This window comes from Xyrauchen texanus, chromosome 17, assembly GCF_025860055.1.
Source record: "Xyrauchen texanus isolate HMW12.3.18 chromosome 17, RBS_HiC_50CHRs, whole genome shotgun sequence".
Taxonomy (NCBI): Eukaryota; Metazoa; Chordata; class Actinopteri; order Cypriniformes; family Catostomidae; genus Xyrauchen; species Xyrauchen texanus.
In genome coordinates this window covers 14,723,691-14,795,779 of record NC_068292.1, presented here as the reverse complement: position 1 = coordinate 14,795,779, position 72,089 = coordinate 14,723,691, and the positions used below count along the sequence as shown (strand labels likewise).

The 72,089-nt window shown below is 41.2% G+C and overlaps 1 protein-coding gene across 1 annotated transcript; it reads right to left on the bottom strand.

The window, feature by feature from the left end:
• Positions 1–29,897: 29,897 nt before the first annotated feature.
• Positions 29,898–55,181, bottom strand: LOC127657534 (ectonucleoside triphosphate diphosphohydrolase 3-like). The gene is made up of 10 exons (XM_052146379.1): positions 55,082–55,181; positions 53,883–54,005; positions 52,796–52,913; positions 41,685–41,844; positions 40,415–40,574; positions 39,684–39,911; positions 38,466–38,738; positions 33,899–34,009; positions 33,641–33,775; positions 29,898–30,835 (listed from the first exon to the last, which is right to left on the bottom strand). The coding sequence occupies exons 1-10, from the start codon at positions 55,136–55,138 to the stop codon at positions 30,644–30,646; spliced, it is 1,557 nt and encodes a 518-aa protein (XP_052002339.1). The 5' UTR covers positions 55,139–55,181; the 3' UTR covers positions 29,898–30,643.
• Positions 55,182–72,089: the final 16,908 nt, after the last annotated feature.

Below are 72,089 nucleotides of genomic sequence, written 5' to 3'. Positions count from 1 at the left end.
GATTCGAAAGGCCCAATCTCATACCCCACACGCACTAGGACCTTCACTTCACACAAATATTAACACCTCCTGAAACCCCCCTCCTCCCCCTCCTGCTACACAACCTACACTCAAGATCTGTGAAGATAATTTGTGTTGTGTCTTTCAGAAGCAAATGTCAAGGAAGGCTTCAGGCCCAGATGGTGTCTCACCAGCGTGCCTTCGTTGCTGTGCTAACCAACTGGCCCCCATATTCATACAGATCTTCAATAGATCACTGGAGCAGTGTGTAGTCCCATGCTGCTTCAAACACTCAATTATTATCCCTGTCCCTAAGAAACCAAAAATTAACCAAAAACTTAATGACTACAGACCTGTTGCCCTGACATCTGTGGTCATAAAGTCATGAGTGTTGGCCCACCTGAAGGACATCACTGGACCCTTTCTAGATCCCCTTCAATTTGATTATCGAGCAAACAGGTCTGTGGATGATGCAGTCAACATGGGACTGCTTCATGTCCTGCAACATCTGGACAGACCGGGGACATATGCAAGGATCCTTTTTGTGGACTTCAGCTCGGCTTTCAGCTTCAGCTATTCTCCGGACTAAGTTAAACCAACTCCCTGTTCCCATGTCTTTCTGTCAGTGGATTACCAGCTTTCGGACGGACAGGCAGCATCTTTTAAGACAGGGAAAATTCACTTCCACCACCTGTACCATCAGCACTGGTGTCCCCGAGGGATGTGTGCTCTCCCCACTACTCTTCTCCCTCTACACCAATGACTGCACCACCAAGGATCCCTCTGTCAAGCTCCTGAAGTTTTCAGATGACACCACTGTCATCGGCCTGGCCGATGGATCGGCTGGCTGTCTGGTGCAGTCAAAACAACCTGGAGCTGAACACGCTCAAAATGGTGGAGATGATTGTGGACTTTAGGAGGAACACCCCAACATTGTCACCCCTCACCATTCTAAACAGAACAAGAAGTGGGAGAGACACATTGACTCCATTGTGAAAAATGCCCAGCAGAGGTTGTACGTCCTTCGCCAGCTGAGGAAGTTCAACCTGCCACAGTCATTGAGTCTGTCCTCTGCACTTCAATAACTGTCTGGTTTGGTGCAGTTACAAAATCAGACATCAGAAGACTACAGAGGACAGTTCGGACTGCTAAGAGGATTATTGGTTGCCCCATGCCCCCCCCCCCCCTTCCCCTTCAAGAACTATACAATTCCAGAGTGAGGAAAAAGGCTGGTAAAATCACTCTGGACTCCACTCACCCAGCCCACTAACTTTTTGAATTGTTGCCTTCTGGCCGACACTTCAGAGCTCTGAACTCCAGAACCATCAGGAACAGGAACAGGAGTTTTTTCCCTCAGGCGATCCATCTCATAAACGGTTAAAGCTGCCCCATTGAGCAATAATTATGTGCAATACACAGTTAAGTCTATTTATATTATCCAACATATCCACTTCTGCCATTAAACACATTGCACTGTATTTTTGTTTTTTTTTTATAACAGATTTGTAATAGATTTGCACTATGTGTGTGTGTATGTGGGTATGTATGAAGGTGTGTGCCTGAGTGTATGTACGTATATGTATAATTATTTATTTTTATTATTATTTTTTTTTAATTATCTATGTCTTGCTGCTGTTTTTGGATTGTTTTTGTATTGTTGTGCACTGGAAGCTCCTGTCACCAAGACAAATTCCTTGTATATGTAAGCATACTTGGCAATAAAGCTGATTCTGATTCTGATTCTGATTTTAAGAGTAAAATCACTTTTGTGTACCATGGAAGAAAGAGGGAGGCATATTGCAGGTTCTTCAAATACATGTTTTATTATATACTTTTTATTGCACAATGAGTAATAGCATTTGTTAACATATATGTTTCCTTTATTAAAATCAAGTGTTGGATAGGAGGCTTGCAAAATATTGATGCATGTATTTGTACGTTTTCGTATAAGAGGCAAGTCACGTGATATCAAACTATTTCGTCATGTTTCAAATTATAACTAATTGTTATGACAAAATGCATTTAAATGTTGCATGTGACTTTCGCCAGACTTTTCTCAAATCTTTTCCTTCAAAACACAACCTTGTTTTACCCATCTTGTGTTCCCTGTAGTTTTAGATATGATATTGGCTCAATACTTCTTTTTTTTAAAGATATGAAATATCTGTGTGTTCTTCATTTATGCAAATCAAATCTAATGTTTCAGGGGTTTCAGAAGGAAGCAGTCAAATTACTTTGAAGTATAATTTTAAGCAGAACACGGGCAGGAGTTTCTGGCCCACAATAGGCAAATGTAAATGAGGCTTGTGGGATTTCAAACTGGATGAAGAGGGGACGAGGAGACCATAATCTCCAAATGTGTGATGAGTATGAGGCTTATAGGAAGTGACAAGATCAGCTCATCATCAGATGGGCATGATATACTTCATCTATACTCGTCGAAACCACTCCAAGACAGTCACAATTCATTTCATTTTAGGATCTGATATCTGGATGTCTTAGGGTTATGTTCAAGTTTTCAATCATGTCCAGACAAATTCAAACTCCAAGTCAATCTCCAAACAAAACCGACACCCAAGTAATGAAACCAACAATGCCTGGCTCTAACTGAAGGGATGTGCAAGCGTTCTGTTCACTTAAATTTTATACAAAATAAGATAAGTCAGAAATATGTAACCCTCACCCTAACATTTATTGAGAACAAATGTCAAATTCAGACATATAAACAAAACAACCATTTAGAAATGGCACAGCACTATATTGCCAGCGGCATATGGTTAAACTCAATTGCTGGTGGTTAGTGAAAATTATACATTTTTGCAATAATATACAGAACACAAAGTGGCACAACTGTAGTGCGAATTTGTCTCTGAGTCTACTCAGAAACTCAAGAACTGAAGCTCTTTCACTAATACAGTATATGATAACAATAGTGCATATAAGAGCACAATTTCAGACTCAGCAGTTTTGTGCATAACTATGCCTTTGGGCTCAGCATGGGGTTATCTGGAGAGGCTTTTGTTTCATTCCACGATGCAGTTTAATAGTCCTCGCCCTCTGTCCTCTCTTCTTAGCCTTCATGGCAGACTTCATTAAATATTTATTTGTATCCCTTGTTCTCTTGGTTTTGAAAGTTTGCAAGATAAACTCCACAATTATGTTTCTGAAGTAACTTCATTTCACTTCAGAAAGCAAAGCAAGATGGTTTACATCTGAATCAAAGCACCAGCTGTGGAGAAAGTCTCTAACAGTGTCAGACCCCTGCATGAGTCTTGCTTTGCAAATGACCATCTGGAATCTCTTCTCTCAGATGTTGAGAACATCTCATGAGTTAATCACAGCTCAAGGATTGGCAACCCTGATTAGTGAAATTGACTCCAAAATCCATAAAACTCTCTGCCTCCACTCATTTTAGCTGTCTTGTTTAATTTGCATGACGTTCTAAACAGCAAAACAAACGCACTTCCCATATATTAATCGGGCCAATTCTAATCAATCAACCAAAAGGTATTTACTTGCATAAACTTTTTGTGTGAAAATTCATGCCTATTTATATTCTTCATGCAGTGGTTACAAATAGTATTTGAATACATTAGTTAATCTTTTTAAAAACATCTATGAATTCTATTGCATTAGAAAACAATATATCAAAGCAAAATGGTACCTGTAGACATAAAAGCAATGATTTTTAGCTAGCTGGCCTCAAGTTAATTTTTACTGATAAAGTCAGTCCCCCAAGTGCACACAAATGTCATAGCAGAGTAACTGGTTTATTAAAGCTACACAATGTAACTTTTGGCCCTCTAACGGTTACAAAAAAACTGCACGAGTCTCGCAGAAGACATTGTTTTGGTTGTGCTTTGCTCCTCTGCACGGAAGAATGTGGTTCGATGCACAGGTGTACACATGGATACAAGACATCTTGTCAGAGCGAATGGAATAAACAAAGATGGGTTTCTAAGGGTATGATAGAGAGGCAATATATAGATCAAGAATATTATTATTGTATACAAATCTATACTGACGGTTCAAATGATCCAGAGTCTGGACGTACAGCAGCAGCAATAGTTATTCCTGTTTGACTGTAAAATAGGGAAAAGAACATCTAATCATTTATCTGTTTACTCATCAGAAATGATAGCAATACAGTTGGTTCTTCAGTGGGTGGAAGAGGTTCACCCACTAAATGTTGTGGTCTGTTCTGACTCTCTTTCTGATCTTACCAGCTTAACTAATTCTAGACAGGATATTCTTTTTGAAAACCTTCCAACGTTGTTTAGAATAAAACCACGAGGGATAAAAACATTCTTTCTGTGGGTGCTGGCAAACGTGGGTGTAAAAGGTAATGAACTAGCAGATGAAATGGCTAAACAGGCATTAGGGAATCCAAGAATAAATATTAATGCACCACTGAGTAAAGCAGAAATGAAAGGATTAATTAAAGAGACAGTTAAAAGGAGGTGGCAAGAAATGTGGACCCAGGAAACAAAGGGAAGTCATCTATATGGAATTAAAAAAGAGGGAGGAAATGAGAGAGAAATTTGTGGCAAAAGAAGGGATGACAGTAATTTTACGTCTCCATATCAGACACACTGCATTGAACCGGTCACTATTTAATATAGGAAAGCATAACACTGGACTGTGCAATAATTGTGGATAAACGGAAACCGTTGAACATGTTCTATTAGAATGCATAGGTTATTGCAAAGAAAGATCTCAGCTCAGGGATTATGTTAAAGCCATATCCAAAGGGATAAAGTGTATAACATTACAGAACTTTACAGAACAAAACAATGACGTGGTTCCTGCCTCCTCCTCCACGTGATGCGTGACCCTACCAACGAGCTTACATCATTCCTCTCATGAGCGCATATCACAGAAATGTACACTTAACATATTACAAATAAGTGCACTTTAAGTCGCTTTGGATAAAAGCATCTGCCAAATATGTAAATGTACTAATTACTTTACTTTTCAGTTTCTTTCTAAAACACATTTCACTAAGAAGATGGCTTTTTTCTCAAATTCGTTGAATTAGACATGCCCTCTCTTTCCAAAACAACACCCTCCAAAGATAGCGTTGAGACCATCATCGAACAGTAGAGCAGTAGTATGTCTTCTCAGAGTTATCAAACACAACAGTAGCAAAACCGCCCACTGCTGACAACTGGTATGAATATGAATAAGACATTAAACCTGATTGATCCACTTCAAGTACTACACTACGAGTACACACAAACTGATTAACAGGCAGGAAATACATCAAAGTCTTCTGATTGACGTGCCACAGACACATATTTCAGGACACTTATTTCAGTGATATCTTTCAGGAAGAAGAAACTTTTTCTGCATACCATTCAATAAAAAAAAAAAAAGCTCACTGCACCTTTAACTTAATTGAAAGTCAACAACTATAATCTGATTAATAGATTTTGAAAGGTAATGTGTTACATACATTTTTGACTTAAAAATAAACTACATTACAGTAACTTGGGTAGGCTACACCTCTCCACCCATATATACATGCAATAGTACTGTATAAATGTCTAGATGATTAAAACAAATCATGAATATTTGTACTTATCAATACCTTCAACCAATCTGAAGTTGAGGTTGCCTTGTGATTGATGATGTCTGCCAGCATTGTCAATAAATAAAATAAAAATATCTGGATGGATCTGTCCTCCGAACATATAGATAGAGGTTGCTCAGTTCACATACTGGGTTTTATGTATAAGGAGAATTCCTGTGGAACATGTCCACAAGTTTTGTTTTATCATCCAGAATCCATTGACTATACATTTGATCAAAATGTAGTTATGATTGAATTTGTGTCTCTTAGACTGCAAGTGTGATGATGGTTTTGCTCAACCATGCTCAGATTCAGAATATGGAGTGAGACTATTTTATAATCCACCATTGGCTGGACAATCAAAAACTTTGAAGCCCTTTATCTCAGTTTCAGTGTAGGTGTAGTTATTGTGTTTGGCTTTTTTGGTCAGTATTGGAGAAATTGTATTTCTTAGGTCCTCTAAATTACACAATTTGTAAATACATTTTGGTCTTCCACAATTTATTTTAAACAGCTCTGCCTATGCATTTTAAAAAGTACAAGTATTACAAGAAATTAAATGTAAATTAAAAAACATAAAAAGTAGACTCAACTCTGAAGTCACAACTATAGTTAAACTGAAACACCTTACCAGACTCTCATGGAATCCAGAGCAAGAATATGGCTTTTTCAGTTCACATGTACCACTTTAATTTCAGGGTTAGGGTTAAAAGAAGAAACAGCTTGTATGAATTATGAACTGGTTGCACTGGGCTCTGCATGTTCTGCAGAGAGACAGAGATATTTCTAAAACTGTGGAATGTTCTTGTGGGCAAGCGATATTAAAACTGATTACTTTAGCAGACTGGCTCCAAAATCCTTAACCACAACCACACTGGAGCCCCAATTCTCCAACTCTTCGATCAGATAATGACTGCAGAACCAATCTAAGAGCTCCCTTAGAGACAGATTGCCTTGACTCATTTTAGCTGCCTCACATCATTTACTTGGGTTTCTAACTTACAGTGGGAACTCAAACTACATGATCTCAAGAGCTGTTGGAAAGATATTACTTTTGATATTGGAAAGCTACCCACAGAATGAAAGAACATTTGTACTACACTCTTCTGGTAGAAAGCTAATACTTGCCAGTTATGTGACTTGTGAGGTCATTTAATATAACGTGATGATAAAAGATAACTTTTTCAAGTTTTACTGAAGCCATAGTGTCAGTATGTATTTATGTTTACTCTCTCCAATGTCAAACAAAATCCTGATCGTTTCAAGGACAATTCCAAAAACTCAACATGTTAATGAAGAGAGGTTGTTATTCAGAATATTTGTCCTGCTTCTGAGCTAAATGCCATAACAAATAGCACTGCTTATCTGAAGAGCAGATTTGCAGGTACAGCTTTGCAAAAAGTAATTGCGTTAAAATCAACTATTTTTCATTTCCTAAAGGAAATATGAATTCCCCTTCTGTCACTCACTTGACGTTGTGTCGATGTAGTGACACTAGGGGTCGCACTTGGGATCCCCAAACACCTCCAATCTTTGAGAAAAGGCCAATGAGAATTGGCGAGTGGAATTTGCATGCCACTCCCCCAGTCATACAGGTATAAAAGGAGCTGGAATGCGGCCACTCAATCAGATTTTCAAGCTGTTGTGTGTCAGCAAGCTGAATCCCACTGCCGGTCCATTCACCTCTAAACGCAGAAGCGTATGCTGTTGGATATACGCCAGCTGCTTTCTTTCTGTTTCAACAGCGCTAAGAGAGTGTATATTCCTGACAAGAGAGTATATTTTCTCTATTAGATCAAAACACATTGACGTGAACGTCTTTTTAAAGATGCCTTCCGTCTTTGTGTAGTCTCTCCGCATCCACCTCCGACAGCCACGGGCGAGAACATGACCAAGGCAATGTTGTGGTCATGGCTTTCCTTCCATGGGAAAGCCGCTTCAGCCGCCCCCCTGCACCTTCTACCTACAGTCTGAGGCTGGCTCTACTGGTGCTGGAGGCGATTTGGGGATTTCAATGGCACGGTCTCGCCGGGTAAACCTCCGGGGATCTCCCAATAACCAGCATGCTCGTTTGCCCCAGTCAAGCTCCAAGGTGAGTCCAGCTCGCCTCATGGCCATCTTGTCTCTTTCAGAGCCCGTGAGCAGAATGAGTCCTCGATCGCTGCATCGGAGAACGCGTTGGCGATGTTGCATGCCATGGATTCAATTGGGCTGCCACCTTTGGGTCTGCCCGCCCAGTCTGAGGCCAATGCAGAGCTGTCTGCCATGCTTACCCAGGCAGACACAAGTGTCGGGTTGGACTGGGTCCCTCAACAGTCCCCAGAGGCCTCGCGGCTAGATGATTGGTTCCTGGGTTTGGGTCGCCACTCAAAGCCTTTTTCTGCCCAAACCCGACTTCCCAGCTCATCCGCTCTCACTACCCTCGATGGCGGCTGGACAGGCCGCCTCCACTCTGCATACCATTGCCCTCCTGCAAATACACCAGGACAAAATACTGAAAGAGCTGCATGTGTAAGAGAGCAGCCCTGTCGGCTTTCTCTGCCCCAGTTGCTGTGTTTGTAGAGCTCCTTGTGGATCTACCACCGCACCTTGGATGAGCCCACATGTCCTATTTCCTAATGTTACATCCCCTTCCGGCAGGATTTGGTCTCTGTGGGGTCTTTTCCCCCTGAAAGAATAGGAAAGGAAAAGAAAACCATCGTTAGATGTCCCCAGCAGAATGTAGAGAAAACTTAGAGAGAAAAGGCCGCGGCTGGCATGGCCTGCTCCCATGCTAGTTACGTTGCACCCCAGGGGTGTGGGGAACTACATGACATCTTGTGGGGTGTTGTGGGAGGTTGCTTGCAGACTGATGCACCTGCTATTACACATGCAGCAGCTTGCTTGAACCTGCATCAGCAGATCACATAACACGGATCAGCTGTTGTGGCATTTTTCTATAGGGACCCCTAATGTCACTACATCGACACAATGTCACATTTCATGTCTTACAAAGGCATGATTTTTTTTGGTGGGAAACAACTCGAAATGTAAGCCATCTTTCTTTGAAAATTTTAATGTCTGTGCGTTCTTGAGCAATATGAGAGAAACTTGTTCACAGCGATTTGCATTTTCACGTGAGAACTTTAGTAGTTTAGTGTTAAAAAAATGCAATGATAATGCTAACAAATGTTATCAAATGTGAATTGAGCATAATGGCAAAGAGAATTTTTTAGCAACTAACAACTTTGGTCTGTTCCTCACACATAACTATTGTGTTGCTTCAGAAGACTTGGAATATTGCACATAAGTTGTATGGACTACTTTTAATGTGCCTTTGTGTCCCTTTTTGAATCATTGTCCATTTTCGTATTTTGGAAAAGAACAATTTGGACATTAAGCCTAAAATCTCCTTTTGTGTTCCATGAAAGAAAGAAAATAATAAAGGTTTGGAGTGGCATGGAGAGAGTAAATTATAACATCATTTTCAATTGTCTGTGAACTATTCCTTTAAGAAAAATGCCAGAATTGTTAGTATTGGAAAAGCCTTTGCCAATTAAAATCAAGAAAAGTCCTAATCCTAACCTTAGAATTAGCCAGGAATTATGCTTCAGACTCTTGACTATATGCTGAAATTATAGGAATAATAATATTTTTAACATCAGTTCAGTGTCTGTGACAGTTACAGTCAGATGACAGTTTCAGCAGTAAACAGCCGTCAACACACTCTGTTCCTGACGCACATCAGACTCAAATCCTGCATTCTCTCCTCATCCTGCCAGTACTGTGATAACCTTAGGGCTTGCTTACATAATGTCCTTTCCCAGCACTGCCAATGAACCATAGTGAATGCCACAGAGCATTTCTGTTGAAGATATTTCCATGCCGCAGCCCGTGAATATTGTATTCTGAACCATGAGAGAATCATAATCACCAGTGGGTGAGTTATATTGGGTTTATATATCCATTGACATGGCAAAGGTATTTAGACTCATAATCAATTTGCTTAGGAAAAGCAATTTACTTTAAAAAAAAAAAAAAGCAAAGTATGATGTTTGCATGTTCAGTTTCTGTGTTGCAGAATGTCAGTCTAAATACGATAAAAGAAAAAATACGAAATTGGGAAACTTTTTACAATTAACAACCCCCCATTCTCCACCCCCTTCCCCCACATTTTCATTACTGAAAAAAATAAAAATAATATAACATAAAATAATAATCTTGTAAAAAGAAAAAATAAATAATAGTAGTAATAGTAATTATAGTATGTGTGTATATATATATATATACACACACACACACAATTACTAATAGTAATTGATTTATATCATAAACCCTAACAGACATAAAACAAATTTTCTTTTCTTACATGATAGTACATTTTAATTGTCATGCCCCACTGAAATCTTTGTGACCTGTTTGAATTACAATAAATCCCGCAACCACATAATTAACCATATCTGCTCATATTGTAAAAAATGTATGAGCTTACATAGTGTATAAAGCTTTATAACAGCAGCCATGACACAACCGTATCTAGATTTCAGTGAGCCATACAGAAGGTCTCATGGTTCCCCTGGTGACTGTGAGCATGTCATTCTCACTGTTCTGTGCTTATTGGTGTGAGGTTTCACATCAGTGCCATCAGAGTTGCTAAATGAATAGAGAGGAACAAGTGTTCAAAGGTCCCAACAAATTCAGCAAATCAATACAATGCTATTATGTGTTAGTCATGTTACAGCTATTGACTTTTCTTCTAAGATCTAATGTATTATTCATTGTCATCCGTACACCCTCTTTTTCATAATACACCACACACCCACATACACATCCAAGCATACATGCATATTGTTCTCACAAATCCATAAAGCACATTCATGAACACATACAATTACACTTGCACACATGCATGAGCGCACAGAACTAGTCTATATTTATATGATTTTTTTACACTTGATTTGGCATAGCTTTTAATCAAGGGGTATTATCAAAGGGGTCTTTGGTATTGCTTAAACACAATTTGATCAAATATAACACTTATAAAAGACACTCAATGTGAATTCACTAAAGTTGTGTCTGGTATTATTTACTAGCCAGTGTAATCCAGTTTAACGTACCACTGGTATAGTGCTGTGCAATTTCTTTACTACTGATTGAGCCTTATTTGAAAAAAGTCTGCACTATTTGAACTACTACTGCCTAAGGAAAGAAAGCAGTAAACAATTTAGTTTAAAGGAGATTTTTGTGTACATTTTCAATTGATCATGGTAGTAGTAATTCATCAAACAATGCAGTTTTATAACTGGGCATGCTGTATATCCAGACATGTGATGTAGTCAAGCACACTTTAAAGAGATGCACAATTTCTTGGCTGTGTTTGTGGTGTTATTTGATATGCAACAACATGATCACATGGGAAGACGGCATGTTATTTCCAGTACACTAGTATCAGTCACATTATGTTGACTCATTGACAAGTGCCATGTCCCATCAGACATTAGGGAGCGTGTTGCATCAGGAGCATGAGAGACTCGGGTTTGGATCCCGTGTTAAAATCAGAATCGCAAAATTATTTATGAATGCAATTGAGAGGCTGCGTTACATATTAACTCCTGGTTAGGTTTCAGTTTGGGATTTGATTTGACTGTATTACGGCCTGTACAGCTGAAAACAGCTCACATAAAAACTCACTTTTGGTACACCTCTGTGTACATATAGTCATGAAAATTTAGCTCAAATGTCCCCATATGCCCAACAACACTTACCGCTTTGGGCACTGGAGGCAGTGTTTCCAATTTTGGTAAGAATACAACTATTTTAGCTATAGAAAACTAAACATACTGTATCTGATTTCACTGTGAAATCATTCTGTACATGATTACTTCAGTGAATCATGTGCTAAAACAATGCAGACAGTGCATGCAAATAAATGACACTGCCAGCGGGTGCAGTTCATACATAGTGAATTCCACCCATGCTCCAATATATAGTTGTACAAAAAATGCTGTAAAATAGAGAAAAGACTGACAGCAGGCATAACAAGAGGAAGAAAACTGTCTTTCTGAGAAATGTAACCTGTGTTAGTAAAGGAGATGTTCTTTATGAGTAAAAGACAGCGATTCAGGTTTTGACATGTAAAGTTTACATTTTGTAATCTGAGTTTAAAGGCTTCAGTTATGTTATACGACTCTTACTATTTCTATAGTATGCAGTATTTTGAAATGTATGGAAAATGTCTGTATAAATCGAATACCTTGAAGACAACCTGGTCTCATAGAATTTCCGTTAATCTATATATATTTTTGCAAACTGATTTGTACATGCTGCTGTGGCGTGGTCGAGTGACGTTCTGAGGAGAGTTAGGCCAGCAGAGGAAGAGTGGTAAGGATTGACACCTGTGGGAATTTCTCTCTATCTTTTTTGTGTTCCAGTTAGAACTGGAGAGAGATATAAGGGCAGTCCAGACCACCAGAAGGGAGAGGGAGACCCAGACCTGTGTGTGTGTGTGTGTGTGTGTGTGTGTGATTATGTTGTCTTGCAAAGATAGCTAAATAGCGAGAAACTAAAATAAATATCCGCTGTACGTGGTTTTTGTTATGCTGTCTCCAGCTTCCTCATTCTTGTGCTACCAGGTAAGTGTTACAGTGGTGCCGAAACCCTGCATATGTGAGAAAGATACACCATCATGGAGTCCTTGCCCTTCGCCGAACTCATCAAGACCCTCAACAGCATCCACCAATCCCAACATCAGGCTCTGCTTGAGCTATGTGTGGAACAGGAACAGCAGGTCCAGGCACTCTTCCAGGTTCAAGCGGAGGACCGGCAGTTGCTACGGAGCTTGGTACACCAGGAGGGGTCTTCAGCCCCTCAGGATGACCCGGAGGCTTTCATCGAGCTGTTCGCGTGGACGGTGGGAGCATGGAAGTGGTCGAGGACCCAGTGGGAGGCCTGCTTACTGTCGCAGGCTGCCCCCAAACGAGCAGGAATGTACCTGGTACCTGTGAATGTTTATCATAGAACACCATATCAAAATGTCCCCAGTGGTAGGGGTAATCAGTTGTCCCTAACGATTCCTTGAACACAAAAAACATGTTATACAGGAAGAATGGAAGGCAATGATAGATATGGGGGTAATAGAACAATCCCACAGTGACTGGGACAGACCGGTGGTTCTGGTTCCTAAGAGCGATGGCTCGTTTCTGTGTGGATTATACGAAAGTCAATGAGGTGTCTAAATTTGATGCATAGATTGATGAACTGGTTTGGTGGATAGGCACAGCTTGCTTTTCCTCGACACTGGATTTGAGAAAGGGATATTGGCAGATCTCCTCATCTCCCATGTCCTGTGAAAAAATTGTGTTTTCCACACCATTCGGATTACACCAATTCGTGACACTTACATTCGGTTTGATTGGGGCAATTTTTCAACAGCTGACGGTCAGGTGCGGCCCCAAATTGAGAAGACCACAGCAATTGCGTCTGCCCAACACATAAGAAAAAAAAGGTGGTGAGACAGTTCCTGGGGTTGGCTGGCTATTATCACAGGTTTGTGCCTAATTATACAACCGTCACCAGCCTGCTGACTTTTCTTTCTAATTAGGGGGCACCAGATCCGGTCCAGTGGACGGAGCCATGTCAGCATGAAAGGGTGAAAGCTGCACTTTGCGATGGGCCATTATTGCACTCTCCTGACTTTTCTTTCCTTTTATCTTGCAGATGGAAGTGTTTGACAGTGGGTTGGGAGCAGTATTGTCCCAGATAGTGGAGGGGAAGGAGCGCCCTGTGCTGTACATTAGTCAAAAACTCTTGCTGAGGGAGACTTGGTACAGCATGATTGAGAAGAAGTGTTTGGCCATCAAGTGGATGGTCTTCACATCTGGTACTCTCAAGTCAAGTCAAGTGGTTTTTATTGTCATTCAACCATATACAGATAGTACAGTACACAGTGAAACGAGACAACGTTCCTCCAGGACCATGGTGCTACATAAAACAACATAGGACAAACACAGAACCACATAAGACTACGAAGACTAAATAACATACCTATATAAAGTGCACGTGCAAACGTGTGCAAAGAATACGGGACAGTACAATAAATTACTAAAATTGAGTAATTTTTATCTAGGTGGGTGAGTGCCAGAAGGAGGGTGGTGGCGATGACGTTGTCTGTTGAACGGTTGGGACGATACGCAAACTGCAGTGGGTCTAGTAAGGGGTGCAGCTGAGTCTTAATGTGCCTCATGACGAGCCTCTCGAAGCACTTCATGATGATGGGTGTGAGTGCAATGGGACGGTATTCGTTGCGGCAGGACACTGAAGACTTCTTTGGCAAGGGGACAATGGTGGTGGCCTTGAAGCATGTTGGAAAGATGGCGCTGCTCAGAGAGATGTTGAAGAACATCTGCCAGCTGGTCTGCACATCCTCTGAGCACCCTGCCAGGAATGTTGTCTGGTCCAGCAGCCTTCCGTGGGTTGACTATACATAGAGTTTTCCTCACATCAGCCGTGGTAAGACCAGCAACTGGTCGTTGGGAGGAGGCGTGGTCTTCCTCGCCACCACGTCATTCTGCGCCTCAAACGTTAACTCTATACTCTCCTTGAAAGCTTCACTTTATTTAGTTGGCCAGCTACTGGAAAGCTTGTAAAACTTTATGCAGCACAATGAGATAATAGCTAACAGCTAGCGATCGTGTTATTGTTTTTTGTCACGTTTAAGATGATGTCATGGCAGTAGAGGCAGCGCAACTATAACGATCAGCCTATAATCCCACCCACTTTGAGGTGGCACTAAACAGCAGTGGAAAAGCAAGCTAAAAAAAGCTAGTAAAGCGAGTAGAGTTGAGTTGAACTTTTAATATGGTATCCTATTAGGAAACTCTCAGTCTAGGACCAAAAGAGGTCTCAAAGTTCACTCAAGAGAGTGAAAAGCACAGATCTAAAGCTGTCAATTTCCAAGACTGGGTTTACCAACATTTTACCCTCTTAAAACACAAAACAAACTAACATTGTTCTTGTCTTTCTCATATGTAAATCTACCTTAGATATTATCAGACAACCTCATGTAATGTTATCCTTGATTTAACCATATGATATATACTTTTTACTCTTAATCACATATTATGAATGTTAATACCATTGTAATTATTATTATTACCCTCATGTTTGGTATCTATGAAGTCCATAGTTAATTTTCAGAATATTGATGTTGTGTAAAATCCTATAACTTGCATTGTATTGTTGCTATCAAAATTTAGGACTGAAATACCTTTAGTCAGAGCAGGAAACTTAGGAATATCCTGTAACAAGAGAACAATATGCTAATTAACTTGAGGCGGGAAAAGCTGTTTATGCCCCATGGTTAAGTTAATTTCTGACAGGTCAGAAGTCTTCTGGGTTGTGCCCAGTCAGAAAGGTTAAAACCTCATGACACAATGAACCATTGAGTTGAGTCGAGTCGATGCTGAAAACAGAGTCCACTCCTACTAAGAATCTACGCTGAACACAAAGTCTAAGCTGAGCATCAAATCTACGCTGAGCACAAAGTAATGTAAGCGCAGCGTAGTTCTAGTGGGAAGACTAGCAGCTGTACATCATCGCACCATTAGCTGGGTAATTCCCAGCCAATCACATGTTAGCTGTTGCTTTATAAGTCTGCACACAATCTATCACATTGTTGTTTCAGTGTGCTAATACGGCAACCTCCACCACTCCACCACCACCAGTTGAGTCCCATCCTGCACAGGAGTAGGCTCCTCGCCCCTGCCTCCTATCTCCGGCAGAATATGATGGTTCCGAGTACAACCTCTTCGGACCACCAAAGAGAGACATTACTTTTCTGTTTGATATTCATAAAATAAATGTCATCTTAAATTTCATTCAAGTCTGCAAGTCTTCCTGATAGAAACTGTATTCCACTACAGTTACAATTTAAATAATTGGTAATTAGAATGCAGTTACATTCAAAAATAATTGTGATTACTGAAGAGATACCATTGCATTTTATTGTTATTTGTTTAATTTAATATTTAGTCCTTTCAGATGGAAAACATTTATACATATAAATGATCGAGCCAAAGTGCATTTGAACAGTGGTGAAACACTTTCTTATGATGTGTTACATTCATACGAGCAGACATAGAAGTAAATTTGAAGTAAGTTTGGAGCAGAAGAAATAGAAATAAACCTTGTGTAAATTGTCAGCTTTACAGTAAGCTTAAATGCTATTTCTAGCCATTTTTCACCAGCCATGAGCATATTTCTAAATCGAAATCTGTAAGATTCCCTAGAGATTAGATCATTATTTCCCTTTTAACTATTAATGAGCTAAAATTCCTACATATAATGGTGGAGACATGCAGGCAGTTTAATCAGAATTTATGAGCATACAGCAAGTCATTTCTATTATTCCTGGTAATAGATCAGAAACAGATCAAACAAGACTGATGTGTCTGTGATATGTGCTGGCCTGTTGTTAGTGTTGTTGTTTGAATGAGAATAGAAAGCTCGAGTTTGCCTTTCAACACATGAGAAGGCACCAGAATAAAACTAAACTGTTTGACAAAACATCAGTCATATTTTGTTTTATTTGAAACGGCAGTACATTCAGTAAAAATGCCCTTGTCAGGAAGCAAACCCCTCACAGTGCAGTGTGGTAGACTGTGAATGCTGCACCTCTTTGTCTTTCTGTAAAGGCCTTATTGCAGCCAGATTGTTGCCATCGCGACGCTCTGATGACATTCAACTGAGCTGGGACTCCCTGGGTTTTATCTATTAGAGTAGCTAACTAACAGATTTCCCATTGTACAAGCTCGATGAGCAAAATTAATAGATACACTTGTGTAACATTGTGCGTCAGTGTCCGTTTTATTTTGTATGCATGATAGCTAGAAATGAAAGCTAGAAATTTACAGCAAATCTGGGTGTCCAGAGTAACTGGCATAGAAATTTGAGATCCACTCAGATTAAATAGATTGTTCACTGAAATATTTGCAGATCTGCCACATAAGTAGAGATAAGATATCTCTATGAACAGGCGAGAATCTGAATGTAATAATTTTAAGCACTCCGACGCTTTGAATGAATGGAATAGTAAGTGTTCTGTCAACAAGACACACATGCACAGAACTATTGAAATTTTGTGAAAGTGTTTTAACGATCTGAATGAATAACATAACAAGCGCCATGTCATAAGACCTGCTCTGAATTAAATTTATATAGTCCGCGCCGTGGCATAAATTTGACAATATTATGTGTGCATTGTTGGAAACAACCGTTTTCTATGTTGTGCACTGTTCGAAATGCACCAACGTTTCATGTGATTGGCTTCAGTTGATGATCCCAGGCACCAATGAGGGCGTGCCCAACAATAATGTGTGGTGTCGGTTTCCATGACAACCAGTGGTCATGGGAAGCCCGAGGAGGCCCTTCCGGGGCAACTCCCAACCAGACATGTGCAACCCATCGACACCACATTTTTGTGAACAAACATCTGTCGTAGCTAAGCTAAGAGTGATCCTCTATAGTTAAACATAAGCTAAAGCCATTAGCCTTGAAGGTTAGCAGTTAGCATCCCATGTCTGTAGCATTTGAATAGAGCTTGTGTGTGTGGCAAAATTGAAACATTAAATCTTTTCTATGCATTTCAAATTAACCATTCTTGGTCTCTTCTCTATTCTGTATTTCAACCATTGTTTCTTTCCATCACTTTGCTTTCATTCTATTAGATACATTCTACAAACAATTTATTTATTAAATTCAAGTTTAATAAATGAATGAGTTAATAAATAAATAATTAAAATAAAATAACAAATGTTTTATTTCTCATTTGGTTGATGTAACACAGTTGAAGGATGGGCAAGGAGGAGGCGAGAACCGGCTTGTCAACATAAATTATATTTTAATGAGAAACTCAAAAACACAAACAAACACACATGACGGACATGTCCGTAATTCTCTCTCTCTCCAACAATCGTCACCGGCCGCCTTTATCCCTCGCGCGCCTCATCAGGCTGATTGGGGACCGGGCGCGCGATATTCCGACCGGCCCCGCCCCCCTCCGCTCCACAGTTGATTTATGACTACTTTATTTCTTCTTTGAAATTTAATTATACCAGATAATAGTTGTGAAGCATTTTAAGCAGAAAGACTTATTACTGTTTGTTATTACTATTCTTATCCAACTTCTGTCATTCTGCAATCCATTATTATCCCTCAGATTTGGTTTGTTATTTCAGTTATTGTTTTAAGATTTAATCCTGATTGACTGCATTTTTTTCCTCGCTTTCCATTATTTATTATTTATGTATGCACTTTTCTGGTATTGTTGTGGCATTGAGGTGATTGTTTCCACCCTTGTGAGTTTTTGGCAACCTGGCTCATCTGACTCTGACTCACCCCCGATACTTGCTCTTAGGTGCCTTGTCCAACCCCATAGGTGGACATCAGCAACTAGACACTCCAATTTGCCGAGTCAGCATACCATCCGGTGGGAACTGACTACTCCATTTTGAGTGCTGTCCTTTTGTTTTAAAAGTCTCTATGGTGCCACTGCTGGGGAATGGTGAACAGTGGCCAAGCCCTCTTAGCTGCGTGTTCAGGAGCAACCAGGTGAGGTAGCCTTGCTTATTTGATTCCACTCGATTGAGAGCAATTTCTCCTTGAGGCCCTGCAATAGAAGATACGATGATAATTCGTCATCACAGGGTTTTCAGGCTGAAATGGAAATCACCTCGTTTTCATTTGTTTTGAACAATTTTTCCAATTTTAATTCTAAATCTTTTGTGGGATATGAAGCATTTGCTTCCAACAATTACCCACAATACATCTAGATTATAACCCAATTAGCACAACTGAATAGTGGAATCTCACTACATAATTTCTTCACCTATTCTACCTTGCCCTGTCTTCTCCCTCCTTATTCCTTGTGAAGTCAGGGACTTAACCTGTTGACAAACCACTAATCAATCTTGAGTAACACTGCACCAATGAGAACTGGGTTGAATATCAAATCATTAAACCGTTATGTGTGTTTTACCTCATGTATTCCCACTCTAATAGTCCCTCTCCTTGCTTCCACCAATGCAAGATCTCAGCATCCTACCCAACCACGGCTCAAATCAAATCGTAGGAAAAAGTGACAGTTAACCATCGTTTTCCATCGCTCTGCCTTAAATCGCCTGTGGTAACAGTCCACCTGTGCCACATGATATGTGTATGGTGTCAATCCTGATAATTTAATGAAAAAAAGAGTAAACACATTTCTTGCTCTTTGATTGGAAAGGATTTTTATTTCATAAGGAAAGAATATTTCAATTGTAGGAAAATGTAAAAAATACACTACACGCTTAGCTGTCCCACTACACCTAGACCCTTAAACCCAGTACAGATCTGTGTCAGCTCTCTCTTGCTCTAAGCGTTTCAGCACAGCTCACCAAAATGTCAAATTCAACCAACCCTGCTGCCCACTGGGAAGACTTGGAGGAATGGCTGAGTGGCCAAACGTACAATATGTTACCCAAAGCTGCAGACCTATTCCAAGCAGTCGATGCCATCACTGCTTGGAAACAAGGTCAGAGATCATTCACGACAACCTGGGCAAGACAAAGACTACAATGACCAAACTGATGCATAGCAATTCTTGGTCATTTCAAATTTGAATATGAAATTTCTTCACTTATCGAACTGTCACCACAATTATCTAGTGATGACCTTGTCTCACTCCAGTCGTCCAAACTTACCTTGAAAACCCTTATTGCCCACTTGTCCACGGCCCGCGTTTCAGCGGCTGGTAGGGGACTCCTCCGCCCCTGGCAGCGGCCCTGACCGCTCCAGGCAGTCAGTTAGGAGCCCCTTCTCCCCTCGCGGTCGGCAGATGGCCGCGGCTGCTCCGTTGGGGTGGACGGTAGTGGCGAGAACTCTACTACGGCGTATCCATCCTCCTTCCCGGGTTTTGGTACCAGTGTAAAGGGATTTAGATGGGCAAGGAGGCGGCAAGAACCGGCTTGGCAATATAAATAATATTTTAATGATGTACTTAAACAAAAGACAACAACACACACATGATGGACATGTCTGTAAACAATCTCTCTCTCGCGCACCATGGTCCTGGCCAACCAGCGCGATGGGTTGGGCAGCGAAAGTCGTGCGTCCAAACTCTGTGCGAGGGGCACTAACGGGACAATCGCTTTTGACGTACCGGGCGAGGCTTCGCACCGGGGGGGGAGCAGGTAATAGGGCGTCGGGAGGCAGAAGAGCGTTCCTAGGCTTGGGTGCCTAGAGAGGCATCCTCAGAACTCATCAGTGCTGGCCTGCCGGGTTGTCCTCAATCCCGTGGGAAGAAGGAACGACGTGGGGGGGTGAGCGACTGAACTGGCTTTCTCTCATCAGAAAATAAAGCCGCGACCGAAATATTACCATGGCTATGTTCTGGTACTGAACCATGTGATCGCATCCCAGGCACGCGAGGCAGCTTTTATGACCGTTAGAAGTGGAGAGAAATCAACCACATCCAGGAACTACACAGAGGCTGAAAGACATCTTTAAAAAGATGCGTTCTGAAAAGGATGTTCAACGCCTGCTGTGTATTGCTCTTTTATGAGTGGAAACTCAAATTTTTTTAGAGGAAATAAACTCTTTTTAGGAGGAGAAACACTCTTTAAGACAATGAAAGCGGCGTGGACTGCACAGCGTGCAGAGTGAGAGAATGCCAGCTGGAAATGCGCCATAGATCCAACAGTAGTGCTTCTTGCCAACAGAGGTGAGTGGAACAGTGGTGAACTAAGCTTTGCTGTTGCACAACCGCTCGGCTCCGAAGAAAAATTCTGACAGACAGACGCTGCTTCACTTCCATTTATACCCGTATGTCCAGGGTGGGGTGTCCAAATTCTATCTGCCAATTTGACATTGGCCTTTTCTCAAGTTCAGAGGTACATTTGGCGTCCCAAGAAGACCCCTTGTGTCCCTTCATTCGACACAACGTCGAGTGAGTGACAGAAGGGGAACTATAAACAGCTGCAAGAAAACTCAATTTGATCTGTGATCTTTCATGCATTGTGCAAAGGTCAGCAATACCCTATATCCATATAGTAGGATCAGCAATATTTGCCATTCCATGGAGAAGGCGAATGGTTTGGGGGGATGGATTGTTATTGGAGGGAAAGAGTGAGTGTGAGAGGGAAAGAGAGATCAGCCATCTGCTGCTGTGTCTGTTCTACCTCTGAGTGTCATCAGTGCAGTGTCTTTGTTATGATGCAGCTGCATTTGACGCTAGTGTCATCTTACAATGTGTGTGTGTGTGTGTGTGTGTAGTATGAACATTTTTCACTGACAATCTGCTGCAGTCGTTTGTATTCTCACACACACACACACACACACACACACACACACACACACACACACACACACACACACACACACACACACACACAACACACACACACACACGTTGGGTTTCCATGTTTTATGGGGACTTTCCATAGACATAATGGTTTTTATACTGTACAAACTTTATATTCTATCCCCTAAACCTAACCCTACCCCTAAACCTAACCCTCACAGAAAACATTCTGCATTTTTACATTTTCAAAAAACGTAATTTAGTATGATTTATACGCTGTTTTCCTCATGGGGACCGACAAAATGTCCCCACAAGGTCAAAAATTTCGGGTTTTACTATCCTTATGGGGACATTTGGTACCCACAAAGTGATAAATACATGCTCACACACACACATTGGGTTTTCATGTTTTATGATTTTTATATTGTAAAAACTTTATATTCAATCCCCTAACCCTACCCCTAAACCTAACCCTCAAAAAAAAAAAAAAAAACTTTCTGCATTTTTACATTTTCAAAAAACATAATTTATTATGATTTATAAGCTGTTTTCCTCATGGGGACCGACTGATTGTCCCCACAAGCTCAAAAATGTCAGGTTTTATTATCCTTGTGGGGACATTTAGTCCACACAATGTAGGGAATACCTGGACACACACACACAGCATAACCCAAAATCCCAAGACTTCAACGTGCTTTTGTGACACAACCTTTGGCAAGATAGAACAAAAGATATACTCAAACAAACTTTACATTTTGCTTGTTTTGTCAATGAGCTAGTAGATACAGATGGGGTGGATGTCTGGAGTGCAATATTGACTAATCAGCATGTTAAGCAAAAAAGGTATGAGAGACCACTGACGTGCACAGAACAGGGGCTACAGGGGCACAAGCCCCTGCCCCTTTCATTCACAAATCTAAAGGTGGATTTCACACATGTAAAGGTACCCTTTTAAGCAGAGGTGCCTTTAAGAGCACATAGATTTAAGAGGAGGTGTCTTTACAACAGCATAACCCCAACACCCATATCAAAGCCATAGTATCAAAGGATTTTGCTCACATAAAATTAGTTATGATACATATGGCTGCCAGAAAAGTGAGGATGCTTTTGACCCGTAAGTTTTAATTATACTGAGGTGATGCCGCAGCACCATAGAGTGAATTGTGATTACTATTATTATTATTTCATTATAAGGTGCTGATCATTTAATTATAAGGCAGTGATCTTAATGCATTGACCATTATACTCAGCTGAGCTACCACTGAGAAAATTCGTTTTAGACGTAATTGGATATTTTTTAACCAATCATATTTTCTGTTTTAATATGGAGCGTGACATTTCGAGTGTCTACAGTGAAATGCTGATGCGCCTGAGCTGGAGAGCTGGAGTCACCATAATTTTCGCTGTATATTTACTTTGCTGCTAAAAGTGAAAATATTAATGCATTTTAATAAAAACTTATGCTATTGAACTTTGGGAACATTTTAGGTGTCACTACATAGTATTTTTTATGCTCTTCGCAGATGAAAAGTTCTCCCATAATTGTACCAACTGTCTTTTGTTTCTGTCTTTTATTCCTAGTGATTTCAAATCATCTTAATTTATATTTCTTAATAGGAAATCTATTTCAATATACACAGGAAAGAAAATGTTTGTACACAGATAAAACAAATAGCCTAATAATTATTACATATGTACAGGGCTGTAGGTAGTGGTGTTAAAGGTGGTAAGGTAGATTCTAGGGGTCCACAGGTCCAAAGGGGCCCACAAAAAATTCTAAAATATTTTTTAATAGGAAAAGAGCCCAGAGCAATATAATGTAGCGTATTTAGGGGTTTCAGTGAAAGTTCGCTAACTGGTTAGTTTAGCAGTGTTGTGTTAAGCTATTAGCTTAGCTGTACTGTGTTTACAATATGGTTGCGCATGTGCTGTAAATTGCCCCGGAAGGGTCTTTTTAGGATTCCCATGAACTTTTGTCGCCACAGCAACCAACACCAGTGATTTGTGATCTGGGTCAGAACTAATGAAAACAGTTTAATTGATGCAAACGAACTTCAACGTGTTCCACAAAAATAAACAGTAATCAGCTGCCAACTTCTCACACCAATATAAGTAACGAAATTGGTATGACAAATGTACACTGTACGGGTTAAAGTGTTGTGTACGTTACCATTGTTTGTAAGGGAAACAGTATGTGTGAGCTAGGTATTAAATTAAATTGTCTTATTTCAACATTACTATGTAAGGAAATTTATAATGGAAGCAGTCGCATTTGACAACCTTTATTATTGAGATAAATTACAAATAACTAGATTATTTGTCTGAATAAATTCTCCACCATTAAATTCATAATACAACGTCTCGTGGTATCAGCTCATAATTTCTACTGTAGGGAATTAGCTTTAATAAGAGAATTATGATTAACTCTCTTATTGGAGTAACATTATTCTCATGGCTATATGTGTAATAATAATATTACACATATAGGTATAGCTTTGAAGCAAAATCTTTTAGAAACAGGGATGAGATGATTTATCAAAATATACCACAGTCAAAATATCATTAAAAGGGAAACATGAATAATGAATCATGACTCATTATAATTAAATATGAACATTTGGATCGGTTAATAGAATCAACTTGATGTAGCTGAATTAACATTAAAATCAATTTATCTGTTCGTCCAGCGAACACTCAGTATTGATCGTCTATCAATTCCAGAAAGGATATTTTCCATGGCCACACAAAAATAGCTCATTCTTAGCATGGAGCTGAGATCGGATTGTTAAATTTACATTGATTTACAAGAAGACCAGAATCAACTCGCAAGAATGTACACAAATGTTTATTTAACTAAAATACAACCACATAACTAATCTAAAAAAAACATACACACAAAACACTTATACATGGGAAAGGGAAAAATAAAATTAAACTGGAACAGAATAGGAGAAATTAAGTTATGAAAAGATTCACTTAACCATCTGAGGGAACCGTCCGTTTCTTAATTTAAAAGCACCTTTGTTACGAAGGGGTTTTCATGTATTATACTAAACCTACGTTCAGTTAGCTAAAAATGGTAAATGGTGTGCACTTATATAGCACTTTTTTTAACCTAAGAGGTTACCAAAGCACTTTTCACTGTGTCCCAATCACCCATTCAGACACACATTCACACTCACACTCATACACCAATGGCGGCAGACCTGCTGTGCAAGGTGCTAGCCTGCCATTGGGAGCAACTTCTTGCTACTGGTATGATACTTGCAATTGCCTTGGCTGTTGTGAGAGCTCCCGGATGCTGTCGCAGGAGAAAGGCTTGATGGTTACTTGGGTTGATGGTGTTGCACATGGCTTGAGGTGTTGTGGCCTACCGGCCTTGGACTGCATGGTCCCGGTCCCACACGAACAGCAGCAGAGGGTCAGGGGAAGAACCAGGGGAAAGAGACAGAGTAAGAGGCGGGACGTGTCTTTTAACTTCTGCTGGAGGTCCCTCCTCTCGAGTCTGGCTTGACCAATGAGAAAGGTGCAATTTCCAAGCAGGAAATGTTCCTTTGTTTGGAAGTTGACTCATTTGCATGATTGGGGTTAGTTTTAAATGTTTGCCCCTTTATGCTCTGATTAATATAGCAAGCATACAATGCATGCTATCAGGATTATATATATATATATATATATATATATATATATATATATATATATATATATATATATATACCACTTTGCAGTGTGTCACACAAGGATTCATTTTTATATGAAACATGACAGAACTAATTGTACATTATCTGGTAGTCCTGTCATAAGTCATGCATAGTACAAATGTACAAAAACACTTTACAAGACAGTAATGATCTCATACACAATGTCCTGGGGGTATACATGTGGATTTATAGACAGTTTGTCTAAAATTTAGTGAAGAAAAGTCTGTTGTTCTGGGCTATGAGTCTATTTCTTATGGGGGAAAGATTGTGCTGGCATAAATCTAACCTCCCCCCGCTTGGAAGTTCACTGGGGGTCCACTATTTGCTGGTCCATTGTTAGCAAAGACAGTGTAAAGGCTTTATAATGATCAGTGGGAGAGCAGACATAACGGAGTCTGCTTGGGCCTACTTGGACCTTTGCTTATTACAGTCTTAAGACATCTGTTGGCTTATTCATTAAATAATGAATAATTGTGTGTCTGATTGGTCCAGATGCTATAATATGTTCAGGGGGCCCAGAATACCTTGCTACGGCCCTGCTTATGTACTGTATATCGTAATATAAGATAACGAGTTAATGTGAACATTACTACACTAATTAGTCATTACCTATGAATAAAATGCTTAACAGTTTATTATGAACAAGGTTATTTTTGTTTTAGTTTATAAATTAGTGTATTACCCATTTTACTGTTAATTAAAAGAACAGTTAATCAAATCTATTAATATAAATAGATATTTAATATCAAGTTTTAGTAATGTACTGAACACCATGCCAGCAAGAAACTGTCTTACCCTGACATACATTTTGTAAGTTCAATTGAGACTGATTACAATGAAAAATAAATGGTAAAAATGGTAAAAAAAAAATAAAAATAAACGATTCGCCTGATGTTATTAACGCTTGCTTGGGAATCTGGGACAACGGGTCTTAATGTTTTCGTTAGGAAATACTGCTCATTCAGGAGTGACTAAGGCAGCCAAGCAGTAACTGGCAAACCAGTACTCTACTCAAGAGCAGATGGCACAGTGTATTTTCAAACATAGTTCCCTACTTACAAGATTTTCAGAAATTAGTCACATTTAGCAGATGCTAGAGCTTTAATTCTGAATAAAATGTTTCAACTTCACCTGCAAACTCTTTTAAGATTGAACCAGTGAAGTATTGATTTGGTGGTGCATTTTCATATATTTTTAATGTAATGGAAGTGACTGATCGGTTTAAGGATGGGAATTGCATGTGGGTTGTAGGGTACATAATCCATAAATCTGTGGCAAACATGGGTTTGTTTGGACAGAGATGGAGTTATCCAGGGTCATCAAGAATCTAACTCCAGACATGACTAAGGTGCACAAACTGTTTTACTTTTCTACTTGTGGAAAAGTTAAGCCAACTGTCACAAGAAAAAATACATACTCCATAATGTACAAATAAACCTATAACAAGTATGGAAAACAGCTTTCACACCACCCAAACGAACCAACCTTTGATGCCATTCAAACTCATGTGTGCACCAAAAGTGCTAGTGTGAAAGCACCCTAAGAAACCTGCTAAATTAGTTTACACCAACTAATGTTCATGGGGTAGATCAAGTAGAAAGGGATTTTTGCAGTAAAAATGACAGATTACCACTTTTTCAAAGAAAGAGAACACATAATAAATGAGACAAAAGGTTGTAGAAATTGATAAACCAGAAAATGGCTTAGAAAACACAGTCATGTCTGAAACTTTCCATCTCCACTATTATTTATTTTCTAACAACTTCAGTTGTAGTGATAAATCAATTTATCTTATCACCAAAACTTTCAGCAAGCATCACAGAAGAATACAACTGCACAAGCTTTTAGCATCCTCACGTCAACAATCCTTTCATCGTGTCCACACCAGTCAATGTGCCAGCCAACCTCCATCCCAACATAACCATTTGAAAGGCATGCCAGTAGAAAAGCTCTTTGCTCTTGCCAAACAAAAATGGCAAGTTCCCAGGGTTGCAACTTTAGAGGTTTGGTGCATAACGACTCAAGATCATTCAGAAATAAACCAAATCTCCCTGTGTGGTATGATAGTTGTGATTTCTCTCAAAAGACATGGTAATCTTGTTAAAATACACCCAGATTGACCTTAGAGAAAGTCCAAAGCAACAGCTGGCTGCCACTGCCAGGAGGCATTAAGCATTGGTCTCACACTTCTGTTTATGTGCACGATTTTGCACTAAGCATTATATGAGATGACTCAATAAATGTATATCAGCATACAGTGTGACTTAAATATTAACCTACAAAAAAGAGATTACATTTCGGTCTGTGGTATAACTGAAATCAGATACCAATCACAATAGACTTTTCTGCTAATAATTGCTACACAATGCATGGTAACTGCAAAACAATCTCTCATGGACATAACTTTGGGTTTGCTGAGTAGGCAATTTTAGTGGGGTCTCTCCTAATGGGGAGGGCTGGAGCTGGGATGAATGCTACAGAGAATTGCCGATGCTGAAAAACATTAAGCATTGTTACAGAATAACTCTTGGATGCATCAGCAGGGCATTGATGACAGAGTCTTGTAGATTTCTGCAGAGTATAAAAGAATCCTTTAAAAAAATCTGATCTTAATAAGCACAATGTGCTGTTCCGCTTTATACTGCAAAGAGGTCAGACACTGAAGCAAATTCTTGTGATCAGTCTCAGAACTATTATCTTCTGCTGAATTTAGATACAAAACCCCATGCATTTATATTCAAACAGCAATCCTCTTTCTTTCTATCTTTTCTCTGGGTGGCAAACTGGCAATGTGAGAGTTTGCATGAAAACTCTCACACAATATATATATATATTTTTTTTTCGTGCATTCAGTGTTTCTATTCCATCAGTGATGCAGGACATGTGCAAAGAACCACTTTCTAATATGTGGTCCATTTTGTAAACTCAGGAAAGCAGTCCATGAGCATAAGCAATTTAGGTAAACATTTTTGAACTGAACTGAAAATTATAGGCTTCTAACTTACCTTTGTCAACACAATGCGTTTGACTGTTCACCTGCATCTTGTTCTGCACCACATCATCTTCATTCCAGTGCTGCACATCCATGCCAACACACTGTTGTTCCAGTTTGTATATCTACTTGAAGTTATTCCCATGTTGACCTCACCAGTGCATGGATAAGATACGTGCAAAGTCAAAATTGTTCCATGGTTTTGTGTTTTCCTGGGTTTATTCTTTATTTTCCTATGAAAAGTCTCAGAGCAAAGCTTTGATAGCAACACATTGAAGGAGGATAGTGGACTTGAGAAGTGGAGAAGAGGTTTGGAGAGGAATGCGCCGTGTAACATGAGAACAGATGGGGGAAACAAACACCTTCCTGAGGAAATGTATAGTCCCGAGCTGAGCGCCTCAGTTTATCACGTATTCCGTATAAGTTACAAGTTGCTAGTTATTTACACAAGAACCATGGTAAGTTATTGTCTCATAGTTATTTGGATCCGTTAGTAGGCTACAAATGAACTCACCTCAATCCTTTCAGTAGTTCTCGTGTTCACAATCCGTGAACTTCACAATCACAAGACCCTTAAATCAACCACAGTAAATGTTTTCTGCTAAAATACTTCAGTTGTCATTACAATAAAACTGTGGTAACTTTGTATTAGCCTCCATTAAAACATTTTTAATTATACAATTACAAACATAATCAAAAAGCTTCTTACACTGTTTGAAGGAGATTCCTTATTAATGTGTTATTATCACAGACAGGGCCGGACCTAGGGTTTTGGGGGCCCTAAACAAAATAGTGTATGGAGCCCTACAGGTTTCTAGAAAATTCTAGTTAATTTAGAAAAAATATACGAATTGATACGGTTGTGTGTTATGTTGATTAGAGTAATTGATTGGCAAAAAATAAAATAAATGGGGGTGGTGGGTGGGGTCCTGAACCAATCACGGGGCCCTAAACAAATGTTTAGTTTGTTTATTGGGTCGGGCTGGCCCTGATCACAGAAACAGCACAGCAGTAAGAGCAATTAAAGTGAACAGTGGGAAAAATGTTTGCCACCGTGGTAGATTTTTGTAAGCAGTAACTTTGAACTTTAAGACAAAACTTACAAATTTTACCAAGAAAATGATTCAAACAACAATTTGCGTTTCACAGTCCTCAAACTCAGAGTCTATCTGGAGATGATGTATCGCTTCTCGATAACATATTGCAGTACTATACTGACCTCTGCTGGTAGAATGAGGGATTTGCAGCCAGTGAACTATATTGTCCCTGCTGTATCCTACATACTAACCTTGTTCTAGATGTGCACACCTCATCATTTTTGATGCAACAATCAATATTCTGAGGTGGGAAAGATCCAAGTTAAAAGAATAGCATTCATTTGTTTTATATCTGTTTTCAGTATTTAATAATGCAAAGGCAATGCACACTTACGTTTCTCTTGCCAGTAAAGCTTGATATAAAATGGATCTGCCCATTTTATCTTATTATTAAAAAGTCCACTATAAAATAGCAGATTTTGCCCAACTTTAAAGGGATAGTTCACCCAAAAATGAATATTATGTCATCATTTACTCAATCTCATGCCATCCCAGATGTGTATGACTTTCTTCTGCAGAACACAAATTAAGATTTTTAGAAGAATATCTCAGCTCTGTAGGTCCTCACAATGCAAGTGAATGGACACCAAAGCAAAAAATCATATAAAGTTAGCGTAAATGTTATCCATACTACTCCAGTGGTTTAATCCATGTCTTCTGAAGCAATATGAAATGTGTGGGTGAGAAAAAGATAAATATTCATGTCCTTTTTACTATACATCTCTACATTCACTTTCACATTCTTCTTCTTTTTTTTTTCAAGATTCACATTCTTTGTGCAAATCGCAACCTACTAGTTTTGGCTGGTCGAAGATGGAGATATATTGTAAAACCGTAAATATTGATCTGTTTCTTGCTCACACCTATTATATTGCTTCTGAAGATATGGATTTAATCTTGTTTGAATGTGATGTTAATTTGATGCTTTTTTTTAATTTTATTTATTTTATGCTTCTTATTATTACAAATGACTCCAACTAGTGTTAGACCTTTCACCAAACTTGTATATTGTAATCTTAAAGTTTGTTTTTGTCATCACGTATCTTACAGTGATTTATATTTGTGGCAGACCAATGCAGCCCCTTTAGTGTTTAAATAGAGAGTAAATTAGTTTTAGGACAAGAGTTCAAGATTCATATTTGGTGTGCTGCATTTGAAGGACCTGTAGTCCCTTTTTGTGTATTCAGGACATAATGTGTCATCAGATTTATAAGAATTTACATGAACTTTAATAACATTAACAAACATTAATACATGTATAATGCTTAATAAATCATCACTATGTAATATCTGTTAACAGTTAAATGGATTATGAAGTGTTATCTTTAACTTTATAACACATAATGTACACTCAAAACACATTGAATATAAAATATAATGTTCTTTTTGGTTGTAAACTGTACCTTCACCCTATTTGCACTTTCACTTAACAACTATAACATTTATTTAGATTATTATTACATGTTTCATCCAAAGACAATGTGCGCCAAAGAGCACATGCAGAAATAGATACATAAAATACATAAGGCATGATGCAATGCAGTGAGACAAACAGCAGATGCAATACACAGTCATAACATTGCCATGACCATAGTAGATACATTTTATATAAGCTACAGTGGGTTACTCTGCAATGTCTTCATTCAAATCCACAGTATAAGAGCTTGCTATGGCCTGACTAGAAAGACTTGTACACTCTCTTTTGTGGATCGATATTTTGCTCTTTTGAATAAAATTTATTATGGGTTATAACATCTGCTTAATTCCACAATACACTGAACAATATCCAGGTATCTTCTCAACCTTTAAAACCTCTATCCAGCTGTACCTTTAAAACAGTAGCTTGAGGTTCCACAAATGTTAAATCCTCCTGTAACAAGCAGATCTGCAGTGACACATCAGGATCTCTCCTGACTAACAAAACCTCCCTAAATGGGACCTACTGGCGAGAGCTCAGTACAAAAATCCTCAAAAAAGAAAGCGCACCAGTGCAATGACGAGGTAGGTAAGGGTAATAATAGTCAGAGCAGAGAACATGAGAAGAAGTCCAGTGAACAGAACATTGTTTATGGGTAGCTTGAGGATTTTTCCTTCTGCTGGGATCATGTTGGACTGTGCAAGCATGTAGCCCAGAGACCAGGCTATACTGGTCTTATTCACCTGTAAAACACAAAGACAGTCAAATGCAGAGTAGATTAATCGGTCGGATTCTTTACTGCTGGTGTTCCCTAACTTTATGGCCTGAAATGATCAGAAATTTACTTTTTTACTAGGTGGCAATATTTTCAAACAGTATACCTATAGACACAGTGGTCTTTATTCAAACATGAGCAGAACACATTTCAGTGTAAATTGTACATAAAACAATTTGCAATTAAACTGCCCCATTGAATGACACAATTTCTATAGGAATGGATTTTACAAAGAAATTTGTTCTGTTCATATATTACGAATAAGGCAGACGTGTTTCATCATTGTATATGTAAAACACAGCTAATTCAAATTAATTTGGCTCTTACCTTTAAAGTTCAATTTTAAATAGTTTATATTTTATAAATATTTAGACCTATAACCAGTGACGTGCGGTGATGTCTTAAAGAGGCTAGGCACTGAGTTATGAAAGCCAGATTACCTGATTTATTGTTTAAGCTAATAATACGTAATAACAGTGAACGTTACACACAAGCGCGGCATATCAAGAAATGTACAAATCAGGATGTATATCGTATGTACTCTCTCTCTCTCTCTCTCTCTCTCTCTCTCTCTCTCTCTCACACACACACACACACACACACACACAACAACACAAGTGCGTAAACAGTGAACGTTATGCATTTATCGGATCCTTCAAAACCTCTCGGTTTTCCTTTACCTTTTCATTGTGGTAGGTTATATTCAGCTTCCTTTGCTCGTCAAGTTCAAGGTCGATCCGAGATTTTCCAAAGGTTTTCAGTGTAATTTGACACTGGATGTGAGCTGACGACTTTTCATGCTTGGTTAAAGCTGCGGGCAGGTTGTTCAAATCACAATATCCCGCTGAAGTCCAAACAGTCTGACTGGTTGAAAGAAGCAGGCAGGGATAGCAGTACAGCCGCTGATTGTTAGCGCAGCCACATAGCCAATCTTTTCTTACATACCAATCAGTTTGAAATGATCGGATAATTTTTGGGCCCCATCTAAGGCTGGCGTAGACCTCCCTCTTGGAATTAACTCCTATTTGGAATTAAAATCGAGCTTGGAAAAATTTCTTAATTCGTGATTACGGCTGGTGCTGTCATTTTGAATTTTGCGGGATTAGGCATGTACACTAGCTGTGGTGTAATGACGTTAGCTACGCAAATGTCCAGGAATATCTCGATTTTAATTGGTCCATGTCTGATACGTAACGGAGATGATTACGGGCATAACATATTTACGCCAAAAGGCACAGCAGATTTGTGCTTTTTGCCGCACATGTTAAAGAATGCAGGATCGAGCGCGCATGCTAACATGGGTTTTCCGCTTGTCGCCTGCAATGAATGGACCGTAAAAGCACTGCTTATTCTACCATTTGTTTTAGTTGATTATGCGTAACTGCTACATTTGTCATCATAACGTCTAAACAATTGGAATAACACACATATTGCATGTATAAATCACAAGAATAAAAAGTAAAAATCCAAATACAAGTTTATTATTTAATAAACATTTTATTTTTGAATTTTGGCAGGGTAGGCAGTGCCTAGTTTGCCTACCCAGACCGCACGTCAGTGCCTATAACTAGCATAGAATTAAGTATTTGGAATTATTTCAGATGCTACAAATAAAAAAGGAATTCATTACAGTGTATTTGCCGTGTGCCACCATTCATTTTTGTGTGTTCATATGAAATATTTATGTTGTTAATTTTTTGTATTAACTTTAAATGATTAAATTAATCATTATTATTATTATATATTTAAAATGAATTCAACAATGGTATCTCTTTCCCTGCATTCCCCTCACAAAATCATGTTTGGACAACCCTGCTTTACAGCATTCTGTATAGGCAAAACAGATCTGTGAGAGTAAAGAGTGGAACAGTGTGTATTTTTGATGTATGTTAGAGATTTGGCATCTCAGACAAGCACAAAAAATTGAGATGCATTAAGGCGTGACGTATAGTGTATGTTCCTTAGAAAGTAGCGGCTCAGAATTACATTACTGTAACTGTAAGAAGGCTTTTACACGGCCCTGCTTTTCAATCCAGTGGTACAAAAAAGCTATTCTAGACACTTTGTTGTTCCTGTCACAAGGCACAACTAATGTTTTGGAAATAGAGGTACGAAGTAGAGAAGGTTTGCTTGATAGCTTAATAATTTTTAAATGGACAAACAACCCTTAAACATTGTCAGCCATGTACAGTATTACTAATTGCATTATTGAAAATATATATATCTTTTTTTAAAGGTGATGTGCAAATTTCTGTTACAGGAAAATATGTCATTCTTTCCTAGTTTAATGTCAGTAAAGCATTTGTGGGTTAATTTCCTCTATATATTGTATATAAGAACATCATAAAAAATATCTGTCCTTGTCCGACTGTGCTGCCACCTTCGTGTCTGCTCGTCAAGTCTGAGCCTGACACACAGATGTCCGCTATGCTTGCCCGGGCCGCCGTGAGAGCGGGGATGGACTGGAACCCAACGCCACCCCCCACCCCCCCTCAAACCTCACGGCTAGATGATTGGTTCCTCGGGTCAAGGCGCAGCTCACAGCCAAAAAAAATAGATCAGTACATATAGATCATATAGATACTATATAGATCAGCTACTATAGATCAGTAATCATCATTGGCCATCATTGGAAGGGACTACCTGTTTATTTTTATATTTTGCAGTTACCTTTAGCATCACTATTGGTGAAATTACACATTTAACCTTTAAGAAGATCATCACTTGCTAAATAAATCAAATGGAGACAAAATACATGATGTGAAATGCATACCTTTTGCTGAAAATTTAGATTTTTCCAGTTTTCTGTGTTAAACTTATATCCATCTGCCAGAATAGTGTGCACATAGTTTGCTGAGTAGCAGTAAGACTTCAGATGGTTTTCTTTGATGTTTGAGGTTTGTTTGAGCTAAAGGGGGAAATTTTTTTTTTTTAAAAGTGTACTCATTTTAAACATCAATCATAAAGATAATTCAAAGAAGTACTTCATTTGTCAATGCATATTGTTATGAAGCAGTTAGCCAGCACTCACATTTTTCCAGTCCTTCGAGCAGAAAATCTTCATGTTGTTGTTAAATGTCTCCATACTCTTGGAACCATTCACAGTAAGAGCCCAGGCGGTCCAGTAGAACCCAGCATATGCCTAAGCAAAATAATACTTCATCATACAAATATTAAATAAAATCTCTCTTGTTTTAAACACATTTTACATTAGGTCTTAAAGTAAGCTTAAATTTGGGGTCTAACAGAAGCTGAATGGGCAGTCAGAGCAGATATATACTGTACGTTTAGATAACAATTAGCTCAAATACAATGGTTTTGCTTCAAGAAACTGATTTTACACTGGAAATCAGGTAGCAAATATTTTGTCATAGAAAAGTAAGAAAGACACTTTACATTAAGGTTATTTCTTTGAACATAAGTAAATGCATTTGGTATCATGGACTAACAATTTACAGCATTTATTAATCTTGGTTCATGTTAGTTTACAAATATAGTATTGCTCATTGTTAGTACATAATGCTACATCTAATGTTGGCATATCAAATTTTAAATTTTAAAAATGTATTAGTATATGTTGACATTAACATTATTTACCAAGATTTATAAGTGCAGTAAAAGTATTGCTCATTGTTAGATCATGTTCACTAATGTAGTTAAATAAGATTGACAAATACAATCGTATTGTGTATTGTTTTCGAAAAAATGCCCTTAAAAACAAACATAACATTTATAATAGTGAACGGCATTACCATGAACAGCATAGGCAAATCATTTTTAAAATTACTTGATGGCATGGACATTGGACAATTTTGTAGATGTATATACAATAGCAGAATTGTGTTTTACCAGCTTAACATACAAACACGCCAAATATTGCATTATATTAAGTATTGACTGTATTACAGAACTAAATGACTGATGAAGTGTGATTGGATTCACAACATTTGACATCAAAAACAAAACATATGGGAAGATTTTTCTCAGCTAAAAACTTTTTTGCAAAAGGTTTGCCATTCACACACTAACATTATATGGTTAGTAGCATTTTATTGTTTGCTGTCCATAACCCTATCTGAACAGTTCTGCAACCTATTTTCTAGAAGACCCTGTTTACAACTGGTATTAAGATGCATTTTTGGTGATCGGATCACATGTGGTCAACTCTAAATTACAGATCAAAAAGGAGTCTGAAATATTTTGTGTTAGGGTCACAAAAACGCATGTAACTATAACGCATTTGAGGTGCAAACACTTGTTCATCCTTAATGCGTCCTAGACAGCAGTGAATAGCCACCCCTTGGTTTCGAGCAGCTGTAGCACCTGGACAAATCAGACACACAATTATTCATTATTTAATGACTAAGCCAATAGATGTCTCAAGACTGTAACAAGCAAAGGTCCAAGTAGGTTCAAGCAGACTCCGTTATGTCTGCTCCCCCACTGATCATTATCAAGCCTTTACACTGTCTTGGCTGACGCTGGACCAGCAAATAGTGGACCCCCAGTGACCTTCCAAGCGTGGGGAGGTTAGCTGCATGCTAGAGCAAAGAAAGCTGAAAGATTGATTCACTCCTTTCCCTCGTAGAAAATGGACATAAAGCCCAGAACACAGACTTTTCCTCATTAATAAACATACTGTAAATAAACATGTATATCCCTAGGTGTATAGGATCATTACTGTCTTGTATAGTGTCTTTTTTATTTACTGTATACTATTTTTATGCATGACTTATGACAGAACCAGATAATGCACAATTAGTTCTGCCATGTTTCCTATCAAATGAATCCTTGTGTGACACACTAAAAAGTGGTATATATATATATATATATATATATATAATTCTGATAGCATGCATTGTATGCTTGCTATATTAATCAGAGCATAAAGGGGCACATATTAAAAACTAACCCCAATCATGCAAATGAGTCAGCTTTTTGGAACATTTCCCGCTTTGAAATTGCACTTTTCTCATCAGTCAAGCCAGACTCGAGAGGAGGAACCTCCAGCAGAAGTTAAAAGACACGTCCCTTCTCTTACTCAGGATCTTCCCTCTGCTCCCGTGGTCGCAGGCCGGCAGGCCTCAACACCTCAAGCCATGTGTAACTTCTTCTACCATAGAGTCAATGAACATCCCAGTTAATCATAATTTCTTCATACAACGCAGAAGAAATCGGTTGCAACTTCAACACCATCGACTCAAGGAACCATCAAGCCTTTTCCTGTGACTGCATCCGGGTGCTCTCTCAAAAGCCAAGGCATTGCAAGTATCATACCAGTAACTAACTGAACATAGTTTTAGTATAAGATAAAAACCCATTTGTAACAAAGGTGCTTTTAAATTAAGAACTTGATGGTTCTCTCAGCTGGTCAAGATGACGTTTTCCATAATTGCATTTCCCCTCTTCTGTTCCAGTTTAATTTTATTTTCCCTTTCTCATGTATGAGTGGTTTTGTGTGTATGTTTTTGTTTAGATTCGTTATGTGTTCGTATTTTAGTTAAATAAACGTTTGTGTACATTCTTGCCCAGAGTTGATTCTGGTCTGCTTGTAAATCATTGTAAATTTAATGATTCGATCTCAGCTCCATGCTAAGAAAGAGCTATTTTTGTGTGGCCATGAAAATATAATTTCTGAGAATTGATAGACGATCAATACAGGACTGGACGAACAGATAAATTGATTGTAATGTTAATTCAGCTACATCAAGTTAATTCTATTAACCGATCCAAATGTTCATAATTAATTATAACGAGTTATGATTCATTATTCATATTTCCCTTTTAAAGATATTTTGACTGAGGTATATTTTGGTAAATAATCTCATCCCTGTTTCTAAAAGATTTTGCTTCAAAGCTATACCTATATGTGTAATATTATTGTCAATAAGCCATGAGAATAATGTTACTCCCTACAGTAGAAATTGTGAGCTGATACGACGAGAGGTTGTATTATGATATTAATGGTGGAGAATTTTATTCAGACAAATAATCTAGTTATTTGTCATTTATCAAAATTATGACGGTTGTCAAACGCGACTGATTCCATTATAAATTTCCTTACATAGTAATGTAGAAATAGGGCTGTTTAATTAAATTCCTAGCTCACACATACTGTTTCCCTTACAAATAAGGGTAATATACATGACACTTTAACCCGTGCTGTGTACATTTATCATACCAAATTCACTACATATATTGGTGTGAGAATTTGGGCACTTCAACTGATTACTGTTTATTTGTGCATTGTGGAAAGTGCTGACATTCATATGCATCGATGAAACTGTTTTAATTAATGGTGACCCAGATAATAAATCACTGGTGTTGGTTGCTATGGCTACGAAAGTTCAAGGGAAGTTCAACAGAGACTCTTCCAGGGCAACCAACCGCAAATGCTCAACCTGCCGACACCATATTGTCAACACAGTACAGCTAAGCTAACAGCATAACACAACACCGCCAAACTGACCAGTTAGCGAACTTTCGTTGAAACCCCTAAATATGCTACACAGTGTTAAAAGCAAATGAACGTTTAATCTAAATATTTGATAAAGCAAATACATACACAAGCACGAGAGCTTCACAAATCTTCTTCAGTGTGTCTGAAATCAACATGCAGTGACAAAGATGAGAAACATGAACATCTGAAGCTCCTTTAATGCAGGTAATACTGTAAAATTACAGATAATTATTTTTGAAATTTGGAAATTATGTTTGTGCCTAGATCAAATTTCAGATTCATCTGAGAGAAACAGCATGATGGTTCTTTTGCACTTTCTTTGTCTTTCCTGACTTTTTGGGGGTTTACTGTCATGCTATAACACACTGACATAGTGATGGATATATGTTGTTATGAAACAGAGTCCCTCCCCTCCAAATCAGAACACAGTTGGTCACAGGAGTGTTTAAGTAACCAGATGTTAACAGCGATGTGTCTCATCACAAGTTATCTGATCACCCGAGATGCATCTTAATACTAGGTGTAGTCTGGGTCTTAGTTGACACCCAATGGTCTAATAGGCACCACACCATTAAGCTAGTCTGTAGAGTAGTGGTTCTTAACCTTTTTGCAAGTGCAACCCCCTTTTAAGAAAGTCGATATTTCGCTGGAAAAACTCCAGTGGCTTTGATAGTTGTGATTAATGTTTAGTTTTTAAATTCTGTAGTATCTTGGATGGTTTAAGGCTCTCATTCGTTGATACGTCACCACAAATCACACTCTGTGGTCGTGGATCCCCATCGACTGAGTGAAGCCATATTCCAAGTACTTTTCATCATATTTCCTGCTTTTGGCTTTCTTTCCTTATGATTCTGTTTCTGTTGGATGCTTTTTAACATCGGCACCAGTTAGAAATCTTTCCATGAAGGCTAATCTACTGACCAACTAAGATGACCATAAATATATGAATTACTAGACCGAGGTGATGTCTTGCAATAAGCAGTAATTAGTTTATAACACGTTACCGGTAGGTGGTGCCATAATGCAAGTATTTTCTTACACTAGTTCAAAATAAAAGTTGTCCCTTGACCCCCCCAGCGACCCATTTTGGGGGTCGCGACCTCCAGGTTAAGAACCACTGCTGTAGAGCAATGCCTACCATGAACTCTCCGCTGACTGGCGGTTGATATACTCCTTCAAACGAGCAGTTCTCAACTCCACGGCAGGACGTCAGGTCAAAGATGCTCTTGACCAAGACTTTGCACTGTTCAGGATCACTCTTTCCAAAGAAAGTGATGTTTCGCTGTGGGCTATACCTCGGAGGAGCCTCACTCTTTGTACACTCACTTCCAAATATCTCCTCTGCAGGTATGGTGATATTGTAACCAGCAGGATAACAGGGGTTCGTCACATAATTCCAGTTGGTGAAATCCTAAGTATATATATATATATATATATATATATATATAAAACAAAACTATGAGATCAATTATTATGATACTGCAGGTATGAATTGATGGATGATCAGTCAAAATCATATAGACTCATATTATTAGTCACGATTCACACAGATTTGGAAAGTGATGGTTGAGTAAATTAGTAGATTGAGAGATGGGTGAGTAAATTAATACCAAAGTTTCATTTTTGGGTGAACAATTTTTTATTTTTTTAAATAATAAAAATATAATAATATGTATTTTTATAATAATATATTTTTACTTTAACTACATTTTACTTTAACTACATTTTACTTTAACTCACATATACTTATTTTAAATACATTTGTACATAATGTCAAGATGGGAAATGTTCTTGTCATATACTGGTACACTTCAACTAAGATCAAATCAGATACAAATTGAATATAAGTCATCCCTCCATTTCAGCCTTACATTAAATTAATGATGACAATGTAGTCTGTAAAAGTATTGGCATGGCTTGTTTGAGGTAATATTAAGCATGAGCTACAAGTTTAAATGCAGCTCTCAGCTTCAGCAGTAATGGATTTTATAAGAAAGGATTTTGTGATCAGATTCCTTGTGCAATTACTGAGGGGAGCTAAAAAAAAAAAACAAATTCTAATACGTATAGCCATTGTCCAATCTCAAAGTACAGATATAGAAGAGAGTTTCCATTGCAGATTTATTTTTTCTTTTAATGTTTTTGATATCCTGAGAGGAGGATGCAGTTAGTGGAGGATAATTTCTTTGAGGCGAGTTCCATTTTTGGTAGTTTATTTGAGACATGAAAGCACAATGCAAATGTCAGGGACGTTGTACTTGCTTTATATTAATTAATTTAATATTTTGCTAAAATAGGATGAAGGAAAATGAGGATGTTGCAGAAATGTATAAATAAAAACATGAGCAGATTCTACCTTTGAAAGTTTGGCCAATACTCTCTTCTCAGCTTCATTTTTCCCATAGCAGAGAAAACTGTGCGTGTAGATGTTGTATTCATAGCCATAGAGCGAAACCTTAATAATATCTTCTCCTCTGACATTATCAGTAACAGCAAAGGCAATTTGAGTGGATGCTCCACCCAAGTCCAAAGAACCGACTGTACTAGCTCCATAAGGATGTACCCAGGCGTTCCACAGATCTTTCTATAAAACATAATACAATTTAACATTTTAAAAGTTTCTGTTAAGCTCTAACATTTTTCTCTTCTGGTTTAGATCCAATATCTCTGATAAAGACAAATAACATGAGTAAACTCATCTCTAGCATTATAAGGGTCACGAGTGCTTTTAGAATTATAATTTGTCCATGGACTTTTATCAACATTAGGCTTTAAGGTAAAGTATATAAATATATAAGGCAAAGTGTATGTCTTGGGTCCTGTAACTGGTCACTATTTCTTTTAATATATTCACCAATTAATCAACTTTTTGCATTTTTTTAATGTTCATTTTAAATTGTACTGAAGTGTGTCAAATGCATTTTTAAATACAAATATTCCATATAGTCTCTCAATTAATATGAGATCATAAAAGCTGCATGAATAATAATTATAAAAGTATTAGCAAAATGCTGTTTAAAATTCAGAAGAAACTGTTTCAAAATTTGTTCCGTGATGATCAGATAAATAAAAGATTAAAAAAAGTACCTCCAGGAAGTTCCCCATCAGGTAGTTGACAGTGATCCAGCCATAAAGGCCTTCTTCCTGTCCAGAGATGATAGAAGCATTATGGAAATTGAAGGGAAGAGAGCTAAGGTACCTCTGCATGTCTTTCAGGATAGTGTTGGACATCTCTTCATTTTTCAAGCTGTGTAAAAAAGTTGTACTATCAAAGACCACAGCTTGTGGAACTGATATAATTTTTTACATTTCAGTTTCAAAGCATCAGGCTAGCAGAGGCATTAACAGAAATAAATATCCACATTTTTGTTGGAGCAATTATACCTTGACACAATAATATTTTATATCACTGTCCAGAGTCCTGACATGCTGCTAAATAAGTGAATAGGCCCATATATATATATATATATATATATATATACACACACACAGTATATACAGTGTTTGGGAGTAACGGAATACATGTAACAGGATTATGTATTTAAAATACAAAATATAAGTAACTGTATTCCATTACAGTTACAATTTAAATCACTGGTAATTTGAATACAGTTACATTCAAAATTTATTTTGATAACTGAAGAGATTACTTTGCATTTTATTGTCATTTGTTTCCTTTAATATTTAGTCCTTTCAGATGGAAAACATTTATACATATAAATGATCGATCCAAAGTGCATTTGAACAACAAGTGAAACACTTTCTTATGATGTGTAACATTCATACGAGCAGACAGAGAAGTAAGTTTGAAGTAAGTTTGGAGCAGAAGAATTAGACATAAACCTTGTGTAAATTATCAGCTTTACGCTAAGCTAAAATGCTATTTCTAGCCATTTTACATGCACATGTTACCAGGCACAGAATGCATTTCAAAAGTAACCCAACCCTGTATACAGAATATACACATATAGTTTGATCTTTTGCTATTTTATATGTTTGTTTTATTATATTTATGGTCTAATGCTTTATAACTCTCCAATTTTTCAATGTTACAGTAAATTGCTGCTCTACTGTACTTACATTTATGCATTTGGCAGACACTTTTATCTAAAGCGACTTAGAGTGCACTTATTACAGGGACAATTCCCCCAGAGCAACCTGGAGTTAAGTGCCTTGCTCAAGGACACAATGGTGGTAGCTGTGGGGTTTGAACCAATGTCCTTCTGATAACCAGATTACCAGTTATGTGCTTAGACCACTACACCACCACCACTTCTCCTACTACTTAAAATGTATATATTTAAACAAAGATATAACATATCCAGAAAGAGTAACTGATTGTGTTGAAATTACTTACTGTAAAAGTCTCATCCCTGCTGTTGCTCCGAGGAAGACAGGGGTGGAGTAATGCTGATTGGTAGGAATGGTCTTGGTTATGTTTGCCATGCAAGATTCTAAACTTGTCCATGTTTTCTTGTCCTGAGCCTCATTTATAAGTAGATCTGAAATACCAGGGCCTTGAAAAGACATATTTCATTAAAACATTGCATATATGTACATTTAAAAGTTACAGTATTTTATTGCTGCCTCCTAAAGATAAAGATAAAAGATTTAATCCAAATTACTAATTGTCATTCATTCTTCAAAGAATGATACACCCAAAAATGAAAATGTTGTAATTTTCTTCAAAATCCTTATTTACCCTCATGCTGTTCTAAATCCATATGCTATTTTATAAAACGTCTAGGATGAACGTATGTAACCTCCGTTCCCCGATGGAGGGAACGAGACGTTGTGTCAGAGAAGCGACACTAGGGGTCTCTCTTGAGCACCGATATTCACCTCTGAACTATGAAAAAAGGCCAATGAGAGTTGGCAACCAGTATTTGCATGTCCCGCCCCCGGACATACGGGTATTTAAGCGGCACAAATACGGAAGTTCATTCAGGATTTTTCTGAGGAGCCGGAAATGGTCCGGCCACAACAGGGGCTCGGCTCAGCGACGTGGCAGGGGAGACACAACGTCTCGTTCCCTCCATCAGGGAACGGAGGTTACATACGTAACCTAGACGTTCCCCTTCTGTCGCTCTCTCCACGTTGTGTCAGAGAAGCGACACTAGGGGTCCACTTAAAAAGAGCCATGCGCTGAGCCGTGTACGTGATCTGCTGATACAGGAGCGAGCAGGTATTCCTACGTGCAGAACGACCAACTGTATCAGGCTGCACGTACCCTTCCCCAATGCCCCATTTAAGCCATCGGGATTCCTTATCATTACCTTGGAGGGGGGAACAAGGTGATGGCCGCCAACATGGGAACGGGCCAGCCTGGCTGGGCCTCTTTTCTCTCTATGTTTCTCGCATAGAGCAACTACGGCCGGGGCCCTTACACGCATTGAGGGAAGGGGGTCTTAGCCCTTATTAGGGCGGAGAAGACCCTGCGGAGGCCACACCTACCTGGGAGGGGAGGCAAATTTTGAGTGGCAAATACATCGCATGGCCTATACTTAGGTCTTATGCGGAAAAGTAGTGCGGTGGTAGATCCAGCCTCGCAGAGGGAGGAAGCATACAGCACGGCAACCGAGGCAGCTGTAACTGCCTAAGGGAAACACGGAGTCAACTCGTGAGGGGACAGAACCGTGGTTTTACACACAGGGGGAGTCCGAACAGGAGGCCTTACCTGTGGGGCACCTATACCAGTACAGGGTAGCTTGCGGTACCACGCAGTGGTTTGGGTCGGCGAGTTCCTCCACGAGAACTGCGACCCACGAGGGCTAGGGAGGAGTCAACCAGTGTCCCAAACCTGGGATCTCCTGGGAATGAAGGTGCACTGTTTCCCTGGTTAGGGGAAGGGCTGGGTGCAAGCGATTCACCCGGTCAGATCGTGGACGTGCCACCGAAGTTCTCACGGGCTCGGTACCTGAGAGAACACGGATGATACTGACTCAACTCGGAGATTGTAGAATCTCGCAAAAGTGTTAGGTGTTGCCCAGCCCGCTGCTCTACAAATGTCTGCTAGGGCAGTGCCCCTAGCCAGTGCCCACGAGGACGCAACACTCCTGGTGGAGTGGGCTAGGACCCGAAAAGGGGGGGGGGCACGGCCTGGGTGTGATAAGCCAGGGAAATGGCGTCGACAACCCATTGGGCGAGTCTCTGCTTGGAGACAGCATTCCCTTTCTGCTGTCCCCCAAAGCAGATGAAGAGCTGCTCAGAGCGTCTGGTGCTCTGTGTGCGGTCCAGGTAAATATGTAAGGAACGTACTGGACACAGCAGTGAAAGGGCTGGGTCTGCCTCCTCCCGGGGCAGCGCTTGCAGGTTCACCACCTGATCCCTGAAGGGTGTGGTAGGAACCTTGGGCACGTAGCCCGGTGGACCGAACTCCAGGCAAGCGTCGCTAACAGAGAACGCATGCAGGTCCCCGACCCTCTTGATGGAAGCGAGCGCGATCAGCAGGGCGGTCTTGAGAGAGAGGGCCCTGAGTCCAACTGAGTCAAGCGGCTCGAAGGGGGGTCTCCGGAGTCCCATAAGGACGACCGAGAGATCCCAGGAGGGAAACAGGTTAGGCCGGGAGGGAGTCATCCTCCGGGCACCTTTTAGGAACCTGACGATTAAGTCGTGCTTACCAAGAGACTTGCCATCTACCGTGTCGTGGTGGGCCACGATAGCGGCAACATACACCTTGAGGGTGGAGGGGGGCAGCCTCCTCTCCAGCCTCTCCTGAAGAAACACGAGCACTGACCTAACTGCGCACTTCTGCGGGTCTTCGGCTCGGGAAGAACACCAGTCCGCGAACAGACGCCACTGGTCAATGCCTGGTCGAAGGGGCTCTGGCTTGGTTAATAGTGTCTATGACGGCTGGAGGTAGGCCGGCTAGATCCTCCGCGTCCCGTCCAGGGACCAGACGTGGAGATTCCAGAGGTCTGGATGCGGATGCCAGAGCGTGCCCCCTCCCTGAGAAAGAAGGTCCTTCCTCAGGGGAATTCGCCAGGGAGGGGCTGTCATGAGGAGCGTGAGATCCGAAAACCACGTCCGGTTGGGCCAGTAGGGGGCCACCAGAGTGACTTGCTCCTTGTCCTCCCTGACCTTGCATAGCACCTGTGCAAGAAGGCTCACTGGGGGAAAAGCGTACTTGCGCAGCCCCGCGGGCCAGCTGTGCGCCAGAGCATCTGTCCCAAGGGGAGCCTCTGTGAGGGCATACCAGAGCGGACAGTGGGAGGTTTCCTGGGAGGCAAACAGGTCTACCTGTTTAATTTCTTCATTAATTTCTTCAGGGCAAGAAAAATGGCCAGCAGCTCTAGGCAGTTGATGTGCCAGCACAGCGGGCCTCGGTTCCACCAGCCTGCGGCTGCGCGCCCGTTGCACACGGCGCCCCAACCCAATTTGGAGGCGTCGGTTGTAACCAGAACGCGACGGGACACCTGCTGCAAGGGTACTCCTGCCCGTAGAAAGCAGAGGTCTGTCCAGGGTTTGAAGGTTTGGCGGCAGGCAGGGGTAACTTCCAATCCGTGCGTGCCGTGGTGCCATGCTCGTCTCGGGACTCGAGTCTGGAGCCAATGCTGAAGTGGTCTCATATGCATCAACCCCAGTGGTGCGGCCGCCGCGGAGGATGCCATATGCCCCAGGAGCCGTTGGAAACGTTTCAAAGGGACCACGGTGCCTGGTTCGAAAGAAGCGAGGCATTCCAGCACTGACTGAGCATGCTCGTTGGAGAGACATGCTGTCATTGAGACTGAGTCTAACTCCAAACCGAGAAAAGAGATGCTCTGGACCGGGGTGAGCTTGCTCTTTTCCCAGCTGACCTGAAACTCTAGCACCTGGTCTCTGTGTGCGCATAGTAATTCCTGCGAGGAGGCCAAAATGAGCCAATCGTCGAGGTAATTGAATATGCGTATGCCCGCTCCTCGTAGCGGGGCAAGAGCCGCCTCTGCGACCTTCGTGAAGACGCGAGGGGAAGAGACAGGCCGAAGGGGAGGACCTTGTACTGATACGCCTGGCCGTCGAACGTGAACCGTAGAAAGGGTCGATGTCGTGGGTGAATTGAGACGTGGAAGTACGCGTCCTTCAGGTCTACCGCTGCGAACCAATCTAGATGCCGGACGCCAGATAAAATTTGTTTCTGGGTAAGCATTTTGAATGGGAGTTTGGACAAGGTCCGATTGAAAACTCGCAGGTCCAAGATCGGTCGTATGCCGCAACCTTTCTTGGGTACAATGAAGTAAGGGCTGTAGAAACCCTTCTTCGTTTCAGTCGGAGGGACAGGCTCTATCGCGTCCTTGATTAGAAGGGAGGCGATTTCCTTGCGCAGGGAGTGGGCATGTTCGCCGTGCACTGCGGAGGAACGAACGCCCACGAAGGGGGGCGGAGACCTGGCAAACTGAATTGCGTAACCGAGTCGGATGGTCCGGTGCAGCCACCATGACGAGCTGGTCAGTGAAAGCCATGCCTCTAAGCCCCGTGCTAGGGGCACCAAGGGGATGAGTATTTTGGACGTATCACAGCGGTGCGGAACAGGTAACGCGGCGTCGGGAGGCGCTGTGGCATCCCGAGGCTCTGGTGCTGAGAATAAACTCAAAGCACTTACCTTGTTCCGCGCACCCGGCAGGGGGCGGGTTCGTGACTGAGGAGGAGGTCTGATGCTGGCGTCCTCTGAACTCGTCTGAACCGGCCGGCCGGGGAACAGTCGTGGGGCTGAGGGCGGGAGCACCGCATCCTGGGCGCCGAGACTGTTGAGGCCTGAAAGCACAGTACCGTGAGAACGGCATTTGCGGGCCATGTGACCCAGAGGTAAAGGAAATAGCTCTTTTATTGAGAATTTGGGTACTGCAGCCCCCGTCAGCGGGTACGGCAAATGAAAAAACAAAAGATTCTCCTCCCGGCCCTCCACCGGGGGACGGAGTGGTCTTACCACCTCCGGAGCTAACTTCTTGTCCTCTGGGTACGCTGTCTCAGGGACGCTTGGGAGCCTTCTGGGTCCTCGAAGGGGTCCGTGAGGCAGGGGGCGTGCGCTTCCTGCGGTTTGCTCGACGCCGGGGCTGAGAGCTGGGTCCAGGTTGGGGCAGAGCAGAAGGTCTTCTGGCCGCGGGAGGACGCCCTCGGCGAGCAGGTGGGGCCTGGGCCATGGCTGCAAGCTTGCGGCGCGGCATGATGTGCGAAATGGCCTCCGTCTGCTTCTTCACCAGGGAGAACTGCTGGGCAAAGTCCTCGACGGTGTCGCCGAAGAGGCCGAACTGGGAGACAGGGGCATTGAGGAAGCGAGTCTTGTCAGCTTCACGCATCTCAAACAAGTCCAGCCATTGCTGACGTTCCTGGACCACCAGAGTGGCCATCGCCTGCCCGAGTGCCTGCGCTGTGACCTTCGTCGCTCTCAGGGCGAGGTCGGTCGCTGAGCGCAGTTCCTGCAGCGTGTCGGGATCAGGGCCACCCCTGTGGATGCTGGGCGGCGCCTTGGCTTGGTGGACCTGCAGGAGAGCCATGGCATGCAGGGCGGAAGCGGCGCGTCCGGTAGCGCTGTAGGCCTTCGCGGTGAGCGAGGATGTTGCTCTACAGGACCGGGAAGGGAGTACAGGGCGCGCTCCGCCGTCGAGGGTGGCGAGGGCGGATGAGCAGGTGGCAGTGCGACGAGTGGAGAGGGGTGCTCTCCACGAAGACGTCAGCTCATCATGCAGCTCCGGGAAGAAAGGAACCGGGGCGAGGCTGTGAGTGGCACCCAACGCCCAAGAACCAATCGTCCAGCCGTGATGGCCGTGGGGAGGATGGAGGGTTCCAATCCAGACCCACGCTGTTGGCTGCCTGGGAAAGCATATCGGACATCTGTGCGTCGGCCTCCTCCTGGGCGTGCACGCCCAAAGGCGGCAGCCCAGAGGAGCCCTCAGCATCAGAGCCCATGCCCTCCGATGTCGCGGCGAACTCATCTGCTTCCATCGCAAGAGGGTAGGCAGACTGGCTGTGAGGCGAGTCGCCGCCACCTCGAGCAGGGACGGGAGTCAACGAGCGTGCTGGGGCACGGGTGGTCCGAGGGGGCGTACCCGACGGAGCTGCACCTGCTGCCATCCCCGAATCGCCTCCATCGCCAGCCGCATCGTCCTCAATCCCGTGGGATGAAGGAGCGACACGGGGCGGTTGGAGTGGCCTGCTTACGGTTGTAAGCAAGCCGCGATCGCTAACGTTGTCATGGTCATGTTCTCGCAATGAGAACATGAACCATCCACAAACGCAGCCTCAGTGTGATCGCTGCCCAGACACACGAGACAACGCCTGTGGCCGCCGGAAGCGGAGAGTACTCTACCGCGATCCAGGAACAACACAGGGGCGGAAAGTCATCTTTATAAAGACGCGCCCTTAAAAGGACGCTCAACGCCGCTGTGTTTTTGCTCTTTTAGAGGAAATTACTCTTTTAAATAAAATCACTCTTTTATGAATGAAAGAACTCGTGAGAGATCTTTCTTATCTGCAACTGTCGATGCGCTCAGGGCAGGAAGTGCACAGCCGTGCAAACAGGAGAAAGCCGCTGTTGTGCGCCGTAGAATCCAACAGCACGCAGCAGAGGATAGCAGGAACTCGGTGTGTAAAACGCAGCAGTCTGCAAACGCGACCATCGGCTCAGAAGAAATTTTCTGAATGAACTCCCGTATTTGCGCCGCTTAAATACCCGTATGTCCGGGGGCGGGACATGCAAATACTGGTTGCCAACTCTCATTGGCCTATTTTCATAGTTCAGAGGTGAATATCGGCGCTCAAGAGAGACCCCTAGTGTCGCTTCTCTGACACAACGTGGAGAGAGCGACAGAAGGGGAACTAATAGTTTTGGTCCTGGATGCTGATTGTTCAGTGACTTCTATTTGCATCATTGTGCTGTGTTCTACACCCATAGCTGACTGTTGTTATTTTTTTTACGTTCTGTTAGAAATATGAAAATAAGGCACTTGTGACTATATTCATAGTGTGAATATTCACAGCTGAAGGGGTTGCAGGCACTCCACTTCACATTGTGCCTAACAATGCCCATTAGCTGTGACTAAATTCACAAGGTAGCATGGACTATAGTTCCTTATTGCGTTGGGGGGTGGAAGCACCTTAAACTGATAATCTTGCCCTCCCTTGAAGCTTGCCTGCATTCTTGTCCTAAATTAAAACATTATGCATCCCATTTGGTTACTACACAGGTAAAGCCTTTTGCCACCAAGGACACTGACTTGCCATTTTTTCAGTATCGGCTGAGGTCAAGAACTTCAGTAAGTTCCTCACAAAAAGCTATTATATTGTAAGGCTTGAGAAAATGTAGAATATAGCGCATGAGTCATATGGACTTTTGTGGTGCTTTTACAATTTGTATATATTTTTTTGGAGCTTGACAGCTGCTGGTACATATGAATTGTTGTAGGGCAAGAGATGCAAAATCCAGAGGCGGGTAGTAACGCGTTACATTTACTCCGTTACATTTACTTGAGTAACATTATAGGGAAAAAATTTACTTTTAGAGTAGGTTTAAAAGTGGGTGCTTTTTACTCTAATTCAAGTATATTTCTAATAAATTTTTTTTTCTTTTACTTCTTCACAATGTGTGGCGTTACTGTCGTTACATTACTGGGTTTAATTTGAATTAATGTGTAATTTATTGAGAGATTATTGAATGGGACTTTTACGAGAGCGGAAGTTCACATCGTGATGGCCACGATCGCTGCCTTACGTGTCTGGGTGCCACCCACGCAGAGTCAGCATTCGTGGATGGTTCATGTCCTCACCATGAGGACATGACCATGGCTACGTTGCGGTCGCGGCTCGCCCTCGTAAGAGCGCAAGCCACCCCAGCGGCTCCCCGACTCTGTCCTTCTACCTATGGGTATGAAGCGGGGTCGGTTAGCACTGTGGGCGATATGGGGACCTCAGTGGGAGCCTCTCCGCCGGGTATTCCTCCACAGACTTCCCACTCCCCGTCAAGCTCATATGCTCCAACCATGCGCTGGGGCGAGGTTGCCGGTTCGTTTCTCGTTCGGGGCGCCTGACGACGATGAGCTATCGATCGCGGCATCGGAGAGTGGGTTTGTCATGTCTGACGCTGAGGACTCCCACCCTCAGGTGCGGCGGCTCAGTCGCAGGCTGACGCGGAGCTAACGGCCATGCTTGCCTGGGCAGCCACGAGTGTCGGGTTGGAGTGAAATCCTCAGCCCCCCGAACCCTCACGGCTCGACGATTGGTTCCCAGAGGTGCATGATGAGCTCACACGCTCGTGGCAGGCACCTTTCACTGCCCGCACGTGATCTGTGAGCTCCTCCGCTCTCACTACCCTCGATGGCGGGGTGGCAAGGGGCTACTCGGCGATTCCCCAACAGTGGACCAACAGTCGCGGTGCACTTATGCCCGCAAAGCTCCTCCACCTAGCGGAACCGTCCGAGGCTCCCGTCCAGGGCCTGTAGGCTGACGTTGTCCCTGACGGCTAAGGCCTACAGCGCTGCTGGACACGCCACCTCCGCCTTGCATACCATGGCACTCCTGCAGGTGCACCAAGCCTAGGCGCTCAGAGAACTACACGAGGGTAGTCCTGACCCGGGTCTAATGCATATATAGACATATATAGAGCTGCGGGCTGGGCAACACCTAACACCTTTGCAAGGTTCTATAATTCAGGGTTGAGCCAGTTTCGTCCCGTGTGATATCAGGTGACACAAACAGGTCAGTTCGGGCCAGCTGGCCGGGTGTATCACTTGTGCAGAGCGCCTTTCCCCTCCCTTGAGGTGAAGACATGCGCTCTTTCCCCAGTTGCGTTCGCAAGAAGTGTGAACCCTGGACGTTCTTCCTCCCTAGCCTAGTGGCCATCGAGTTTTCTGAGAGGCTCGCTGCCAACCCAGTACGGGTGTCACCCAGGCCCCCGTACTGAGGTAAGTGCTCCAGATGCGCTGGTTGTCCCCTAGGCAACCCCGTGTGATGTATATTCCGCAAAATAGTTTCCCTGCCGGTAAACTGCGTCTTCCTTGGGCAGAGGGCCCTCTCTCCTTGGTCATCGTGTTTGTAGTAACTCCTCCCCCCTTGGGTAGGACCCACCATGACGCCACGCCGCACGATGTGCTTCCGCTAACTGGTAAGACCGTGTGTTGTATTCCACCTAAAATCCTCCCCCCTCTCGGGGCCGGGTGTGGTCTCCGCGGTGTCCTCCTCTTTGGAGGGACACCCCCCAACTTGGACCATATATTTGGTCCCCAGCCGAACGATTTTGTTCCTTTTTTGGGGAGAACAATAGAGAGAAGGCCATGGCTGGGCCAGCCAGTCCTTATACTTCTGAGAAGTTAGCCATTCCCCTAGGTACAGGGGACCGCTTCATACCTGCCAGTGTGTTGGGGGTAGTTATGCGATGGCTTATTGCGCAGGCTACGAGGCACACAGAGGTCTGCCCGTCTCTCACTGCCAGTCTGCGGAACTCGGTTCAGCTCTTGTGGCGTTTTCCATTGGGACCCCTAATGTCAACTCATCGACACACCGTCGAGTGAGTGATAGATAGGGAACGTCTATTCTATATGACAAATTCATCCAGATCTTACAAGAGCCCTTAAAGGGATAGTGCACCCAAAAATTACAATTCTCTTATTTACTCTCCCTCATGCAACCCCAGATGTGTATGACTTTCTTTCTTCTGCTGAACTTAAGTTAAGATTTTTAGAAGAATTTCTCAGATCTGTAGGTCCATACAATGCAAGTGAATGGGTGGCAAGGCAACATTTTAAAGCTAAACAAATGTGGATGAGAAACAGATCACTTTCACATTCTTCTCTCAATATTGCCCACTGCTGTCTAGCAAAAAATGACAAATATTGATCTGTTTCTCACCCACATCATATCACTTCTGAAGACATGGATTTAACCACTGGAGTCTTATGGATTACATTTATACTGCCGTTACAGAGTTAAAATATTATTTAAAAAATCATAATTTGTGTTCTGCTGAAGAAAGAAAGACATACACATCTGGGATGGCATGAGGGTGAGTAAATGATGAGAGAATTTTCATTTTTGGGTAAACTATCTCTTTAAAGTGATAGCTCAGCCATAATTTAATATTCTGTCATCATTTCTCTACCCTCATGTTGTTCCAAACCAGTGTGACCTTCTGTATTCTGTGGAACCCAAAATATGACAGAATGTTAGGGATTGACATTCTCAGTCACCATTCACTTTCAATATATATATACATATATATATATATATAAAAACATTAGGTGAAAGTAAATAGTGACTCAGGCAAACATTCTGTATAATATCTCCTTATTGTGTTGCATGGAAGAAAGAAAGTCAAACGTGTTTGGAACTACATGATGGTGAATGATGACAGAATTTCCATGAATAATAATAATTCTGTATTACATGTTAAATGTGTATTATGTAATGGCAAATAGGGGAGTTAATGTCCATTATGTCATTTGTGAAAGTAACGAGTTACTCACTATTTGAGTACTCTTTTAATTGGATACTTTCTTACTCTTACTCAAGTAATTATTTATATTAGTACTTTTAATTCTACTTGAGTAATAATGTTTTTGAAGTAATTGTACTTTTACTTGAGTACAGTTTTTGGCTACTCTACCCACCTCTGGCAAAAGCCCAAATTTTTTGAATGCCATTACGGTAATGACAGAATTGTTGTTGTTTTTTTGGGTGACTGTATCAATTACAGCCTGATCACATGAAAATTACGTGACTGTGGCAACATTTCTGCAAAATGATATTACTGGGTTTAATAAACATAACACTGCAGTTTCAAGGAGAAATTTCCACTGAGTGATGCTAAAAGGGAGTTTAATGTTCTCCCAAAAAGATTAGGTTTTTAAGGTTAATGCTCTATGGAGTTTTAAACGAATAAAACCTACCTCCAAAAGGGTTTAAAGTTTAAAAAAAAAAAGTTAGTCACACTTGAAGAAGCTTGTATTGGTTATGTAACGCAAGTGTTAAAATGTATCATCTTTCAACACAATTAAATGCGTTATAGTATGCATGTTTCTATGTAATAAGATAGTATTATTTGGGGGAAAGAGCAAAAAAGAATTTATAAACTGTTAATCTCATCCTAGTCTCATAGAATGAAAATCTTTGCCAAATGACTTTTATGTGCCTCGTTCTGCGTTTCGTCACAGTTTCCTAGTGAAATGAACACTAGAGGCACTACAACAACTGTGCTTTCACACAAATCACGAATACAATGGCTGATTATGACTTTATAGACATTTATTTTTCACTCTATTACACACACTGCTATGTTATAACTCGTAAATTAACTGCTAGTGTTAATTCCACCAGAAAACTGCAGCGATATGTATAATGAGGCACAAGTTATTTAGCTAAAATTGAGTTATAGTAAAATCTTTACTATGAGACCAGCTTGCCCAATTACCTCTTTAATGTACCAATATTTTATAGACTGTTTGTGCTTCCATGTTTCAAATAAACCTGATATGATAATAAGGTTATAGGTCTCTTGATTTGTACCTTGAACTTGACAATTTGTGGTCTCGCTAACAACTCCAGTGTTGTTTTCTTTTTCAGCAGGCCACTGATAGAGATACACAGTAGTCCTGGAGGAGCCTGCATCCAACACAATACCATACTGGAGAAAGAGACATAGAAACAACAGACATTATTACTGTAACCCTATCAAGATTTCTGTCCAAAAAGGTTTTGCAAAATAACAAAGAGCTCATTCATTCGCACTGGTTGAAAAATACATTGGTGAATAGCTATTTGCCATGGTTGTTGTCTTTACTGGCAGAGGCACTAAAGAACAGACATGCACGATTGCCACGATTGAGTGGGAAAATATGCGAGGATTGACTTTATGAGTCATCAAAAGGATCATATATCTTAAGATTTTAGGAGTGGCTTCCTGGACAAAGATGCAGCATTGTGCAGAATTTAATAATTCCATCAATGGTAATTGTCAGCTGCAAGCTTTTCTGTTTTTAGGGCAAATCGATTTCCATTCAGTGTTGCACAAAGAGTGTTTGCTTTGGTGAAAATAAATGCATAAAAAAGGTAAATTCAGGAGTCTTTCACCTGTAAATGAATACTGGCCATAATGCTATGATATGATGTGTGAGTTTGTATTTCAACACATAAATGAAATTTTACAATACAGGAAAAACTGCAAGAAATGTTTTCATCATTATAACAACATCTTTTCCATTAATTTTACCTCTGACAATTTCTACTTGATGTTGAGTTTTCAACTCGATATTCTTCTTAAGTAATAACATTCAAAATGGTTGAATAAGTGCAATGAATACATGGACTGCAGGTCATTTTATTTACATTTTACTTTTGTAACATTTAAGGCAGAATTGAAACTTTAGGTTAAATTTTACGGGGTTATTTTACTCTTTCATGTGCAAAGCAAATCTTTATTATTAAATAAAATGATTGATTTAAGCAAAAGTAACTCCTTTGCATGCCCATGTGTGACTGTCAGATGACCGTAATGCTTTTATAATTTGACACCCTCTGAAGGTACCCAAATTAACCCAATTTATTTATTCCCACTTTAGTAGCATGAGTGCGTAAATTGCATACATGATCTTACCTTTAGTCCAGGAGATATGTAAGTCCTCTTATGAGATTGAACAACTGCTATGGCAATGATGACCGCTAAACTGGCCAGAAGAAAGGAGGCGGCCAAAGCTACTGCTACTTTTGTCATCATCATCTATAAACAAAAAGATAAACAAATCACACTTCCCGCTAACTGTGAAGCTCGAATCCGATCCAGCTGGCTTAAGACCTCAAATAATAACACTCCCACAATAAAACACTTTCACAACTTGCTTCAACAATGACAGTTCACAGGAGGACATACTGACATGTACAGACGTATCTGCTACTTTTGCCATATTTTATGATTTGACAAAGTCTCTCACAAACTATTGAGCCCAAAGGCGTTCTGTCATTCATGGGATTGTTATCTCTAAACTCCTGTAAAAATTAGCCTGTTACACGCCCGTTTATGTACCTTACTCAAGCAGTTACACTGCATGTGCAGTAGGGTTCATCTGAGTGGACACCACTGAAGCAGATTTTCACTTGTGAAATTGCTTCTAATTTTCATTTTTCTTATTTAATATATTTTCTTGCATTATAAATGTTATGATCAGCAAAACAGTTTGAGTGAAATGCTGAACTGAAAAATTGTCACAAATTTGACGATTTTATGGGTATGTCCCCCTTTTGTTTTAATAAGAGCATGGGCTCGAGCTGGTGTAGACTACAGAAGTCCATGATCCATGTTGTCCAGCATGATTTGAGAATGTTTCAAAGAGCATTTTATTAGAGGCAAGCCCAGACTTTGACCAATTCGCATGTTCCTTCTTACAATCATTGATTGACAGCACTGTCAGATAAAATTCAGTCGAGGAGGACTGAATCTTTCGACACAATTGTTCTATACAAATGTCTCAAAGACTAAATAATACAGTCTGGAGAGTAAAACCTCCAACTAAAACAATACATAAAAAAAAAATAATAATAAAATAAATAAATAATATATATATATATATATAAAGCCATTTTAGAGGCCTCATACAAATCTGTGAAATTGCACAATAATATAAATGCAATTCTCCATTACCATGAACTATCATTTGTTACTTATATAATCTGATGAGACTTTCACAAGAAATTCTTATTGCTAATTATTAACAACAATTATCATATGCAGCATTCATTCATGCATGTTACAGTGTATTCATGCACTGCAGTTTAATTGGAAAAGGTTTATGTGCTTACCCGTCTGCGTGAGGATGCTGTGAGGTGGTCTGAAGACTGCGACTCCTTATTGATCATTCTGTCCAGACTGTGAATGTGTGAGTTTGATTGGTTGTATGTGCAAGAGTATGTGTATGTTTGTGTGTTCCTAAGTGTGCTGAGGAGAAAGAATGGGAGGGTGTGTCTTTCAGCATCCAATCAGATGGGGCTTTCCATTAAATTGAATCAGAAACTCCACCCATTTGATTAAGACTACAGCCCACTTAATCTATTTTCAACACATAAATTAAATGTTACATTAGCAGAAAATACTGTAAGAAATGTTTTCATCAATATACATAATCTTTTCCATCCATGTAACCTCTGACAATAATTTATTTTCTACTCAATGTAAAATTTAGATGAATGCTTCATTTAACTTCTCCTTTGTGCCTCCGCAAATAACCAAAACTCTCCACTCATTTATGGCTATTAATACAGCTTTTTTTTCTTCATATATATGCTTAATCATGAAAGTTTTTCTTAATTCATGAAACTGCTATGATAAATACAGAATTGCTTGTTTTTGTGAAACATTTCAGCACACTTAAAATTTGTTACTGTATAATGCTGTTCAGACACAGCCTGGTTACAGACCCATTTTGAGTTCACATCGCAAAGACAAACAATGGGTCTTGCCATTTCAATACTACACATATTAGAGTAAATGAAGAAATGATGATCATAATTAGCATCATTATATTTCAACATGGATTTCCTATTGACACATGAAATTATTATTGCAAATTGCTAGGAAAAAAAACAAATAATACATTTTTCTGAGGACTATTACAACCAACTAAACCTACTGCAAATACTGTACTAACATTGTCTAGTCACGTGCATATATGTAGGTTGGATGCTTGTCCCCAGCATGGAATGATGATGGTATGATATGTGTAGGTGTCCTCTATTGGCTTCTTAGCTAGATTAATGAGCAAAACTTCCTTGGTCAACCGCCTTAACCATAAAGACCATTCTGGTAGTCCAGCATAAATTTAGTGTGAGAAAAGAGAAAATATGAAATTATACATGATGTTCTGCTTTGTGTTTTTGCTCTATATGTATGTGTGTGCAGTTGACCCCAGAGGCTTTGCCACATGCCTCAGGGTGTGCATGGCCATTAATTATTGTGGTCTGTTCCACTTCTCTTAATTCATCTTTTTGATGTACCATATTTCGAGGAGCATGCTTATTTTCGTGAGAAGAATGGGTCAGCTCTATAAGTAGTAAACTGTCTGGGACATCTGTATATGGTCATATTCCTTTATCACTCCGGTTTACCCAGTTTCACCTCCTCTGTCATAAGAGCCTTGTCGTCACTTTACTATTGGCTGTTCTTTGTCTCATGAAGAATATAAATAACATGCTTGCTGTAATAAACGTTGAGTACATTGAATATAGACACTGTGTGTGTTGTGGTTCCTTCTACTTCCTTCGCGAAGTCTTCAGAGACTCAGACTCACGACTGCACCTCACTGGGCACGAATATAGAAAGACGGGACCGGGGAATTGGAGATCGCGACTAGATCTAATATATTCCTAACATTTAGCTTACAGCTAAAATTATTTTAATTAATAACAAAATGGATAAGTTTGAACACTTTGAATTTAATCTGATTTGAATCTTACAGTTATCTAATTTACTTAGAAAATGAAAAACATCGGATTCAAACTCTGAAAACCCATACAATTGAGTAGTTATTGTGACAATTGAAATAGATCAACAAAGCAGAGAAAATCCACACACATCCAATATAAGGTGCCGGATCAAAGCAAATGAAGTAAAAGATAAGAGATACGGTACATTTAGTTGTGAATACAATAACTGATATTGAAATACGGGTCTGCAAGGAAATGATATAGGCGAATATAAGCAGTCATGTTTACTGATATGGTGGCATTTTCACACTGAAGTTCTTTATGTAAACTACCAGTATATGCACCTATGCCTTTTGGTATGCTATACAAACTAAATAGGCAAAATTATGTGGAAACCCCCTTGTTCGTTTGCTTGGGTTCCTTAAAGGGATAGTTCACCCACAAATTTAAATTCTCCATTATTTCCTCACCCTCATGATATCCCTGGTGTGTATGACTTTCTTTCTTCACCAGAAAACATTAAAAAAAAAAAAAAAACATCTTGCATCTTGTGAAATTACATCTGTATCATGTATCAAGCTTACCAGAAGCATTTGATTATAGTTTAAAAGTACTTAAATATTGACCTTTTTTCGCACCAAAAGTGACTGTATCGATTAAGAAGACATTAATTTAACCTCTGGAGTCAAATCGATTATGTTTTTGCAGACTATTTGATTGGAGCTTCAAAAGAGAAATAATTTTTCTATTTTAATTTTTGGGTGAAATATGCCTTTAATATAGAATCCTTTATTTTGGTCACACATTATACACAAAGTTTTTTGCATATATACAGTGACATTTATTCGTTTTCACATATCCCAGCCATGATACGGCACCCCTGGAGCAGATAGGGTTAAGCGTCTTGACAGTGGCATCTTGGTGGTGCTGGGGCTTGAACCCCTGACCTTCTGATCAGTAACCCTGAGCCTCAGCCACTGATCCACCACTGCACCACTATATAGTGAAGGCAAATCTTTACTCTATTGTACGCTTTCATGTTTGTGGCAATAGTTTAAGAAGGGCCTTTTCTGTTCCAGCATGATAATGCTCCTGTGCATTAAGAAATGGTTTATTGAGTCTGGTGTCATCAAACATACATTTGGCCATATGGTGTATTTATTTCCCATAATTATGACTGTACTGAATGTGTACATTCATAATGCATATTGGCATAATGCATATAATCTTGTTTTTTCAAGTCTGATTAAGGAATACACATCACTGAACCTCATGCTTTTCACCAGGTGCTGTGGCCTGGCAGAATAAATCACACCTCAAGACTGACTGGAGATGAAGACAACCAAACTAAATTAGATTGTTCTCCTCGTCACAGGGTGGGTTGAAGATAGGTATTTTTAGCTGCTGGGAGTGTGATCTGACACTCCATTAGCAAGGAGGAGCCGGAAATTCAGTCCTTCATAATTGGATTTGGATGGAGAAGGGAGGAAAAAAACGACTTATTAAAGCCTTTCACACTACGACGTAACATGGTTTGGAGTCCTTGGGTTCATTACCACGCACACAGGCTATGCACCTATAAATACACTTGCTTGTCAATGTTGTTTAATATCATAAACGTGATCCACAGTGTTGGAAGCATCACTCACTGCAGTGTATTGTGTTGATGTTTGTGTGCAAAGTGAACTAATTAATGAACTTGTCATTATGAAGATTAGCCTTTCACCCCTTTTCTGAATTGTAAGCCCAAAGTTTGTACATCTAGCATGTGGTACCTGTGTAGGAAAAAAAAACTAAAAACTTTTAAACTTTATACTTTTGTGCTCCAAGGAATATTTCGTGTTCAATACCAGTGAAGCTCAATTGACTGCATGTGTGGCATAATGTTGATCTCTCTCCGAAAACGAGATAGTATAGAATAACACAAGTTAGTGATAGATTAGTTTCTCTTGGCGTAAGCCCCGTCCTTCAGTTCAGCGTCAGGATTCACACTTGAACCATCAGATCCTGCTGGAAGACGATGACGGCTGGGGAGAGGAGCTTACCCCTTACAGTAGGGAGGCAGTGGGTGAAAGCAACGCAGAATAACGAACAATGAGAGACAGCTGTGGTACCTTATAAGGTATAAACATATAAACACTCTTTATAAGAAAAACATTTAACAAAAATACATTTCTTAGGTTTTAACTGATAACACAACAACAACAAAAACAACAGATTCACTATTTAAAATGAAGACAAGAAATATCTGGTTGTGGAACATGTCAGGTAATGTGATAAACTAAACCTTTTGTTACTCTGCTAAGAATTCTGAGTAAACCTGAGGAGAGCTGACTTGGAACCAGCTGGCTAAAAAGTAAAGGTTTCAAAAATGAAAAGAAAAGTTAGTTCTTCTAAAAGGTCTTGCTTCATTTGCTGGCACATATTTTGATATTTTATTATCTAATGCAATGAACTTCATATTTTAAGTGTCCAAGTACTTTTTGGGGCCACTGCATATTTGAAAGAAATCCTCCTGATCATTTTCCATCCACAACAATATGTTTTAAAACCTTCTTTCCACAATGCATGTTGACACTTCTCTCACCATTTTTCACTTGACACTATAATCAGCATAATCAGCATTATTTGAATATGTTCATGATTCACAGAAAAGTGTTCATGGTCCATTACGATGGTATATGAGGGTATATTACAGCCACTGAAATATAGATTACCTTTCCATTCAATTCAATTCTAAGTGAAACTCAACACTGGCTTATTGAATTAGCATCCACATTTAGATAAGGAGCAAATGCAAAGCAGAAGTGTGAACAGATGTAAACAATTTACTCATTCATCATAATATCCCTGTTGTTGTGATAAATGAGGTGTTCAGACGATTGAGTCTTCAGAAGAGCTTTTACTCATTGATAAACTTTGATCTAAGGTGATGCATGTTTTCATCAGTAACAAAATTTACAGCCTATTGAAATAAACATCCACTCATTTCTTTAAAGATTCTTGAATTTTTTTAAATCGTTAAGTAATTTATTATATATATAAATAAAATAAATAAATCCAATAAAACGCATACATGCTGCCAAATATTTCTCAGAGTTGTTGAATAAACTATTGTTTGTTTTTTGCTATCATTCATGCTATTGGTGGCTGAGTGGTACACCAGAGGCTTTCAGAATGCATTAATGCTTCCATTAGGTATCTGAAACTGTGAAGTGTGAGATGTGTGATTCCTCTATGAGCAAAACAATTAGTAGGACAAGTCCTCTTTGAATATACAGCTGACAGACACTGGCCAGAGAAAAAATATTGTCCAGTTTTACATCTGTAGCAGTTAATCAAATAGCACTGAGTAAGGACTGTTGAAATGCACTGGGGATCAAGGTTGACTTAACTGTTTTTTGTTTTTTTTTGTTTTGTTACTACCTCCCCTCACTTACGTCTAAAAAGTTTCTATGTCATGTTTGGGGTGTACACTCTCGTTTCTCAGAGTGCATATCTTTAATCTCTTTAACAATTAATGAGCATCAGAAAATTGAAGAAGTCTAAGTCTGCTGGGACATTGTGCATAGACTATAGTGCCAGACAATATCCTGTCATAATCAGAAGATATATTGCACAGAAGAACGGACACTAAAACAACCACTGCAGTAAAACGTATTCAGTCTTCTGTGGGTTAATTTGCGCTCATGTTCAGAAGCCACTGTGAAGTGGCGATCAACAGCCTGAATGTCTGAATTCGGGATGCCCATTGAACAGACTTGCCAGAGGGTTTCCCATCTGCTAATTGTGCCTTCTGTGTCCATACTTCAAGTGTGACATCACTTTCATCAATGTAGGTCCACAATTCGACTTTTGTAAGACTGGAAGATGAATGGTCCTCCTTGAGACCCTAAAAGTCAGAGAGTAGATTTGAATTTGCCATTTGCACAATTGCACATTTGTGTGTAAAGAGGTCTTATCTGTGGTTCAATATAATCTTGTGTCTGTCTGGTTGCCAAACTGTGGAAAGTGTTGCATGCAACTATCATTAGGATAAGTTGTGTTGTAACATGGAAAAGGAATAATTATCTTATTAAGTTTTCAGATGGATTCACCCATCCAATATGTCTTTGTGTAACTTTGTGTTAAACTATATAAAAACAATATCCTGTACTGTCCTCCGTTATTTTCCCAGCTGTTGTTAAATTGAATGACCTTAATGATACTGTATAGGAGGTCAATGCAGTCTGTGAATGGGTCAAAAATATGATGCTTTTTAGTCTAGATCTATTATATTATTCAAACATGCATGAAAATGTAATTCATACAACAACAACAAAAAAAAAATCATACAAAAATAACATATTGTCAAGAGATTGTGAAAAACAACAAGGTCTCAATCAGAATCAGAATCAGAATCAGAATCAGCTTTATGGCCAAGTATGCTTACACATACAAGGAATTTGTCTTGGTGACAGGAGCTTCCAGTCAACAACAATACAAACAATACCAAAAACAGCAGCAAGACATAGGTAATTAAAAACAAAAAAGAACACAAAATAAATAATTATACATATACGTACATACACTCACCTTCATACATACCCACATACACACGTAGTGCAAATCTAATACAGTCTGTTATATAAAGAACAAAAACCTGTATATTATGTACAGAGCAATGTAAGTAATGGCAGAAGTGGATAAGTTGGATAATATAAATTTAAATTAAAATTAAACTGTGTATTGCACATAATTATTGCTCAATGGGGCAATTTAATTGTTCATTAGATGGATGGCCTGAGGGAAAAAAACTGTTCCTGTGTCTGACTGGTTCTGGTGTTCAGAGCTCTGAAGCCCGGCCAGAAGGCAACAGTTCAAAAAGGTAGTGGGCAGGGTGAGTGGGGTCCAGAGTGATTTTACCAGCCTTTTTCCTCACTCTGGAAGTGTATAGTTCTTGAAGGGGGGGCAGGGGGCAACCAATAATCCTCTCAGCAGACCGAACTGTCCTTTGTAGTCTTCTGATGTCTGATTTCGTAGCTGCACCAAACCAGACAGTTATTGAAGTGCAGAGGACAGACTCAATGACTGCTGAGTAGAACTGTGTGAAACGGACCAAGGAAGGAACAGAAACAGGCGTCAGCTTAAGGGGTAAGCTTTATTCTTCAAACTTAATTTCTGTATGTTTCATTCATTCATTCATTCATATATATTTATTTCATTCTTTTGAAAAAGAAATGAAAAGGAGCAAAAAGAAGATAAACTTATAATATCTGCCCCTTATCAACATAAGTTGAATTACAATTCCAAAAAGGTACGCTTACAACACACATCTACTTTGCAGCACCTATGCAAAGTCATAACTCAAATATCACATTGTCCTGCTAAATAAATGCATTATATTTTTCTATTAGTAATGCTTTTACACTCTTCTTAAAAACAAAAAACGATGTTGAAGTTTTAATTTCACTATTTAGATTGTTCCACAGACTGACACCTTGCATTGAGACACATCTTTCCTTTAATTTTGTTCTAAACTCAAGTTTCTGAAAGACTTCAGTTCCTCTTAAATTAAATTTACTAACTCTCTTGATGAATCTATTTTGCAATTTATCAGGTAATGTTTTCAGATGAGCTTTATACATTATTTTTAGAAGGCTATATTCTAATAAGTCATTGAATTTTAAAGTTTTTAACTGTATAAATATTGGATTTGTGTGTTTATGACACACGAGTATTCTCGGCCTTGTTGTCAGGCTCCCATCTCGATGCTCTGTGGCTGCTGGCTTTTATCCGCTCTCCTCATGCTACTGCAATTAGAGACAGGTGTTAGACATAATTTAGCTCAGGTGTGAGCGCCCTTACCGCTTTTCTCTCCCGGACGGGCGCTTGACCACGCCACCGCTGCCACATACCCCCACCGCCCGACTCAGGCCGGGGTGTCATCCGGCCTGCCTACCACTCCCCCCCATTTCTGGAGAGGAAGTCAGCGGCAGCCATCTGCACCTCCGGTCTGTGGACCACCTTGAACTTAAAAGGCTGGAGGGCCAGATACCAACGGGTGATACGGGCGTTAGTATCTTTCATGCGGTGGAGCCACTGCAGTGGGGCATGATCCGAGCAGAGGGTGAAGGCCCGCCCCAGCAGGTAGTATCGGAGGGCGAGGACCACCCACTTGATGGCCAGACACTCCTTCTCTACGGTGCTGTACTTAGTCTCCTTCAAGGAGAGCTTCCGGCTAATGTACAGCACCGGGCGCTCCTCTCCCTCCACCACCTGCGAGAGTACGGCCCCCAGCCCTCTGTCTGAAGCGTCCGTCTGCAAAACAAAAGGGAGAGAGAAGTCAGGTGCATGCAAAAGCGGCCCCCCACAAAGTGCAGCTTTAATCTGTGTAAACGCCTGTTGGCACTGCTCCGACCATTGGACCGGATCTGGAGCCCCATTTTTAGTGAGGTCAGTCAGCGGGCTGGTGACATCCGAATAGTTAGGCACAAATCTTCTGTAATAGCCAGCCAGCCCCAGGAACTGCCTCACCCCCTTTTTGGTCTTGGGTCTAGGGCAAGTCGCAATCGCCGCCATGTGGTCCTCCGCGAGTCGTACGGCTTCCTCCAGCGACACCAGGCGGTGGCACTGGACCCACTCCGCCATTCTCCTGGGCAGCCGTTGCGCGAATTGCTCCAGCACCACCTGATCGATGACTTCCTCGACGTCGCGGTCCCCACGAGCAGCCACCGCCGACAGGCGTCCCGGAACCGTTGAGCAAACGCGAACGGGCTAGCTTCATGCTCCGGAAGAGCTGGCGATTCTCTTCCGGGCTCTGACCGACCCATTGCAGAATGGCCCTCTTCAGGTCAGAGTAAGCCAGGAGGTTTGTCGCCGGCAGTTGTTGTGCCGCGAGTTGGGCTTCCCCGGACAGGAGAGGGATTAGGCGGGCTGCCCACTGTTCGGGCGGCCAGCCCCAGATTTCTGCCGTCCGCTCGAACAAGTCGAGGAAGGCCTCAGGATCATCTGCTGTCCCCATCTTCTGTAACGTGGGCGGGGGTAGCGTAGCGTGGGTGTCCGGGGTCGCGGCTGGGGCCGACGCAGTCTCCTGGCTGAGGAGGCTCCAGATAGCGAGTCGGTCCTCTGCCTGAGCCCGCATGATCTCGAAAAAACGTCAATCTTGATCCTGCCAGAGCTCAAGCAGGGATTGTTGGTGGCCTTGATGGAGAGTAGCGAGGGACTGGAGGACTTCCGCCAGCTGGGAGGACTCTATGGGGCGACTCTGTTCCATAACTTGGAACAAAAAAAGGTGTTCCTTCTATTCCCAGGTTTCGGCACCAGTGTGAAACGGACCAAGGAAGGGACGGAAACAGGCGTCAGCTTAAGGGGTAAGCTTTATTCTTCAAACTTAATTTCTGTATGTTTATGACACACAAGTATTCTCGGTCTTGTTGTCAGGCTCCCCTCTCGATGCTCTGTGGCTGCTGGCTTTTATCCACTCTCCTCACGCTACTGCAATTAGAGACAGGTGTTAGACATAATTTAGCTCAGGTGTGAGCGCCCTTACCGCTTTTCTCTCCCGGACGGGCGCTTGACCACGCCCCCGCTGCCACAAACTGTTTCAGCAGCACTGGTGGCAGGTTGAACTTCCTCAGCTGGCGAAGGAATTACAACCTCTGCTGGGCCTTTTTCACAATGGAGTTGATGTGTATCTCCCACTTCAGGTCCTGTGAGATGGTAGTGCCCAGGAACCTGAATGACTCCACTGCTGCCACAGTGCTGTTTAGAATGGTGAGGGGGGACAATGTTGGGGTGTTCCTCCTAAAGTCCACAATCATCTCTACTGTTTTGAGAGTGTTCAGCTCCAGGTTGTTTTGACTGCACCAGACAGCCAGCCGTTCAACCTCCTTTCTATATGCAGATACATCATCATCTCGGATGATGCCGATGACAGTGGTGTCGTCTGCAAACTTCAGGAGCTTGACAGAGGGGTCCTTGGTGGTGCAGTCATTGGTGTACAGGGAGAAGAGTAGTGGGGAGAGCACACAACCCTGGGGGGCACCAGTGCTGATGGTACAGGTGGTGGAAGTGAATTTTCCCTGCCTCACAAGCTGCTGCCTGTCCGTCAGAAAGCTGGTAATCCACTGACAGGTAGAGGTGGGAACAGGGAGTTGGTTGAACTTATTCCAGAGTATATCTGGTATGATTGCGTTGAATGCCAAGCTGAAGTCCACAAAAAGGATCCTTACGTATGTCCCCGGTCTGTCCAGATGTTGCAGGATATGATGCAAACCCATTTTGACTGCATCATCCACAGACCTGTTTGCTCGATAAGCAAATTGAAGGGGGTCCAGAAAGGGTCCAGTGATGTCCTTCAGGTGGGCCAACACCAGTCTCTCAAATGACTTCATGACCACAGATGTCAGGGCGACAGGTCTGTAGTCATTAAGTCCTGTGATTTTAGGTTTCTTAGGGATGGGGATAATGACTGAGCGTTTGAAGCAGCATGGGACTTCACACTGCTCTAGTGATCTATTGAAGATCTGAGTGAAGATGGGGGCCATGAAAGATGGGGGCAATGAAAGTCTAAATAAAAATGATAATACAAAAAAAAATGCAACATTTTGCAAAAATGCAAAATGTTTGTTTGCCAAATCAAAATCAAAGTGGCATAATATGCAGGTAGCCACATTGTTGTTATGTTCCCCGTCTGTCGCACACTTCGACGTTCTGTCGAAGAAGCGACACTAGGGGTCTCTCTTGAGAGCCTCGCGCATCTCTAAACTTGAGAAAAGGCCCATGAGAATTTGCATGTCCCACCCCCGGACATACGGGTATAAAGGGAGGGAAATGCATCTGTCCATTCCGAATTTTTCTTCGGAGCCGAGTGGTTGTGTGATCAGCTATAATCTCTGTAGATTGTTCACTTCATCACTACAGAGCGTATGCTGTTGGATCTAAGGCACATAACAACTGCTTTCTCCTTCTCTGGACAACAGCGCAGCTTTGCCCCTGGGTGCTTTTTTTTGGGGCCGGCGCGGCTGGCGATGAAGGCTATTTGGGGCGTACAGCAGGCTCGGTTTTGCCGGGTAAATCCCCACAAACCACCCGCTCCCAAGCACGCTCGTTTGCTTCCATTCGGGCTCAAAAGCGAGACCGGCTCGCCTCATGGCCAGTCTGTTTACTCCCTCAGACCCGGCAAGCTGGATGGTGATTTTGCCACTGCAACGGAGAGCGTCACAGCGGCGTCTGATGCTGATGACTCGACTGGGCTGCCACCTCTGGGTTGGCTTGTTATGCTTAACCAGACGGCAGTGAGCACGGGGCGGGACTGGAACCCTTCGCCCCCCCACTCACCCCTCACGGCTAGACGATTGGTTCCCCGGGACAGGCACCGCTCACAGCCCCCCCAGTTCCTTTCTTCCCGGATGTGCATGATGATTTGACGAAGCCGTAGAGGGCACCTTTCACTCCACCTTCTCTTGCTCCTCCACTCTCACTACCCTTGATGGTGGAGTGGCTCCAAGCTGTCGCCGCCCTGCATGCCATGGCTACCCTGCAATCCACCAGGCCAAGGCACTTGAAGATCTGCACTTGGGTAGTCCTGTTCCTGTTGTGCTGCAGGAACTGTGCTTGATGACCAATTGCGCCCCCCCGGGGCCACGAAGGCCTCCCTCGTGGTCCAGTTGCATCATCTATGGCTGGACCTGGTCGAGATACAGGAGGTAGACAAAGCATGGTTTCTCAAACGCCCCCATCTCCCAGCTCGGTCTATTTGGCGACACCCTTGACGCCTTCGCCCAGCAGTTCTCAGCAGTGAAGAAACAGACGGAGGCACCATCATGACCCGCCGCCGTACCAGCATGGGCCGTGCTCCGTCTGCTCTCCGAGGGCGTCCCCCTGCGACTTCCAAATGTCAGGCAGCTCCGTTTCAACCTAGGCCCAGCTCTGAGCCCCAGCATTGAGCGCCCCACAGGAAGTGCAGGCCCCCGTCTTTCCGAACGTCCTCGAGGACCCGGAAGTCTCCCAAGCGTTCCTGAGATGGACAACCCAGGGAATGAGACATTTGCTCCGGAGCTGGTAAGCAGACCACTCCGTCCCCCGGTGGAGGGCCTGGAGGAGAACCTTCGGTTAAAGTTATTTTCTTTGCCGCACCCCCTTTGGGCTGCGGTTCTCAAATAGTCAATAATAGAGCAATTTCCTCTCTCCCTGGGTCACCTGGCTCGTAAATGCCATCCTCACGACAACCCGGTGCCACACTTCAGGAGTCCTGGCAACCCGTTTCTGACGAGTCCAGAGGACGCCTACATGGGACCTCTTCCTCAGTCACTAACCCACCTGCCGGGTGTGAGGAGCAAGGTAAGTGCTCGAGTCTTCTCTCAGCACCAAAGCCTCGGGATGCACTTTTGTCTCTCAACGCCACACTACCTGCCCCGCCCCGCTGCGAAGTCTCACCAGGTACGTCGAAAAAGATCGTCCCCTTTGTGCCCCTCGCACGGAGCTTGACTTTCACTTCCCAACCAGTCACGCTAGTTGACCAGTGCCATCCGACTCGGCTAAGCCATTCAGTTCACCAGGCCCCCGCCCCCTTTCATCGGCATCCACTTTACCTAGGTGACAGGCGAAGACGCCAACACCATGCATGCAGAGATTGTGACCCTTCTACTTAAAGATGCGATAGAGCCTGTCCCTCCAGCCGAGATGAAGAAGGGTCTCTACAGCCCTTCATCGTACCTAAGAAAGGTGGTGTGGTTTACGACCGATCTTGGACTTGCGAATTTTCAACCAGGCCTTGCACAAACTCCCGTTCAAAATGCTCACACAAAGACACATTCTAACTTGCGTCTGGCATCAAGATTGGTATAACAAAAAAGATGTTGTGTTTTCTGCCCTCGAATAATTCAAAGAAAACAAGTTCATATTCATTTATAAACAACACAATACTAATGGTTTAATTTAGGAAGAGTTCAGAAATTAATATTTCGTGGAATAACCCTGATTTTCAATCACAGCTTTCATGTGTCTTTGTACATGTTGTGAAATAAATAGGTACTGATTCACAAATAAATAGGCAGGGTTGGGAGGGTTACATTTAAATGTATTCCAATACAGATTACAGAGTACATGCTGTAAAATGTAATTTATAACGTATTCTGTTAGATTACTCAAGGTCACTAACATATTCTAAATAGTTTGGATTACTTCTTCAGCACTGGTAGATTTTTTTTCACTTGTTTGGACTATAAAATCTCTGCAAGTACAGTAAGACAAAATATCCATGTTAAAAATACATTCTCTGAAAAACCTAAATATCTTATGCAGTGTTGTTCCTAAAACAAGATTAATGAAATTGATATTGTTTTAAGGATTTTTAGATATTCTTAAAGGAAAACAATACAAAAAATCTTATCAAGAATATGATTTTTGCCCTAATATCAAATATCTTACCAGAAAAAAATAAAGTATGATCTAACATGAATTTTCTTGATAAAAAATATGATCGTGCCTCATGTGCATGTAAAATGGATAGAAATAGCATTTTAGCTTAGCATAAAGTTGACAATTTACACAAAGTTTATTTCTATTTCTTCTGCTCCAAACTTCAATCTTACTTCTCTGTCTGCTTGTATGAATGTAACACATCATAAAAAAATGTTTCACCACTGTTCAAATGCACTTTGGATCATATCATTTATAAATGTTTTCCATCTGAAAGGACTAAATATTAAATTAAACAAATTACAATAAAATGCAAAGTAATCTTTTCAGTAATCAAAATACTTTTTGAATGTAACTGTATTCTAAATAACATTGATTTAAATTGTAACTGTAGTGGAATACAGTTACTTATATTTTGTATTTTAAATACATATTCCCATTATATGCATTTCGTTACTCCCCAACCCTGTAAATAGGTACTGGTTCACAAAGGGGTTTTCCATTTATGCCAAAAAAGTTTTTAATATGTGCCAAAATTGTATGTATGAAGAGGGCAAGAGATGCCTATGAGTGCACATCTGCCACCTAAAAAGCCATTTGACCACCTTAAAATGGACTTTATTAAATGGAGTCTGCAAAAAGTATTGCCTGGTGATTGTACACATGTTCTCCAAGTAGTGGGTAGAGTACCCCACAGAATTCTAACGCAAGAAATAATACCCAGATGGGACACTCCAGATAAATTATAAGTGACAATGGAACCCACTTTGTGAATCAAGCCCTACGTCACACCAGTCAGTATTTGGGATTTGATATGACAACACACTGCGGCTACCACCCTAAGAGTGGGGGAGCAGTGGAAAGAGAAAATGGCACACTAGAAAGAAAATAGGTAAAATTTTCGGTTGAAATGACTAAATTGGGTTCAAGCATTACCACTTGTGTTAATGCAGATGAGGGCAAGGCTCAGGAAACAAAATGGATTGAACCCATTTCAAATTTTGTTTGGCAGACCCCTTAATATGGGAGTTGGACCACAAAAAAGGCAGTTGCCTAATACTGACCAGTGTGAGGATGAAATGTTGTATTATTTTGTAATCCTCTCTGCTGTACTTCATGATTAAATGATGAAAAACAGATGAAAGCAGTGCTCCCCAGGGAGGCGAAAGTGAAATTATCTGGAGCTGGGTAACTGGGTGGTGGTGAAGGACAGCAAAAGGAGAAAATGGAGGAAGCCTAGGTGGACCGGGGCCATACTAGGTGCTGTTAGTAACCAACTTGGTGGGTAAAAATCACGGAGAGGGCTACCAGCCACTACAGGAAGACCCCGTTAAGCCTGGAGGAATGGGAAGGATCGGAATATTGCAATATTAGCAAAATTGCTGGGCAGCTGGAATCTACTATTCAGTCTGACAATAGTCTCATTAATTGTACAAGAGAAGCAATAGAGTTTGTGAGATCACCACGAGGGCAAATACACCCAGTGGGGTGAAGACCATGGAGGGGTGCAGAAGGGAGGCCAAAGCATTCTTGGATGCCACATACAATAATAAAAATACCCCGCTAGAGACCATTGCATGTAGGCTAATGCTTTGTTACGACAGTTTTAACCTGCAACAAATAGAAAGGCAGAGAACATTACACCAATAGATAGACTGACTGGGATAAAGAAATCAGAACATCTGAGATGTGTCTGTAATAATGGGCCAGGACAATTTGTGGGGATGCCCACCTGCCGAGAGTACTTAAAGGTGCAGTATGTAAGATTCAGAAACCCTTGTTATTAATGACACCCGTGGCCGTTAAGAGAACTGCAGCCAGTTACCTGTTGTTCGTGCTCACGCTTGTGCACACAATCCATAAGGACGTGAGCAAGCGTCCTAAAAACACTTGGCCAAAAAAATTACGTAACATACAAAGAGACTGAACGTAATTCACTGGCATCAGGCTGAAAGATCACCTGTGCACCTGTGCCCATGTAGTGCCGCCACCTGACATGGGCGCCTGATGCTCACATCCAAGGCCCATAGATTCATGTCTTCCCTGATGGCTAGAGCCTACAGTGCCATCGGACAAGCCGCCTCTGCCCTGCACGCCATGGCTCTATTGTTTCCTTTTCCTTTTATTTCGCCGCACGCTCCAGTAGCTGTGGTACCTAGATTTTCAACAAAAGAGCAGTTTCCTCCCTGGCTGTGCCCGGCTGCGAAGCCCCACCCACCGGTTCGTCTGACGAAATAATTCCCCTGGTCCCACTCACCCGGACGCACGGCTCACGCTTTCCAACTCCGCCATGCGAGGAGCGGACGTGCGTATGCCAAGCTCTGCGCACTTTGCTATTTGGTTACAAATCTTGAATTGTTGGTTACAAGATTGTCGATTGTTGGTTACAAGATTGTCGGATGTCGAGAAACAGATTGATTATCTGGAGTCATCGGAGAGGGTATTAGCTGCTAATCCACTAGCGACCAAGATAGATTTGGAGCACGCTTGGGAAAAACTAGAGGATTTGGAGAATCATAATCGACAAAACGAATTGTTGGAATTCCTGAGCATGAGAAAAGTCGAGATATGGTCAAATTCCTAGACAAGCTCTTCCCGAGTCTGCGCAACATAACAGGCCATAAGCTGGAAATCGAGCGAGCTCACAGAGTCCCGGCTCCGAAATCCATGGGGGGAGACAGGCCCTGATCAATTCTGGCCAAATTTCTGAGATCATCCGATAAAGATCTCGTGTTACGCAAGGCGAGGAGTAAAGGAAAGCTTTCTTGGAAGAACCACAGCATTTTCTTGATCCCAGACTTTGTGAATTCGACAAGAGAGATACTTTCAGAGAATGCAAGAATCTCTTACATCAACGGAAGATTGCTTTTGCTCTGCTGTTTCTGGACAAATTGAGAATAGATACTAAGGATGGCCATAGAGAATTTACATGGCCACAGCAAGCATTGTCTTTCATAAAGACATTGGTGTGAGTAAGCCATTTGTGGATTTTCATGTTGCCGTCTAGTAGACCTGTCTCACTGAACATACACTCGACTGCCCGAGTAAACTGGGTGCCTTTTCAATTCCCTTTGTGCTGGTTCCACCTAGCGGCTGGAGTTTGTTAATATCATTTCTTCAGGATGGCTTGTGGATGAATCTGCTCGTTTTGGGGTTTTATGCCTCCTGTTGGCTAGAGTTTGTTCTGTGCAATACTTTTTGCAGGACATTGGAATGAGTTTGACTGCCTGAAAAACTGAACGGCCTGTTTTTTTTTTTTTTTTGTGCTGGTTCCGCTAGAGGCTGGAGTTTGTTTTGTGGAGGAACACACCTTCAAGAAAATTAAGTGGATGAATCTACACTTTTTTGTATGTTTATTCCACTTATGGGCTGGAGTTTGTTCTATAGAGGCTCTCTCTATTACAAATTTTTGTATAGAAGCACCGGACTTGAGCAATCCGATGGCAAAGTTGTCGTGGGGGCTCTCGTAGGCGTACAAGATGAAATGTACCCCATGAAAAGAAGGAAGGTTATTTGTATTCTTAAATGCAAGAAATATGACATAGTGTTTCTTCAAGAAACACATATTTCCCTGCAGGAAGCTGATTTGGGAAGAGATGGGGTGGACATGTTCTCTTTAGTGCTGGCTCAAGTAAGATCAGAAAATGCATTACATCGATAAGTAAACATCTACAATTCAAATGTCTCAAATAGATTAAAGATAAATTAGGAAGGTTCATTATTGTTTTAGCAGAATTTCAGGGTCAAAGGTTGATTTTGGCTAATATTTACGCACCTAATGCTGATGATAAGGGCTTTTTTATAGATCTTGAAGGGATGTTGCAAGCCGCTGGCTTTGGGGAGGAGACTTTAATCTGACGATGGACTCAGTTCTTGATCATAGTGAAGCAAACGTGTGTATGCCCCCTTTTGACTTTTGAACCCATCTTGTAGGGACTATACATTTTTTTCATCAGTACATTAGATTTATTATAGAATATATATA

Coding starts and splice junctions, on each gene's coding strand:
- LOC127657534 (XM_052146379.1), bottom strand. CDS start 55,138: ATGATCAATAAGGAGTCGCAGTCTTCAGACCACCTCACAGCATCCTCA. Junction 39,912..40,414: donor TGATGGGGAACTTCCTGGAG/GTACTTTTTTTA, acceptor TATGTTTTATAG/AAAGATCTGTGGAACGCCTG. Junction 30,836..33,640: donor ATCTAAATTTTCAGCAAAAG/GTATGCATTTCA, acceptor TGTGTTTTACAG/GTGAATAAGACCAGTATAGC.